The following is a 72,089-nucleotide window of genomic DNA, read 5'->3' on the forward strand; positions in this document are numbered from 1 at the left end:
AACAACATAAAGTGAATGACCACTGACAGCGTGGTGGGAGTGATGCTGCTGCTGTACAGCGAGAAAATAAAGTGGCGCCGTTTTGAGGGAAAGAAACGTCTCATCCTCCTTTTTCACGGAGTGGTCCGGATGGCTCGTTATCTACCAGTCAGCGAGCCAAATAACCAGTGAGCTGCGAACTACGGTCCGGAGCCGCGATGCTGGCCTCGGGGAGGTTAAGGTAACACTTGTTCTCCAAAAAATGTGTTTTGGGGAAAGTTCCGCGCTGCAAAATGTCCCCCCACCCAACAATTCGTAAGGAAATAAATCGGCATGGAACCAATAATCACTTACTTTGCAGCCCCCGGTGAGAACTTATCGGGGACCACCCAGTGCCTAGAGACTCAACAGGTGCGCAGCGATCAAGCGAAAAGAGGGACAATTTACTCGTGTGTCGACGACTTTTGTAAATAAGTTTGTTGTTGGCTTTTCACCCAAGTGGACTAGGTGAGCTTCACGCTCTGTCCCGTGCGGCTGGGTTGGCACAGGTACACAGTGGCTAACAACGTTACTCCCACGAGCCAACAACGATGAAGAGTTTTTTTCAACCTGTTCGCGTTGAGAACACTAAACGAACGAAAGACAAGACACAGACAACAACGTAAATGAAGCGAACGAGGACCCACCAACACCGACCGAAAAAGCGCCAACGACAAAAATGTAAACGTATAGATACAGCTACAACGCTGAGTGGGAGCAGTCTGTCTGTCTGTCTCTGTCTGCGTGTGTGTCTCCCTCTTTGTGTATGTGTGTGTGTGTGTGTGTGTCTGTCTCTGTCTCTGTGTGTGTCTCTCCCTCTTTGTGTATGTATTTGTGTGTGTGTGTCTGTCCCTCTTTGTGTATGTATTTGTGTGTGTGTGTCTGTCTCTGTCTGCGTGTGTGTCTGCCCTCTTTGTGTATGTGTGTGTGTGTCTGTCTGTCTCTGTATGTGTGTGTCTCTCCCTCTCTGTGTATGTATGTGTGTGTGTCTGTCTCTGTCTGCGTGTGTGTCTCTCCCTCTGTGTATGTATGTGTGTGTGTCTGTCTGTCTCTGTCTGCTTGTGTGTCTCTCCCTCTCTGTGTATGTATGTGTGTGTGTCTGTCTGCGTATGTGTCTCTCCCTCTTTGTGTATGTATGTATGTGTGTATGTGTCTGTCTGTGTCTATGTCTCTGTCTATCTGTCTGTGTCTGTCTCTGCATGTGTGTGTCTGTCTGTTATCCATTCATACAAAGATGTAACATTCATTCATTTTTAGGGTGCGCTACGACTCTCTGGTCCTGTGCTAAAAAACTGTCAGCCTCTATAGCACTAGTGCTATGTGCTAAAAAACTTAACGTACAGCCCTGGACTCGGGTGTTTTATTATGAAGTAAAAATGGAAGTGGTGCTTGTCAATTCTGTAAATAGCTGATCCTTTATCTGCTGTTTGGTGGCCTGAAACAAGCTACACATTTTATTTTCAAATTGAACAATAAAAGTTAACGTTAGTCTTACTGCAGGGCTCTGTTGAAAACCACGCACTTGCTGTTAAATTTGTGTTTTTGTTATCATGATAAGCATATAAGATTCTGACAATGAGGAATTGTGTGCTGCAGGAACCATGTTGATTAAAGCCAGGCTTGGTGATGTCCAAAAATTTGTTAGAATAACGGAGCCAGATCTCAAAGAGTTCTTGATTGCAGGTAAGAAATTGACATTAGACTCAAACGTTGCACTGGAAGCTTTATGGTGCTAAATGTGATAGAAACTTTCTGTACAAATGTTACCATCTCTATTGACATTGAGAAACTTTGAATTCTTTGCTAAAAAAAAAGTTATAATACTACAAATACTTGTATTATACACATTAATTTATTCATGTTTGTTAAAAAAAAGTAGACTAATGTTCCAGATTCATTGGACGTGAATGTTTGACCATCATGAACACATACAAGTATTTGTCTTTTCCTGTAGCATTTGCAAAGTTTGGTGTGCCAGCTGTGACAGAAGGTGTGAAAGTTTTTGACAGTTCTGGGACTGAGTTGGATGACGACGTATTTGAGGACGTAGTTAAGGATCCCTCAGCTGGAGTGCTAACCATCACATATGAAACTGGTATGTCTCAGTTAAATATGTAATTTATTTTTCAGTTTTCAATGTACATGCTAGTTCCTTGTGGTTAATATTTTCCTTCCTTCTGCTTCTCTTGTGTCAAGAAACTGTCTCCATGGTACCATCTCCTGAGCTGTCTACATCCCTTGAATCGTCTGATTCTCACGACACAATCATCCTCTCAGAAAGTCCTTCCAGTAAACGGCAAAGGCTGGACACAGAAGCCAAGAACGTAAGAATTAACACACAAACAGAGCAGAACAGGGATTATATTAAGGCCGCCAAGGCCATAAAAAAATAACCACTTTTTTTTAAGACATGTGGAATTGTTTTTGTCTTTGTTTGAAGTTGGTGGAATCCACTCTTACCAAGAAACCTGGTGGGGAACGCATAATGAATGAGTATAATCGAAGCAAGTCCCTGACAGATGAAACCAGGAGGAAAATGGTGAACATACTGGCAGCTGACATGACGGAGAAGAATGGGTAATTTGTAAATAGTTTTTATGTTACTTGGTGAAGCTTTTAGATCAAGTTCAAGTCTTTGTTAAATGTGCATTTAACAAATCTGTACTTTTTTAAATCTTGCAGTATATCACCACCGAGACAGGTGAAAGAAATGTATGCCAGGGGCATTGTGAACTTATTCCCCTACCTCAGTGATCCATTCTCCAGGACCGGTTATGTAAGTCACATATAATCTCTGTGATAATGTTAAAAAATTAAATATTTTGATTGCTACCAGAGCACACATTCAAAGGTACTTTTTGATTAGAAAAAATTGATTTAATTGCTCTGCATACATGAGGCTTTTCCAGTTGCAGTTGTGGAACTATGGCTTTCTTACCCCCAGTCCCCAATCCCCAATTGTGAGAGGCAGGAATGGAGGATTCATGTCCAAAATGACACTTTTTTTTGTTGCGTACAAAATTGGAAGCACCTTAACTTAAAAAAAAATCTCATTAATTGAGTGTCTGTTTTTGTTATCCTTTCACCCTTCAAGGACCATTATTATGATGGCGAGAGTGGATCAGGATACTTGGCCTGGAGGATCAAAACTATTCAGAGATCCACTGCTAGAGACAGGCGATCATCATATGGAGGTAACACTCTAACAATAATAATAATAAAAGTAGAAGAAGATTTGAAACATTGTTTTTGTTCTTGTTTGTTTTTCTTGCCTGTACGTTTATATGGTTGTCAAAGTATGGTGTTTTTTTCCATGTTGTGTAGCATCATCTGAAGGAACATCTTGGGAAGATGGGCCTGGAGGAACAGCTGCCAGACGAGAGCCCCAGTGTGTTCCAGAGACTGTCCTGAGTGAAGATGGGTGTAAGGAAGCAATCGCACTGATGAGACATTCAGCTGATGAGGACACAATCAAGAAGAAGATGAAGCTGACGTTTGACTTCCGCCGCAACATGGTTCTCGAGCCACAGCAGTCAAGCGATGTACTGTCTGTCTTTCCACGTTTCAAAGACGTCAAAGGCTTGGTAATTTTTTTTCATTGTTTTGACAATTTCACAATTATGTTTTAAAAAGAAAGTATGTGTGCATTTTAGTCACAGTAACAATTCATCTGGCTGTGAAATCTTTAAGTTCTTAATTTTCCTTCCCCTAGGTGGAACAAGATTTTGTTATGATGTTTGGAGAGGATGTCTCTGGCAAGTTTCTTGAGAAATGGACGACCACGTTCAAGAAAAAGGTCATCCAGCAATGCAGAAAGCTTCCATCCACCAGTGAGCTTGAAGATCTTCTCCTGGCAGCTGATACTTGTGAGGATGGGTCTGAAGTGGATTACGACAATGGTCAGTATGACTTTTGCCTCATTTCATTGGCTGCATTTATGTCTGCTTCACTGTAACCCATGTCAGTGTTAAGGTTTTACTGGTGTGTTATGCTGTATACACTCAGTATGCCAAGTAGCAATAATTAGCAGTGTAATAATGTCCTGTGAACATACAGTGATGAGGAACATTTAATAACCTCACAGCCACATAAAGGTATTGGTGCCCTTAAGGCAGAGAATAACAAATAACAAATGGTGACAACTTACCGAGCTAAACAACCACTAAACTCATCAATACACATTTCAAAATTATCAATCACATAATTGCTAATTCACTCACTCACTACCTCATACAACTTCAACTGATGGTCCACTTAACATCAAATTTGTCTTGTTACAGGTTGGGACAGTGACCTCTCATCGATTTTGCTGCTGTTACACCTGATTCCCCCCACTGCCCAGGGTCGTAAAAGACCTGGAAAGGTGTCTGCTTCCCAAGCAGAGAAGCATCTTGTGGTCTTCAAGAAGGTATCTATATTCTCCTAATTAGGGCCCGAGCACCGAATGGTGAGAGGCCCTATTGAATCTGTAAGGATTTTTATTATTAGGGCCCGAGCACCGAATGGTGAGAGGCCCTATTGAATCTGTAAGGATTTTTATTATTATTAGGGCCCGAGCACCGAATGGTGAGAGGCCCTATTGAATCTGTAAGGATTTTTATTATTATTATTATTATTATTATTATTATTATTAGGGCCCGAGCACCGAATGGTGAGAGGCCCTATTGAATCTGTAAGGATTTTTATTATTATTATTATTATTATTATTATTATTATTATTATTTCCCTTTGGGGGGCTTTTTCAGGGTCTAGACATGCTCAAAAAGTTATGAAACTTTGCAGGAAATTCAAGGTCTGCGGATATTTTAGTATTCTGGAGAAATTGGAATTGGGCGTGGCAAAATGGCTCTACAGCGCCCCCTGGAACCAGCCCCTAGGTTTCCACATAACGGATTTTCATCAAAATCTGGATATAGGTGTATCGTGACCAGTCATGAAAAAAAGTCTCATGGAGCATTATGAAAAACGCAACAGGAAGTCCGCCATTTTGCTTTTAGTGGCCATTTTGGCAATATCCCACATTTTTACTTTTACGTACTTGTCCCAGGGCTTTCATCAGATCAACTTCAAATTCAGATGAGTGTCATCACAAAAAGATGGAGATAAAAAGTGATTGAGGGATTTTTTTTTTATCACACCATGTGACCGTGGCATGGCGTTAAAAATTGGTTACACGCCATCAAAACACGGGCATCTGTATCTCGGACATACATGTTCCAATCAAGTCCAAACTAGACATGTAAGACAAAACTCCCCGCCTGATGACATCTATGCATAAATGATGACTTAAAACCGCAGCGCCCCCTGGTGGCAACAGGAAATGTCTTGTTTTTTGCTTGTCTTACACTTGGATGAATTTCTCCTCATCCACTGACCTCAACCATGTCAAACTGTATCAAATGGGTCCCAAGACATTGACAATGAAGACATAAGATTACCGTGACTTTTCGTCAAACGCCATATGAATGGCGTGGCATTAAAGTTCATCAACTCGCCGTGAAACACGAAATTGCTGTAACTTCAGTGTTCATGATTCTATCTCTCTCAAACTACATGTGTGTAACAACAGCCCCCCCCTGAAGATATTCATATGGTTTTAAGAAATGGGCGTGGCAAAAAAACTGACCAGCGCCCCCTATAGGGCAACCCCGGCACTACGATGGCCGACATTTATACAAATCTATCGGGACATGTGTCGTTTCATAACAAACAAAAAAATATCTTGGATAGGTATGCTTGACCAAACAAGGCGGCCGCCATTTTGGATTAAGTGGCCATTTTTTTTCCATATTCCACATTTTTACTTGATGCACTTGTCCCAGGGCTTTCATCAGATTAACTTCAAATTAAGATCAGTGCCATCACAACAAGATGGAGATAAAAAGTGATTAAGAGATTGACCTTTCGTCACACCGTGTGACCGTGGCGTGGCGTCTTGAGTTTGATTAAACGCCATCAAAACACGAGGTTCTGTATCTCGGACATACATTGTCCAATCGAGTCCAAACTAGACATGTAAGACAAGGGTGCCATCCTGATGACATCTACACAGAAATGATGACTTGAAATTACAGCGCCCCCTGGTGGCTACAGGAAGTGACATGTTTTATACTTTGATGAACTGCTCCTGGCTGATTTACAATATACAGCTCAAATCAGATCAGTCAAGTCATTAGATCATGGTCAGAATTGTGACGTTTCCTCAAACCGTGTAAACATTGATGTGCGGCGAAGGATTTTCCTTCGCCAAAGGACACGATGTTATCATAACTCCACTGTGCATTGTCCTATCACTACAAAACTTCTGTCACATGGTCAGAGTCCAAGCCTGAACAGCTCTATGTGTCAATATTTCCTCAGTGTCATAGCGCCACCTACTGATTCGCCAGGAAACAGGAAGTACTTTGTAAATCCACTCTGCATTATCCAACCGGCTCCAAACTACTGACCTATGATCACAATACTGATCTGAACAGCTCCACATATAAATATTAGTTCAGGGTCATAGCGCCACCTACTGATCAGTGTGAAAATTAAGTTGCGGAAACATTGTCCAATTGACACAAAATTTCTCACGCTACATCAGAGCGCCTACTTGAACAGATCTATATGTCTGTGCGTAATAATAGTGATGGCGCCACCTACTGGCAAACCTACTGCCGCAGAGCGCAAAACGCATGCAACGTGGAGAAGTGCATGCTCGATCGATGATGTGCGCTTGGTCATCGATCGCTCTCTCCACCGACCGCAACAGGCTTCAACGTGCGGGTGCTCGGGCCCGCAAGTGCTACAACGTAGCCCTAGTTATTATTATTTCCCTTTGGGGGGCTTTTTCAGGGTCTAGACATGCTCAAAAAGTTATGAAACTTTGCAGGAAATTCAAGGTCTGCGGATATTTTAGTATTCTGGAGTAATTGGAATTGGGCGTGGCAAAATGGCTCTACAGCGCCCCCTGGAACCAGCCCCTAGGTTTCCACATAACGGATTTTCATCAAAATCTGGATATAGGTGTATCGTGACCAGTCATGAAAAAAAGTCTCATGGAGCATTATGAAAAACGCAACAGGAAGTCCGCCATTTTGCTTTTAGTGGCCATTTTGGCAATATCCCACATTTTTACTTTTACGTACTTGTCCCAGGGCTTTCATCAGATCAACTTCAAATTCAGATGAGTGTCATCACAACAAGATGGAGATAAAAAATGATTGAGGGATTTTTTTTTTATCACACCGTGTGACCGTGGCATGGCGTTAAAAATTGGTTACACGCCATCAAAACACGGGCATCTGTATCTCGGACATACATGTTCCAATCAAGTCCAAACTAGACATGTAAGACAATAGTCCCCGCCTGATGACATCTATGCATAAATGATGACTTAAAACCGCAGCGCCCCCTGGTGGCAACAGGAAATGTCTTGTTTTTTGCTTGTCTTACACTTGGATGAATTTCTCCTCATCCACTGACCTCAACCATGTCAAACTGTATCAAATGGGTCCCAAGACATTGACAATGAAGACATAAGATTACCGTGACTTTTCGTCAAACGCCATATGAATGGCGTGGCATTAAAGTTCATCAACTCGCCGTGAAACACGAAATTGCTGTAACTTCAGTGTTCATGATTCTATCTCTCTCAAACTACATGTGTGTAACAACAGCCCCCCCCTGAAGATATTCATATGGTTTTAAGAAATGGGCGTGGCAAAAAAACTGACCAGCGCCCCCTATAGGGCAACCCCGGCACTACGATGGCCGACATTTGTACAAATCTATCGGGACATGTTTCGTTTCATAACAAACAAAAAAATATCTTGGATAGGTATGCTTGACCAAACAGGGAGGCCGCCATATTGGATTAAGTGGCCATTTTTTTTCCATATTCCACATTTTTACTTGATGCACTTGTCCCAGGGCTTTCATCAGATTAACTTCAAATTAAGATCAGTGCCATCACAACAAGATGGAGATAAAAAGTGATTAAGAGATTGACCTTTCGTCACACCGTGTGACCTTGGCGTGGCGTCTTGAGTTTGATTAAACGCCATCAAAACACGAGGTTCTGTATCTCGGACATACATTGTCCAATCGAGTCCAAACTAGACATGTAAGACAAGGGTGCCATCCTGATGACATCTACACAGAAATTATGACTTGAAATTACAGCGCCCCCTGGTGGCTACAGGAAGTGACATGTTTTATACTTTGATGAACTGCTCCTGGCTGATTTACAATATACAGCTCAAATCAGATCAGTCAAGTCATTAGATCATGGTCAGAATTGTGACGTTTCCTCAAACCGTGTAAACATTGATGTGCGGCGAAGGATTTTCCTTCGCCAAAGGACACGATGTTATCATAACTCCACTGTGCATTGTCCTATCACTACAAAACTTCTGTCACATGGTCAGAGTCCAAGCCTGAACAGCTCTATGTGTCAATATTTCCTCAGTGTCATAGCGCCACCTACTGATTTGCCAGGAAACAGGAAGTACTTTGTTAATCCACTCTGCATTATCCAACCGGCTCCAAACTACTGACCTATGATCACAATACTGATCTGAACAGCTCCACATATAAATATTAGTTCAGGGTCATAGCGCCACCTACTGATCAGTGTGAAAATTAAGTTGTGTTAACATTGTCCAATTGACACAAAATTGCTCACGCTACATCAGAGCGCCTACATGAACAGATATATATGTCTGTGCGTAATAATAGTGATGGCGCCACCTACTGGCAAACCTACTGCCGCAGAGCGCAAAACGCATGCAACGTGGAGAAGTGCATGCTCGATCGATGATGTGCGCTTGGTCATCGATCGCTCTCTCCACCGACCGCAACAGGCTTCAACGTGCGGGTGCTCGGGCCCGCAAGTGCTACAACGTAGCCCTAGTTATTATTAGGGCCCGAGCACCGAATGGTGAGAGGCCCTATTGAATCTGTAAGGATTTTTATTATTATTATTATTAGGGCCCGAGCACCGAATGGTGAGAGGCCCTATTGAATCTGTAAGGATTTTTATTATTATTATTAGGGCCCGAGCACCGAATGGTGAGAGGCCCTATTGAATCTGTAAGGATTTTTATTATTAGGGCCCGAGCACCGAATGGTGAGAGGCCCTATTGAATCTGTAAGGATTTTTATTATTATTATTATTATTATTATTATTATTATTATTATTTCCCTTTGGGGGGCTTTTTCAGGGTCTAGACATGCTCAAAAAGTTATGAAACTTTGCAGGAAATTCAAGGTCTGCGGATATTTTAGTATTCTGGAGTAATTGGAATTGGGCGTGGCAAAATGGCTCTACAGCGCCCCCTGGAACCAGCCCCTAGGTTTCCACATAACGGATTTTCATCAAAATCTGGATATAGGTGTATCGTGACCAGTCATGAAAAAAAGTCTCATGGAGCATTATGAAAAACGCAACAGGAAGTCCGCCATTTTGCTTTTAGTGGCCATTTTGGCAATATCCCACATTTTTACTTTTACGTACTTGTCCCAGGGCTTTCATCAGATCAACTTCAAATTCAGATGAGTGTCATCACAACAAGATGGAGATAAAAAATGATTGAGGGATTTTTTTTTTATCACACCATGTGACCGTGGCATGGCGTTAAAAATTGGTTACACGCCATCAAAACACGGGCATCTGTATCTCGGACATACATGTTCCAATCAAGTCCAAACTAGACATGTAAGACAATAGTCCCCGCCTGATGACATCTATGCATAAATGATGACTTAAAACCGCAGCGCCCCCTGGTGGCAACAGGAAATGTCTTGTTTTTTGCTTGTCTTACACTTGGATGAATTTCTCCTCATCCACTGACCTCAACCATGTCAAACTGTATCAAATGGGTCCCAAGACATTGACAATGAAGACATAAGATTACCGTGACTTTTCGTCAAACGCCATATGAATGGCGTGGCATTAAAGTTCATCAACTCGCCGTGAAACACGAAATTGCTGTAACTTCAGTGTTCATGATTCTATCTCTCTCAAACTACATGTGTGTAACAACAGCCCCCCCCTGAAGATATTCATATGGTTTTAAGAAATGGGCGTGGCAAAAAAACTGACCAGCGCCCCCTATAGGGCAACCCCGGCACTACGATGGCCGACATTTATACGAATCTATCGGGACATGTGTCGTTTCATAACAAACAAAAAATATCTTGGATAGGTATGCTTGACCAAACAGGGAGGCCGCCATTTTGGATTAAGTGGCCATTTTTTTTCCATATTCCACATTTTTACTTGATGCACTTGTCCCAGGGCTTTCATCAGATTAACTTCAAATTAAGATCAGTGCCATCACAACAAGATGGAGATAAAAAGTGATTAAGAGATTGACCTTTCGTCACACCGTGTGACCGTGGCGTGGCGTCTTGAGTTTGATTAAACGCCATCAAAACACGAGGTTCTGTATCTCGGACATACATTGTCCAATCGAGTCCAAACTAGACATGTAAGACAAGGGTGCCATCCTGATGACATCTACACAGAAATTATGACTTGAAATTACAGCGCCCCCTGGTGGCTACAGGAAGTGACATGTTTTATACTTTGATGAACTGCTCCTGGCTGATTTACAATATACAGCTCAAATCAGATCAGTCAAGTCATTAGATCATGGTCAGAATTGTGATGTTTCCTCAAACCGTGTAAACATTGATGTGCGGCGAAGGATTTTCCTTCGCCAAAGGACAAGATGTTATCTTAACTCCACTGTGCATTGTCCTATCACTACAAAACTTCTGTCACATGGTCAGAGTCCAAGCCTGAACAGCTCTATGTGTCAATATTTCCTCAGTGTCATAGCGCCACCTACTGATTCGCCAGGAAACAGGAAGTACTTTGTTAATCCACTCTGCATTATCCAACTGGCTCCAAACTACTGACCTATGATCACAATACTGATCTGAACAGCTCCACATATAAATATTAGTTCAGGGTCATAGCGCCACCTACTGATCAGTGTGAAAATTAAGTTGTGTTAACATTGTCCAATTGACACAAAATTGCTCACGCTACATCAGAGCGCCTACATGAACAGATATATATGTCTGTGCGTAATAATAGTGATGGCGCCACCTACTGGCAAACCTACTGCCGCAGAGCGCAAAACGCATGCAACGTGGAGAAGTGCATGCTCGATCGATGATGTGCGCTTGGTCATCGATCGCTCTCTCCACCGACCGCAACAGGCTTCAACGTGCGGGTGCTCGGGCCCGCAAGTGCTACAACGTAGCCCTAGTTATTATTATTTCCCTTTGGGGGGCTTTTTCAGGGTCTAGACATGCTCAAAAAGTTATGAAACTTTGCAGGAAATTCAAGGTCTGCGGATATTTTAGTATTCTGGAGTAATTGGAATTGGGCGTGGCAAAATGGCTCTACAGCGCCCCCTGGAACCAGCCCCTAGGTTTCCACATAACGGATTTTCATCAAAATCTGGATATAGGTGTATCGTGACCACTCATGAAAAAAAGTCTCATGGAGCATTACGAAAAACGCAACAGGAAGTCCGCCATTTTGCTTTTAGTGGCCATTTTGGCAATATCCCACATTTTTACTTTTACGTACTTGTCCCAGGGCTTTCATCAGATCAACTTCAAATTCAGATGAGTGTCATCACAACAAGATGGAGATAAAAAGTGATTGAGGGATTTTTTTTTTATCACACCGTGTGACCGTGGCATGGCGTTAAAAATTGGTTACACGCCATCAAAACACGGGCATCTGTATCTCGGACATACATGTTCCAATCAAGTCCAAACTAGACATGTAAGACAATAGTCCCCGCCTGATGACATCTATGCATAAATGATGACTTAAAACCGCAGCGCCCCCTGGTGGCAACAGGAAATGTCTTGTTTTTTGCTTGTCTTACACTTGGATGAATTTCTCCTCATCCACTGACCTCAACCATGTCAAACTGTATCAAATGGGTCCCAAGACATTGACAATGAAGACATAAGATTACCGTGAGTTTTCGTCAAACGCCATATGAATGGCGTGGCATTAAAGTTCATCAACTCGCCGTGAAACACGAAATTGCTGTAACTTCAGTGTTCATGATTCTATCTCTCTCAAACTACATGTGTGTAACAACAGCCCCCCCCTGAAGATATTCATATGGTTTTAAGAAATGGGCGTGGCAAAAAAACTGACCAGCGCCCCCTATAGGGCAACCCCGGCACTACGATGGCCGACATTTATACAAATCTATCGGGACATGTGTCGTTTCATAACAAACAAAAAAATATCTTGGATAGGTATGCTTGACCAAACAGGGAGGCCGCCATTTTGGATTAAGTGGCCATTTTTTTTCCATATTCCACATTTTTACTTGATGCACTTGTCCCAGGGCTTTCATCAGATTAACTTCAAATTAAGATCAGTGCCATCACAACAAGATGGAGATAAAAAGTGATTAAGAGATTGACCTTTCGTCACACCGTGTGACCGTGGCGTGGCGTCTTGAGTTTGATTAAACGCCATCAAAACACGAGGTTCTGTATCTCGGACATACATTGTCCAATCGAGTCCAAACTAGACATGTAAGACAAGGGTGCCATCCTGATGACATCTACACAGAAATTATGACTTGAAATTACAGCGCCCCCTGGTGGCTACAGGAAGTGACATGTTTTATACTTTGATGAACTGCTCCTGGCTGATTTACAATATACAGCTCAAATCAGATCAGTCAAGTCATTAGATCATGGTCAGAATTGTGACGTTTCCTCAAACCGTGTAAACATTGATGTGCGGCGAAGGATTTTCCTTCGCCAAAGGACACGATGTTATCATAACTCCACTGTGCATTGTCCTATCACTACAAAACTTCTGTCACATGGTCAGAGTCCAAGCCTGAACAGCTCTATGTGTCAATATTTCCTCAGTGTCATAGCGCCACCTACTGATTCGCCAGGAAACAGGAAGTACTTTGTTAATCCACTCTGCATTATCCAACCGGCTCCAAACTACTGACCTATGATCACAATACTGATCTGAACAGCTCCACATATAAATATTTATTATTATTAGGGCCCGAGCACCGAATGGTGAGAGGCCCTATTGAATCTGTAAGGATTTTTATTATTATTAGGGCCCGAGCACCGAATGGTGAGAGGCCCTATTGAATCTGTAAGGATTTTTATTATTAGGGCCCGAGCACCGAATGGTGAGAGGCCCTATTGAATCTGTAAGTTTTTTATTATTATTATTATTATTATTATTAGGGCCCGAGCACCGAATGGTGAGAGGCCCTATTGAATCTGTAAGGATTTTTATTATTATTATTATTATTATTATTATTATTATTATTTCCCTTTGGGGGGCTTTTTCAGGGTCTAGACATGCTCAAAAAGTTATGAAACTTTGCAGGAAATTCAAGGTCTGCGGATATTTTAGTATTCTGGAGTAATTGGAATTGGGCGTGGCAAAATGGCTATACAGCGCCCCCTGGAACCAGCCCCTAGGTTTCCACATAACGGATTTTCATCAAAATCTGGATATAGGTGTATCGTGACCAGTCATGAAAAAAAGTCTCATGGAGCATAATGAAAAACGCAACAGGAAGTCCGCCATTTTGCTTTTAGTGGCCATTTTGGCAATATCCCACATTTTTACTTTTACGTACTTGTCACAGGGCTTTCATCAGATCAACTTCAAATTCAGATGAGTGTCATCACAACAAGATGGAGATAAAAAATGATTGAGGGATTTTTTTTTTATCACACCGTGTGACCGTGGCATGGCGTTAAAAATTGGTTACACGCCATCAAAACACGGGCATCTGTATCTCGGACATACATGTTCCAATCAAGTCCAAACTAGACATGTAAGAAAATAGTCCCCGCCTGATGACATCTATGCATAAATGATGACTTAAAACCGCAGCGCCCCCTGGTGGCAACAGGAAATCTCTGGTTTTTTGCTTGTCTTACACTTGGATGAATTTCTCCTCATCCACTGACCTCAACCATGTCAAACTGTATCAAATGGGTCCCAAGACATTGACAATGAAGACATAAGATTACAGTGACTTTTCGTCAAACGCCATATGAATGGCGTGGCATTAAAGTTCATCAACTCGCCGTGAAACACGAAATTGCTGTAACTTCAGTGTTCATGATTCTATCTCTCTCAAACTACATGTGTGTAACAACAGCCCCCCCCTGAAGATATTCATATGGTTTTAAGAAATGGGCGTGGCAAAAAAACTGACCAGCGCCCCCTATAGGGCAACCCCGGCACTACGATGGCCGACATTTATACAAATCTATCGGGACATGTGTCGTTTCATAACAAACAAAAAAATATCTTGGATAGGTATGCTTGACCAAACAGGGAGGCCGCCATTTTGGATTAAGTGGCCATTTTTTTTCCATATTCCACATTTTTACTTGATGCACTTGTCCCAGGGCTTTCATCAGATTAACTTCAAATTAAGATCAGTGCCATCACAACAAGATGGAGATAAAAAGTGATTAAGAGATTGACCTTTCGTCACACCGTGTGACCGTGGCGTGGCGTCTTGAGTTTGATTAAACGCCATCAAAACACGAGGTTCTGTATCTCGGACATACATTGTCCAATCGAGTCCAAACTAGACATGTAAGACAAGGGTGCCATCCTGATGACATCTACACAGAAATTATGACTTGAAATTACAGCGCCCCCTGGTGGCTACAGGAAGTGACATGTTTTATACTTTGATGAACTGCTCCTGGCTGATTTACAATATACAGCTCAAATCAGATCAGTCAAGTCATTAGATCATGGTCAGAATTGTGACGTTTCCTCAAACCGTGTAAACATTGATGTGCGGCGAAGGATTTTCCTTCGCCAAAGGACACGATGTTATCATAACTCCACTGTGCATTGTCCTATCACTACAAAACTTCTGTCACATGGTCAGAGTCCAAGCCTGAACAGCTCTATGTGTCAATATTTCCTCAGTGTCATAGCGCCACCTACTGATTCACCAGGAAACAGGAAGTACTTTGTTAATCCACTCTGAATTATCCAACCGGCTCCAAACTACTGACCTATGATCACAATACTGATCTGAACAGCTCCACATATAAATATTAGTTCAGGGTCATAGCGCCACCTACTGATCAGTGTGAAAATTAAGTTGTGTTAACATTGTCCAATTGACACAAAATTGCTCACGCTACATCAGAGCGCCTACATGAACAGACATATATGTCTGTGCGTAATAATAGTGATGGCGCCACCTACTGGCAAACCTACTGCCGCAGAGCGCAAAACGCATGCAACGTGGAGAAGTGCATGCTCGATCGATGATGTGCGCTTGGTCATCGATCGCTCTCTCCACCGACCGCAACAGGCTTCAACGTGCGGGTGCTCGGGCCCGCAAGTGCTACAACGTAGCCCTAGTTATTATTATTTCCCTTTGGGGGGCTTTTTCAGGGTCTAGACATGCTCAAAAAGTTATGAAACTTTGCAGGAAATTCAAGGTCTGCGGATATTTTAGTATTCTGGAGTAATTGGAATTGGGCGTGGCAAAATGGCTCTACAGCGCCCCCTGGAACCAGCCCCTAGGTTTCCACATAACGGATTTTCATCAAAATCTGGATATAGGTGTATCGTGACCAGTCATGAAAAAAAGTCTCATGGAGCATTATGAAAAACGCAACAGGAAGTCCGCCATTTTGCTTTTAGTGGCCATTTTGGCAATATCCCACATTTTTACTTTTACGTACTTGTCCCAGGGCTTTCATCAGATCAACTTCAAATTCAGATGAGTGTCATCACAACAAGATGGAGATAAAAAATGATTGAGGGATTTTTTTTTTATCACACCGTGTGACCGTGGCATGGCGTTAAAAATTGGTTACACGCCATCAAAACACGGGCATCTGTATCTCGGACATACATGTTCCAATCAAGTCCAAACTAGACATATAAGACAATACTCCCCGCCTGATGACATCTATGCATAAATGATGACTTAAAACCGCAGCGCCCCCTGGTGGCAACAGGAAATGTCTTGTTTTTTGCTTGTCTTACACTTGGATGAATTTCTCCTCATCCACTGACCTCAACCATGTCAAACTGTATCAAATGGGTCCCAAGACATTGACAATGAAGACATAAGATTACCGTGACTTTTCGTCAAACGCCATATGAATGGCGTGGCATTAAAGTTCATCAACTCGCCGTGAAACACGAAATTGCTGTAACTTCAGTGTTCATGATTCTATCTCTCTCAAACTACATGTGTGTAACAACAGCCCCCCCCTGAAGATATTCATATGGTTTTAAGAAATGGGCGTGGCAAAAAAACTGACCAGCGCCCCCTATAGGGCAACCCCGGCACTACGATGGCCGACATTTATACAAATCTATCGGGACATGTGTCGTTTCATAACAAACAAAAAAATATCTTGGATAGGTATGCTTGACCAAACAGGGAGGCCGCCATTTTGGATTAAGGGGCCATTTTTTTTCCATATTCCACATTTTTACTTGATGCACTTGTCCCAGGGCTTTCATCAGATTAACTTCAAATTAAGATCAGTGCCATCACAACAAGATCGAGATAAAAAGTGATTAAGAGATTGACCTTTCGTCACACCGTGTGACCGTGGCGTGGCGTCTTGAGTTTGATTAAACGCCATCAAAACACGAGGTTCTGTATCTCGGACATACATTGTCCAATCGAGTCCAAACTAGACATGTAAGACAAGGGTCCCATCCTGATGACATCTACACAGAAATTATGACTTGAAATTACAGCGCCCCCTGGTGGCTACAGGAAGTGACATGTTTTATACTTTGATGAACTGCTCCTGGCTGATTTACAATATACAGCTCAAATCAGATCAGTCAAGTCATTAGATCATGGTCAGAATTGTGACGTTTCCTCAAACCGTGTAAACATTGATGTGCGGCGAAGGATTTTCCTTCGCCAAAGGACACTATGTTATCATAACTCCACTGTGCATTGTCCTATCACTACAAAACTTCTGTCACATGGTCAGAGTCCAAGCCTGAACAGCTCTATGTGTCAATATTTCCTCAGTGTCATAGCGCCACCTACTGATTCGCCAGGAAACAGGAAGTACTTTGTTAATCCACTCTGCATTATCCAACCGGCTCCAAACTACTGACCTATGATCACAATCCTGAATAGAACAGCTCCATATATGAATATTAGTTCAGGATCATAGCGCCACCTATTGATCAGTGTGAAAATTAAGTTGCGGAAACATTGTCCAATTGACACAAAATTTCTCACGCTACATCAGAGCGCCTACTTGAACAGATCTATATTTATTATTATTAGGGCCCGAGCACCGAATGGTGAGAGGCCCTATTGAATCTGTAAGGATTTTTATTATTAGGGCCCGAGCACCGAATGGTGAGAGGCCCTATTGAATCTGTAAGGATTTTTATTAGGGCCCGAGCACCGAATGGTGAGAGGCCCTATTGAATCTGTAAGGATTTTTATTATTATTATTATTATTATTATTATTATTATTATTATTATTATTATTATTAGGGCCCGAGCACCGAATGGTGAGAGGCCCTATTGAATCTGTAAGGATTTTTATTATTATTAGGGCCCGAGCACCGAATGGTGAGAGGCCCTATTGAATCTGTAAGGATTTTTATTATTATTATTATTATTATTATTATTATTATTATTATTATTATTATTTCCCTTTGGGGGGCTTTTTCAGGGTCTAGACATGCTCAAAAAGTTATGAAACTTTGCAGGAAATTCAAGGTCTGCGGATATTTTAGTATTCTGGAGTAAATGGAATTGGGCGTGGCAAAATGGCTCGACAGCGCCCCCTGGAACCAGCCCCTAGGTTTCCACATAACGGATTTTCATCAAAATCTGGATATAGGTGTATCGTGACCAGTCATGAAAAAAAGTCTCATGGAGCATTATGAAAAACGCAACAGGAAGTCCGCCATTTTGCTTTTAGTGGCCATTTTGGCAATATCCCACATTTTTACTTTTACGTACTTGTCCCAGGGCTTTCATCAGATCAACTTCAAATTCAGATGAGTGTCATCACAACAAGATGGAGATAAAAAATGATTGAGGGATTTTTTTTTTATCACACCGTGTGACCGTGGCATGGCGTTAAAAATTGGTTACACGCCATCAAAACACGGGCATCTGTATCTCGGACATACATGTTCCAATCAAGTCCAAACTAGACATGTAAGACAATAGTCCCCGCCTGATGACATCTATGCATAAATGATGACTTAAAACCGCAGCGCCCCCTGGTGGCAACAGGAAATGTCTTGTTTTTTGCTTGTCTTACACTTGGATGAATTTCTCCTCATCCACTGACCTCAACCATGTCAAACTGTATCAAATGGGTCCCAAGACATTGACAATAACGACATAAGATTACCGTGACTTTTCGTCAAACGCCATATGAATGGCGTGGCATTAAAGTTCATCAACTCGCCGTGAAACACGAAATTGCTGTAACTTCAGTGTTCATGATTCTATCTCTCTCAAACTACATGTGTGTAACAACAGCCCCCCCCTGAAGATATTCATATGGTTTTAAGAAATGGTCGTGGCAAAAAAACTGACCAGCGCCCCCTATAGGGCAACCCCGGCACTACGATGGCCGACATTTATGCAAATCTATCGGGACATGTGTCGTTTCATAACAAACAAAAAAATATCTTGGATAGGTATGCTTGACCAAACAGGGAGGCCGCCATTTTGGATTAAGTGGCCATTTTTTTTCCATATTCCACATTTTTACTTGATGCACTTGTCCCAGGGCTTTCATCAGATTAACTTCAAATTAAGATCAGTGCCATCCCAACAAGATGGAGATAAAAACTGATTAAGAGATTGACCTTTCGTCACACCGTGTGACCGTGGCGTGGCGTCTTGAGTTTGATTAAACGCCATCAAAACACGAGGTTCTGTATCTCGGACATACATTGTCCAATCGAGTCCAAACTAGACATGTAAGACAAGGGTGCCATCCTGATGACATCTACACAGAAATTATGACTTGAAATTACAGCGCCCCCTGGTGGCTACAGGAAGTGACATGTTTTATACTTTGATGAACTGCTCCTGGCTGATTTACAATATACAGCTCAAATCAGATCAGTCAAGTCATTAGATCATGGTCAGAATTGTGACGTTTCCTCAAACCGTGTAAACATTGATGTGCGGCGAAGGATTTTCCTTCGCCAAAGGACACGATGTTATCATAACTCCACTGTGCATTGTCCTATCACTACAAAACTTCTGTCACATGGTCAGAGTCCAAGCCTGAACAGCTCTATGTGTCAATATTTCCTCAGTGTCATAGCGCCACCTACTGATTCGCCAGGAAACAGGAAGTACTTTGTTAATCCACTCTGCATTATCCAACCGGCTCCAAACTACTGACCTATGATCACAATCCTGAATAGAACAGCTCCATATATGAATATTAGTTCAGGATCATAGCGCCACCTATTGATCAGTGTGAAAATTAAGTTGCGGAAACATTGTCCAATTGACACAAAATTTCTCACGCTACATCAGAGCGCCTACTTGAACAGATCTATATGTCTGTGCGTAATAATAGTGATGGCGCCACCTACTGGCAAACCTACTGCCGCAGAGCGCAAAACGCATGCAACGTGGAGAAGTGCATGCTCGATCGATGATGTGCGCTTGGTCATCGATCGCTCTCTCCACCGACCGCAACAGGCTTCAACGTGCGGGTGCTCGGGCCCGCAAGTGCTACAACGTAGCCCTAGTTAGGGCCCGAGCACCGAATGGTGAGAGGCCCTATTGAATCTGTAAGGATTTTTATTATTATTATTATTATTATTTCCCTTTGGGGGGCTTTTTCAGGGTCTAGACATGCTCAAAAAGTTATGAAACTTTGCAGGAAATTCAAGGTCTGCGGATATTTTAGTATTCTGGAGTAATTGGAATTGGGCGTGGCAAAATTGCTCTACAGCGCCCCCTGGAACCAGCCCCTAGGTTTCCACATAACGGATTTTCATCAAAATCTGGATATAGGTGTATCGTGACCAGTCATGAAAAAAAGTCTCATGGAGCATTATGAAAAACGCAACAGGAAGTCCGCCATTTTGCTTTTAGTGGCCATTTTGGCAATATCCCACATTTTTACTTTTACGTACTTGTCCCAGGGCTTTCATCAGATCAACTTCAAATTCAGATGAGTGTCATCACAACAAGATGGAGATAAAAAATGATTGAGGGATTTTTTTTTTATCACACCGTGTGACCGTGGCATGGCGTTAAAAATTGGTTACACGCCATCAAAACACGGGCATCTGTATCTCGGACATACATGTTCCAATCAAGTCCAAACTAGACATGTAAGACAATAGTCCCCGCCTGATGACATCTATGCATAAATGATGACTTAAAACCGCAGCGCCCCCTGGTGGCAACAGGAAATGTCTTGTTTTTTGCTTGTCTTACACTTGGATGAATTTCTCCTCATCCACTGACCTCAACCATGTCAAACTGTATCAAATGGGTCCCAAGACATTGACAATGAAGACATAAGATTACAGTGACTTTTCGTCAAACGCCATATGAATGGCGTGGCATTAAAGTTCATCAACTCGCCGTGAAACACGAAATTGCTGTAACTTCAGTGTTCATGATTCTATCTCTCTCAAACTACATGTGTGTAACAACAGCCCCCCCCTGAAGATATTCATATGGTTTTAAGAAATGGGCGTGGCAAAAAAACTGACCAGCTCCCCCTATAGGGCAACCCCGGCACTACGATGGCCGACATTTATACAAATCTATCGGGACATGTGTCGTTTCATAACAAACAAAAAAATATCTTGGATAGGTATGCTTGACCAAACAGGGAGGCCGCCATTTTGGATTAAGTGGCCATTTTTTTTCCATATTCCACATTTTTACTTGATGCACTTGTCCCAGGGCTTTCATCAGATTAACTTCAAATTAAGATCAGTGCCATCACAACAAGATGGAGATAAAAAGTGATTAAGAGATTGACCTTTCGTCACACCGTGTGACCGTGGCGTGGCGTCTTGAGTTTGATTAAACGCCATCAAAACACAAGGTTCTGTATCTCGGACATACATTGTCCAATCGAGTCCAAACTAGACATGTAAGACAAGGGTGCCATCCTGATGACATCTACACAGAAATTATGACTTGAAATTACAGCGCCCCCTGGTGGCTACAGGAAGTGACATGTTTTATACTTTGATGAACTGCTCCTGGCTGATTTACAATATACAGCTCAAATCAGATCAGTCAAGTCATTAGATCATGGTCAGAATTGTGACGTTTCCTCAAACCGTGTAAACATTGATGTGCGGCGAAGGATTTTCCTTCGCCAAAGGACACGATGTTATCATAACTCCACTGTGCATTGTCCTATCACTACCAAACTTCTGTCACATGATAAGAGTACAAGCCTGAACAGCTCTATGTGTCAATATTTCCTCAGTGTCATAGCGCCACCTACTGATTCACCAGGAAACAGGAAGTACTTTGTTAATCCACTCTGCATTATCCAACCGGCTCCAAACTACTGACCTATGATCACAATACTGATCTGAACAGCTCCACATATAAATATTAGTTCAGGGTCATAGCGCCACCTACTGATCAGTGTGAAAATTAAGTTGTGTTAACATTGTCCAATTGACACAAAATTGCTCACGCTACATCAGAGCGCCTACATGAACAGATATATATGTCTGTGCGTAATAATAGTGATGGCGCCACCTACTGGCAAACCTACTGCCGCAGAGCGCAAAACGCATGCAACGTGGAGAAGTGCATGCTCGATCGATGATGTGCGCTTGGTCATCGATCGCTCTCTCCACCGACCGCAACAGGCTTCAACGTGCGGGTGCTCGGGCCCGCAAGTGCTACAACGTAGCCCTAGTTAGGGCCCGAGCACCGAATGGTGAGAGGCCCTATTGAATCTGTAAGGATTTTTATTATTATTATTATTATTATTTCCCTTTGGGGGGCTTTTTCAGGGTCTAGACATGCTCAAAAAGTTATGAAACTTTGCAGGAAATTCAAGGTCTGCGGATATTTTAGTATTCTGGAGTAATTGGAATTGGGCGTGGCAAAATGGCTCTACAGCGCCCCCTGGAACCAGCCCCTAGGTTTCCACATAACAGATTTTCATCAAAATCTGGATATAGGTGTATCGTGACCAGTCATGAAAAAAAGTCTCATGGAGCATTATGAAAAACGCAACAGGAAGTCCGCCATTTTGCTTTTAGTGGCCATTTTGGCAATATCCCACATTTTTACTTTTACGTACTTGTCCCAGGGCTTTCATCAGATCAACTTCAAATTCAGATGAGTGTCATCACAACAAGATGGAGATAAAAAATGATTGAGGGATTTTTTTTTTATCACACCGTGTGACCGTGGCATGGCGTTAAAAATTGGTTACACGCCATCAAAACACGGGCATCTGTATCTCGGACATACATGTTCCAATCAAGTCCAAACTAGACATGTAAGACAATAGTCCCCGCCTGATGACATCTATGCATAAATGATGACTTAAAACCGCAGCGCCCCCTGGTGGCAACAGGAAATGTCTTGTTTTTTGCTTGTCTTACACTTGGATGAATTTCTCCTCATCCACTGACCTCAACCATGTCAAACTGTATCAAATGGGTCCCAAGACATTGACAATGAAGACATAAGATTACCGTGACTTTTCGTCAAACGCCATATGAATGGCGTGGCATTAAAGTTCATCAACTCGCCGTGAAACACGAAATTGCTGTAACTTCAGTGTTAATGATTCTATCTCTCTCAAACTACATGTGTGTAACAACAGCCCCCCCCTGAAGATATTCATATGGTTTTAAGAAATGGGCGTGGCAAAAAAACTGACCAGCGCCCCCTATAGGGCAACCCCGGCACTACGATGACCGACATTTATACAAATCTATCGGGACATGTGTCGTTTCATAACAAACAAAAAAATATCTTGGATAGGTATGCTTGACCAAACAGGGAGGCCGCCATTTTGGATTAAGTGGCCATTTTTTTTCCATATTCCACATTTTTACTTGATGCACTTGTCCCAGGGCTTTCATCAGATTAACTTCAAATTAAGATCAGTGCCATCACAACAAGATGGAGATAAAAAGTGATTAAGAGATTGACCTTTCGTCACACCGTGTGACCGTGGCGTGGCGTCTTGAGTTTGATTAAACGCCATCAAAACACGAGGTTCTGTATCTCGGACATACATTGTCCAATCGAGTCCAAACTAGACATGTAAGACAAGGGTGCCATCCTGATGACATCTACACAGAAATTATGACTTGAAATTACAGCGCCCCCTGGTGGCTACAGGAAGTGACATGTTTTATACTTTGATGAACTGCTCCTGGCTGATTTACAATATACAGCTCAAATCAGATCAGTCAAGTCATTAGATCATGGTCGGAATTGTGACGTTTCCTCAAACCGTGTAAACATTGATGTGCGGCGAAGGATTTTCCTTCGCCAAAGGACACAATGTTATCATAACTCCACTGTGCATTGTCCTATCACTACAAAACTTCTGTCACATGGTCAGAGTCCAAGCCTGAACAGCTCTATGTGTCAATATTTCCTCAGTGTCATAGCGCCACCTACTGATTCGCCAGGAAACAGGAAGTACTTTGTAAATCCACTCTGCATTATCCAACCGGCTCCAAACTACTGACCTATGATCACAATACTGATCTGAACAGCTCCACATATAAATATTAGTTCAGGGTCATAGCGCCACCTACTGATCAGTGTGAAAATTAAGTTGCGGAAACATTGTCCAATTGACACAAAATTTCTCACGCTACATCAGAGCGCCTACTTGAACAGATCTATATGTCTGTGCGTAATAATAGTGATGGCGCCACCTACTGGCAAACCTACTGCCGCAGAGCGCAAAACGCATGCAACGTGGAGAAGTGCATGCTCGATCGATGATGTGCGCTTGGTCATCGATCGCTCTCTCCACCGACCGCAACAGGCTTCAACGTGCGGGTGCTCGGGCCCGCAAGTGCTACAACGTAGCCCTAGTTAGGGCCCGAGCACCGAAATCGGTGGGAGGCCCTATTGAAATTGAAATGATTATTATTATTATTAGGGCCCGAGCACCGAAATCGGTGAGAGGACCTATTGAAATTGAAAAGATTATTATTATTATTATTTTTCTTCGCTCAGTGAATTGGCTTTTTGAGGGCTTTAACGTGCTCAAAAAGTTTCTAAAGTGTACAGTAAATTACAAATGTGCGCAAGTTTACGTTTTCTGAAGTATTTTGAAAAGGGCGTGGCAAAATGGCTCAAGAGCGCCACCTACGGAAAAGCCCCTCATTTAGCATTCACCGATCCTCAAAAAAAACATAGACTATTGTGTCTCATGACAAGATGCACAAAAAAGTCCATCAGTGCATTATGAATAACGCAGCAGGAAGCCCGCCAGTTTGACTTTAGTGGCCATTTCGGTCATATTCCATATTTTTTCTTTGATGTACTTGTCGTACAGCTTTCATCAGATCAACTTCAAATTTAGACGATCGTCATCACAACAAATTGGAGATCCAAAGTTATTGAAGGATTACGTTTTAGCAAAACCGTCTGATCGTGGTGTGGCGTTAAAGTTTGATGAAACGCCATCAAAACACAAGCTTCCATATTTCAGACATATTTTGTCCAATTGAGTCCAAACTAGACACATACGACAAGAATCGCGACCAGAAGACATCGGTGCAGAAATTGTGACTTACAATCACAGCGCCCCCTGGGGGCAACAGGAAATGTCTTGTTTTTAAGACGTGTTATGTTTTTATGTACTACTCGGAGAGCTTTCATCAGATCAACTTAAAAATTAGATGAGACTCTACAAAACAAGATGAAGATCTAAAGTTATCAATATTTAAACTTTTCATCACACCGTGTGACCGTGGTGAGGTCTCAAAGTTCGACTAAACGCCAATATAAGCAAGCTTCTGTAACTTAGACATATTTTGTCCAATCGACTCCAAACTACACATATAAGACAAGAGTCGCGACCGGAAGACATCTACCTAGAAATCATGACTTAAAAGGAAAGCGCCCCCTGGTGGCATCAGGAAATGTCTTGTTTTTGTACATCGTGCGCTTTGATTTATTTGTCGGAGAGCTTTCATCACATCAATTTAAAATTTAGACGGGTGGCATCACAACAAGATGGAGATCTAAAGTTATCAAAGAAACAACTTTTCGACACACCGTCTGACTGTGGCGGGGCGTCAAATCAGCTCACCATGACACACGAAACCGCTTAAAGGGGACATATTCGCTTTAAAGGGGACATATTATTTCCATTTCAACACAGTTGATATGGTTCCTTGGGGTCTTAATGAAATGTCTGTAAAATATTTTGGTAAAAATACCCCAAGGATAATTTAAAACAGCACCTTTTTACTCTGTCTAAAACAGACCTCCTCAGATCAACCCGCCCCCATCTTACCCCACCCCCTTTCACCCCTCTCATCCCTCCCCATTCTCACCCCTCCCCCCTCTCATGGAGGTGTAGGACATGTGCTTGAATGTGTTCTCACTACAGAATGCATTCAACATCTATAGGGCAGATTATGGGCCTCGTGAAAATTTACGTAATCTGGGGTATTTGGAAATGGGTGTGGCAAAATGGCTCAACAGCGCCACCAACGGTGCTTTCCCTCATTTACGGAGAAACACCTCATTTAGCATTCACTGATCCGCACGAAATTGAAGACAGTTGTGTATCATCACCAGATGCACAAAAAACGCGCTCGGAGCAATATGAAAAACGCAACAGGAAGCACGCCATTTTCGATTTCGTGGCCATTTTGGTCATATTCCATAATCTTTTACTTTGATATACTTCTCGTACAGCTTTCATCACATCAACTGAAAATTTAGACGAGCGTCATCACAACAAGATGGAGATCTAAAGTTATCAAAGAAACAACTTTTCGTCACACTGTCTGACTGTGGCGGGGCGTCACATCAGCTCGCCATGACACACGAAAACGCTTTAACTTCCGTGTTCATGGGTCCATCTCCCTCAAACTACATGTGTGTATCATCAGCCCCCCTCCCTTGAAGATATTCAGATGGTTTTAAAGAATGGGCGTGGCAAAATGGCTCAACAGCGCAACCAACGGAGCTTCCCCTCATTTATGGAGAAACACCTCATTTAGAATTCACTGATCCTCACGAAATTGAAGACAGTTGTGTATCATCACCAGATGCACAAAAAACGCGCTCGGAGCAATTTGAAAAACGCAACAGGAACCCCGCCATTTTCTATTTGGACCATATTCCATGTTTTTTATTTTCAAGTACTTCTTGGAGAGCTTTCATCAGATCAACTGAAAATTTAGACGAGTGTCATCACAACAAGATGGAGATCTAAAGTTATTGAAAGATCAATTTTTCGCCACACCGTGTGACCATGGCGAGGCGTCAAAATGTGACTAAACGCCATCAAAACACAAGCTTCTGTATCTTGGACATATTTGGTCCAATCGAGTTCAAACTACACATGTAAGACAAGAAGCGCGACCTGATGACATCAACAAAGACACCATGACTTAAAATCATAGCGCCACCTGCTGGCTACAGGAAGTGAAGCGTTTATATCGCAGCAGTGCGCAAATGCATGCAACGCTGAGACGAGCGCTTGGTCATCGAACGTTCTCTCTTCCCCGACCGCAACAGACTTGAAATTGCCTGTGCTCGGGCCCGTTAGTGCTACAACGTAGCCCTAGTTATTATTATTTCCCTTTGGGGGGCTTTTTCAGGGTCTAGACATGCTCAAAAAGTTATGAAACTTTGCAGGAAATTCAAGGTCTGCGGATATTTTAGTATTCTGGAGTAATTGGAATTGGGCGTGGCAAAATGGCTCTACAGCGCCCCCTGGAACCAGCCCCTAGGTTTCCACATAACGGATTTTCATCAAAATCTGGATATAGGTGTATCGTGACCAGTCATGAAAAAAAGTCTCATGGAGCATTATGAAAAACGCAACAGGAAGTCCGCCATTTTGCTTTTAGTGGCCATTTTGGCAATATCCCACATTTTTACTTTTACGTACTTGTCCCAGGGCTTTCATCAGATCAACTTCAAATTCAGATGAGTGTCATCACAACAAGATGGAGATAAAAAATGATTGAGGGATTTTTTTTTTATCACACCGTGTGACCGTGGCATGGCGTTAAAAATTGGTTACACGCCATCAAAACACGGTCATCTGTATCTCGGACATACATGTTCCAATCAAGTCCAAACTAGACATGTAAGACAATAGTCCCCGCCTGATGACATCTATGCATAAATGATGACTTAAAACCGCAGCGCCCCCTGGTGGCAACAGGAAATGTCTTGTTTTTTGCTTGTCTTACACTTGGATGAATTTCTCCTCATCCACTGACCTCAACCATGTCAAACTGTATCAAATGGGTCAAAAGACATTGACAATGAAGACATAAGATTACCGTGACTTTTCGTCAAACGCCATATGAATGGCGTGGCATTAAAGTTCATCAACTCGCCGTGAAACACGAAATTGCTGTAACTTCAGTGTTCATGATTCTATCTCTCTCAAACTACATGTGTGTAACAACAGCCCCCCCCTGAAGATATTCATATGGTTTTAAGAAATGGGCGTGGCAAAAAAACTGACCAGCGCCCCCTATAGGGCAACCCCGGCACTACGATGGCCGACATTTATACAAATCTATCGGGACATGTGTCGTTTCATAACAAAAAAAAAAATATCTTGGATAGGTATGCTTGACCAAACAGGGAGGCCGCCATTTTGGATTAAGTGGCCATTTTTTTTCCATATTCCACATTTTTACTTGATGCACTTGTCCCAGGGCTTTCATCAGATTAACTTCAAATTAAGATCAGTGCCATCACAACAAGATGGAGATAAAAAGTGATTAAGAGATTGACCTTTCGTCACACCGTGTGACCGTGGCGTGGCGTCTTGAGTTTGATTAAACGCCATTAAAACACGAGGTTCTGTATCTCGGACATACATTGTCCAATCGAGTCCAAACTAGACATGTAAGACAAGGGTGCCATCCTGATGACATCTACACAGAAATTATGACTTGAAATTACAGCGCCCCCTGGTGGCTACAGGAAGTGACATGTTTTATACTTTGATGAACTGCTCCTGGCTGATTTACAATATACAGCTCAAATCAGATCAGTCAAGTCATTAGATCATGGTCAGAATTGTGACGTTTCCTCAAACCGTGTAAACATTGATGTGCGGCGAAGGATTTTCCTTCGCCAAAGGACACGATGTTATCATAACTCCACTGTGCATTGTCCTATCACTACAAAACTTCTGTCACATGGTCAGAGTCCAAGCCTGAACAGCTCTATGTGTCAATATTTCCTCAGTGTCATAGCGCCACCTACTGATTCGCCAGGAAACAGGAAGTACTTTGTTAATCCACTCTGCATTATCCAACCGGCTCCAAACTACTGACCTATGATCACAATACTGATCTGAACAGCTCCATATATGAATATTAGTTCAGGATCATAGCGCCACCTACTGATCAGTGTGAAAATTAAGTTGCGGAAACATTGTCCAATTGACACAAAATTTCTCACGCTACATCAGAGCGCCTACTTGAACAGATATATATGTCTGTGCGTAATAATAGTGATGGCGCCACCTACTGGCAAACCTACTGCCGCAGAGCGCAAAACGCATGCAACGTGGAGAAGTGCATTCTCGATCGATGATGTGCGCTTGGTCATCGATCGCTCTCTCCACCGACCGCAACAGGCTTCAACGTGCGGGTGCTCGGGCCCGCAAGTGCTACAACGTAGCCCTAGTTTTATAATATGTTTTATTCAATTATATTTGACTGAGGGAGCTTCAGTTTTGCAGGTCATAATCACTTGTACACATTTAAAAACTGTACAAACACATGGAAGCTGTTTTGTGGGTAATATCACAACCATGGAATTGTAATAGTCTCGCCTTGTGTTTTGTGTTTTTGTTTTCTCAGACAGGAACCAACATCCAGGAACATCTCGATTCCATCACAACAAGCACACAACCATACCTCCTGGCTGTAGGACGAAGGAAGAAACAAGTCCACCAGTTCTTCATCATACTTGACAAAACTGCCATCAGTTGCAGGTCAGCCTCCTCACTTGGCGCTTTCGACGAAATGTTTAAGGCGCATTATGTTTTTGCCACCACATACAATCCCATGCTGTACAACATGTTCACGTTCATCCAGACCACTGTGTACAACATAGATGTTGGTAAAGTGAAGGAGAGTCCCCGCGTCGCAGAAGTTCGGGCTAGAATGCTTCATTAGTACTTGAACAGTATTGATCTGTTTGTCATGAAGTGCTTTGTTTGTCAGACTGAGTTAACTTGCACAAATACCCTTGTTAGGCATTTACGAGTTGTTCATGGTTACTTGGATGGAAAATATCTTCGCCTTAAATGTGCTCAGTCTGGATGTGGCCGTGTGCTTGGAACTTTTTCTGGGTTTAGGAAACATTTAAACACCAAACACACTGACAATATTGACCAACAAGTTGATAATGACGTCAATTTAAGCAGAGCAGATATTGGTGAAGCAGGAGAGCAGGTGACAGCCAATGTAGAAGAGACAGCCTCAACATCTACCCCGTTGACAAGGTCCAGTAGCAGCCCTTTAGATATGTGTGCCACAGCTATTGCACAACTCAAAGCAGCAGGGTTAAGTCAGTCTAATGTTAAGAGATTTGTCTCATCAATGGAAGAAGTGATTTTTGAGGTTCACAGTCAGGCTAAAGATGTAGCTTTACAGTGCTTGTCTCCACAGGATACAGAAAATAGGAACAAAATAGAGCAATCCTTCCAAATGTTGGAAAACCCATTCACACCTTTAAATACAGAAGCAAAACTAAGCAGACACCTAAGAGAGAAATGGGGACTTGTTGAGCCTGTACAAAAAGTGCTTGGCACAAGATTTGACAGCAGAAGAAACAAAACTACTGGGACATATGACCAAGTCCTTGTAACTGATATGTTTGCATATGTTCCCATTTTGGAAACACTGAAGAGTATTTTACAAAAAAAAGAATCTGCAGACTTGTTCAAGCCCAGGTATATTCCCAAGGAAGGTGTGTATGCAGACTTGAGAGATGCCACCTATTTTAACCAAAGTCCCCTATTTTCTATAGAAAAAGATGCCTTGCAGATCCAGCTCTTTTACGACGACTTCGAAACTGCAAATGTCTTGGGACCAAAAAGGGGTTTACATAAATTAGGTGCTATATATTTTACTTTAAGAAATTACCCCCCAATCTTTAATTCGTCTTTGATTAATATTCATTTGTGTGCTCTATTTCATGCACAGGACATAAAGCGATACAGTTTTAATTTGATACTGGAACCACTTATTAATGATCTGAAAGTGCTTGAGACAGAGGGACTTAAAATTCCAACTTTTGAACATGTTATTCATGGTACTGTAGTTCAGGTCACTGGGGACAATCTTGGTTTGCATGGTCTCTTTGGCTTTGTAGAGTCATTTGGGGCGCGATATTGCTGTCGTTTCTGTCTCCTTGAGAAACACTCTTTCCAAACTGTATTCTGTGAAGATGACCCGGAAGTTGTCTTAAGAACTGTTGATTCACATGCACAGCACTGTCAAACTGTACAAACAGATCCAAGGTTGCCACATGTATATGGTGTCAAACGTGTTTGTCTGTTGAATTCACTTCAGTATTTCAACACAGCCAGCAATTTTGCAGTTGATATCATGCACGATATTTTAGAGGGAGTTGGGCAGTTCGAGGTGAAACTGATTCTGAAATACATCCAAGGCAACTGCCTAAGTGCTGAACAAGTGGCTGGTAGAATACATGCGTATGACTATGGTTTCAGTCAGCAGCGAAACCGTCCACCTCTGCCAACAGATAAAATGATGGATGAAAGTAATGATTTGGGGTTGAATGCCATACAGGCTTGGTGTTTATTGAACAATATGCCTTTGCTTTTTGGTGATTTGATCGAGACAGATGATAAACACTGGCATCTCCTACTTTTGCTTCTTCAGATTGTTAACATTGTATTCTCACCAGTCTTGTCAGAAGGCATGACCATATACCTCAAACATTTAATCACTGATCATCATCGGCTGTTCAAGCAATTATTTCCTGAAAGAAATCTCTTGCCAAAGCATCATTTTATGATACATTATCCTAGCTGCATTAGGCACATTGGTCCAATTTTACACACATGGTGTATGCGTTACGAAGCCAAACATAATTTCTTCAAACAGCAATTAAAAAGCTTTAAAAACATAACAACAACATTAGCCAAAAAGCACCAAAGATATATGGCAATGTATCATGAATCTTTTAGCAAAGAAAGATTAATTGTAGGTCCAGGAAAAATTGTGACACTTTATGACTCAAAACATGGAGCAGCAATAGCGGAAAAATTTGGAACTATTTTGTCAACCAGTGTGTTTTCTGCAAAATGGATAAAGTATCATGGTACGGAATACCGTTGTGACTTCATTGTATGCACTGAGGTAGCATGTGAGATGCCTGTATTTTGTAAGATTGACATGATTGCTGTAAAAGATGATTGTGTTTTGCTCTGTGGAAAATTGATGGAAACCATCTGTTTTGATAACCATTACCATGCTTTTAAGGTCAAGCTGCATCCAGACAAAGTTCTTAAAGTGTTGCACATAAATAATCTTTTTTACTTCAAACCATTTGATGTTCAAATGAAGTATGGTACAACTGATACTGCCTTATATATTGTTCCATATTGCCATTTTATGCAGACCTAGGTAGTCTAGTAGGAAGGAGGGGTCCCAATGTCCCGAGACAAACGTTTTTGAAACATGTTTTTTTAGGACCCTGAAGGTGTCTACGTAAGATTTTTGCTTGTTGCCCGGGTCAACTAATGTCCCATGGGGGTTTATTGGTGGCCATTTTGAATTGGTGGTTTATTGGTGTTTTCGACCATTCGTGTGGACAAATTCAAAATGGCCACCAATAAACCCCCATGGGACATTAGTTGACCCGGGCAACAAGCAAAAATCTTACGTAGACACCTTCAGGGTCCTAAAAAAACATGTTTCAAAAACGTTTGTCTCTGGGACAATGGGACCCCTCCTTCCTACTAGACTATGGGTCAGTGTTTTAAAGTGGTGGCATTGTAAGACTGATCAAAAGTTAACTTGTTTTTTAAGTAATGTTTTTATGCAGACTGGATCAGTTGCTTGGCATGACTGCAACCATCTAGCTCAGATGATGTAAAGTTCACTTTGAGCCCTGTAATGGCATGGCAAGTACACTGTTAACTGTTATTGTTTTGGGGTGCTTGGCACGGCAGGCACACACACCCATTGCACTGTTAACACAATCTTACTGTTATGTTACATGTGAACAAGTTATTGTTTTGGGGTGCTTGGCACGGCAGGCACACACACCCATTGCACAACTATTCACTTTGTATTTATTTTGTACAACTATAAAGGTTGATTCCAAATGTTAAATGCATTTTTAGAAGGTACTTTGTGCAATAAAAAATGAGAAGTTTAATGCATTTTGGTGGTCACTTGTTTTTATTAAATGGTATTTCTAAAAGTATATTATAGATAGAGGCAATTTGACACTACAAAGGTGTAAAAGTAACAACATATTGATCTGTGCAGTGTTAAGATTTGACTCTTTCTGAGTAGTTTTTTCACAGCACAGAGTAAATCATCAACACTGTACTGTGTAAAATTAACAGTAATCAGAGTTATATGAGCCTCCAGTGTTAACCTTCAAGAACTCCATTCAGTGTTAAAAAGTATATGAATCAGAGTTGATTTGTCACCACAGTAGAGTAACTTATCAACACTGCTCAGAGTCATATTTACTCTCTCCAGAGTTATTTAACCTGTAGTGTTAAGTTCCATTAACACTGTACAGTGTTAGCCAGTGTTAAATTTTTACTCAATTTTGAGTTAATTTAACTCTGAAATTTTAACACTATGGAAAGAGTTAATTTAACACCAATTCTGATAAGGACCAAATACACTCGGACACAGTGTTAAATTTAACTCTTTAAGTGTTGATTTAACACTGCAAAATTTACTGTGTAGCCTTAAAAATGGCTATATTCAAACTTATTATTTAAATAATAATTTATTAAAATACGCAGAGGTTTTTTTCTAGTTTAACCTAGTCTGGCATTTTTGCACTAGAGTTTCTTGTTACTCGTTTAAAGCTCACATTAGAGGGGCATTAACCCCTTACTGCCTGAATTAATTTCCAATTATATAAACAAATTATTATTTGTGTTTTTGGCTGTCATACAGATGTTAAATTAAGTGGAGATTGTTAATTTCAATGTAGCATATACAATAGATCAGTGATTCTCAAATGGGGGTACGCGTACCCCTGGGGGTACTTGAAGTTACTCCAGGGGGTACTTGGGATTCATTTTTTTTATATTTTAAATTAGCATCCATTCAAAAACCCTTGAAAAATTGTTACTTAACAAATATTCAATTTAATATAAGTGTAAGTTTATGAACTAAATTTTATATTCAGTAGGCTTTTCAATTTAATTATCCTAAAAAAACAGAATCTCCCCCATACCGATGGTTTGACCCAACCTGGCACACGCCACCTGTCATCGCCTGTCATCACCTGCCTTGAAAACTTCAACAATGGAGTCGAGTTGAAGTGCAGCAGCAATACTGCTGAAACACGGAGGGACAAGCGCCAAAGAAGGCGAAACCAGAGCAGAGAGCCTTCCCTAAACAACCCCGTGAGAGCTTGTTTCTCTTCGGAGGGGCGCTAAAACGTAAAAGTTTTCTGTTGTGAAGTTAATGATTCATAACAAGAAGTCCGTGTCTCTACCGGTACCCTTTCAAAATAAAAGCCTGTAATACAAAAGCGGAAATGAAATTGTATGAACTTAAAGCGAACAAATATTTCACAATAAAATAACAGAAAGACACTTCAATAATATTAACATTAACATAGATTGGGTTATTTACACTTTTTGTTTTTTTCTGTGGGGAGAGATTAGCCAACAGTGGCATTAAGCCACCACATCTTCAGCGGTATCTCCAGACAAAACATGAAAGTCATGTTGCTAAGCCACCTGAGTTTTTTAAGAGGAAACTTTCTGAATTCAGGTCATCTCAAGACACGATGCAAAAAGCCTCCCAGAAGCAAGCGGAAACAAGCTACCTGTCAGTAATCTTTTCGATCCTTAAAGAAGATATTTTAAGATGATAAATATAAAAAAAAATATAATCTTTTATTTAAAACTAAGTTAATGATACATTTTTTGGGAAGAAGTGTTTAGCTATAATTAAGTTCATGAGTTCAGTTTGAGAACATATCTTTATTATGATCCCAAAAGAGGTCACTTTAAGTTGATAATTATTTTTGATGTGCACAAATCGTTATTTATATTGAGATAATAATAAAAGTCTTTAGTTATTTTACATCTTTTTATTTCCAAATAGTTCAAGAGAGACCACTACAAATGAGCAATGTTATGGAAATTGATGGAGTTTTAAATTTGAATGTGTCTAGTTACAAGGATTAATAAATCACATTACATCTTTCTTTCAACCAAAAATGCTTTGCGCTGGTCAGGGGGTACTCGGCAGAATTTTTTCTTCAAAGGGGGTACGTCACTGAAAAAAGGTTGAGAACCACTGCAATAGATAATAAATGTAGGTATGAGTTAAATTTGCGACATTAGGCATAATGGGTCATAACCTTAATTTCAACAAACTTTCCAGCCTCTGGTATGTAGATTATATTATTGATGCTGCTTTTGCTTGAAATTGAGTAACAACATATGTTTCTGTACATCTCATCTCATCTCATTTTCATCCGCTTATCCGGGGTCGGGTCGCGGGGGGAGCAGCTCAAGCAGGGGGCCCCAGACTTCCCTTTCCCGGGCCACATTGACCAACTCTGACGGGGGGATCCCGAGGCGTTCCCAGGCCAGTGTTGAGATATAATCTCTCCACCTAGTCCTGGGTCTTCCCCGAGGTCTCCTCCCCACTGGACGTGCCTGAAACACCTCCCAAGGAAGGCGCCCAGTGGGCATCCTTACCAGATGCCCGAACCACCTCAGCTGACTCCTTTCTAAGTGAAGGAGCAGCGGCTCTAATCCGAGTTCCTCACGGATGGCTGAGCTTCTCACCCTATCCCTAAGGGAGACGCCAGCCACCCTTCTGAGAAAACTCATCTCGGCCGCTTGTACCCGTGATCTCGTCCTTTCGGTCATCACCCAGCCCTCATGACCATAGGTGAGGATAGGAACGAAGATCGACCGGTAGATCGAGAGCTTTGCCTTGCGGCTCAGCTCTCTTTTCGTTACAACAGTGCGGTAAAGCGAACGCAATACCGCCCCCGCTGCTCCGATTCTCCGGCCAATCTCACGCTCCATAGTACCCTCACTCGCGAACAAGACCCCAAGGTACTTGAACTCCTTCACTTGGGCTAAGGACTCATTTCCTACCCGGAGTAAGCAATCCATCGGTTTCCTGCTAAGAGTCATGGCCTCAGATTTAGAGGTGCTGATCCTCATCCCAGCCGCTTCACACTCGGCCACCAGCCGATCCAGTGAGTGCTGAAGGTCACAGGCCGATGATCCAATGAGGACCACGTCATCTGCAAAAAGCAGTGACGAGATCCTCAGACCACCGAACTGCAACCCCTCCCCACCCCGACTACGCCTCGATATCCTGTCCATGTATATCACAAACAGGATTGGTGACAAGGCGCAGCCCTGGCGGAGACCAGCATCCACTGAGAACGAAACTGACTGGCTGCCGAGGACGCGAACACAGCTCTCGCTTTGGGAGTACAGGGATTGGATGGCCCTGAGGATAGACCCCCTTACCCCATACTCCCGCAGCACCTCCCACAGTTTCTCCCGGGGGACCCGGTCATACGCCTTCTCCAGATCCACAAAACACATGTAGACCGGATGGGCATACTCCCAGGCCCCCTCCAGGATCCTTGCGAGAGTGAAGAGCTGGTCTGTAGTTCCACGTCCGGGGCGAAAACCGCATTGTTCCTCTTCAATCTGAGGTTCGACGATCGGCCGAACCCTCCTTTCCAGCACCTTGGAGTAGACCTTACCAGGGAGGCTGAGAAGTGTGATGCCCCGGTAATTGGCACACACTCTCTGGTCCCCCTTTTTGAACAGGGGAACCACCACCCCAGTTTGCCACTCCTTTGGCACTGTACCCGACTCCCACGCGATGTTGAATAGGCGTGTCAACCATGACAGCCCCTCAACACCCAGAGCCTTTAGCATTTCTGGCCGGATCTCATCAATCCCTGGGGCCTTGCCACTGCGGAGATGTTTGACCACCTCAGTGACCTCCACCAGGGAAATTGACGATGAAACACCATCAACCTCGAGCTCTGCCTCCAACATAGAGGGCGTGTTATTCGGATTCAGGAGTTCCTCAAAGTGTTCCTTCCAACGTCCGACAACCTCCTCAGTTGAGGTCAACAGAGTCCCATCCTTACTGTACACAGCTTGGATGGTTCCCCGTTTCCCCCTCCTGAGGTGCCGGATAGTCTTCCAGAAACACTTTGGTGCCGACCGAAAGTCCTTCTCCATGACCTCTCCGAACTTCTCCCACACCCGCTGCTTAGCCTCCGACACGGCAGCAGCTGCAGCCCTTCGGGCCTGTCGGTACCCTGCAACCGAGTCAGGAGTCCTCCAGGATATCATATCCCGGAAGGCCTCCTTCTTCAATCGGACGGCTTCCCTGACCACCGGTGTCCACCACGGTGTCCGAGGGTTACCGCCCCTTGAGGAGCCTAAGACCCTGAGGCCACAGCTAGCCGCCGCAGCTTCAGCAATGGAGGCTTTGAACACCGCCCACTCCGGCTCAATGCCCCCAACCTCCACAGGAATGCCAGAAAAACTCCGCCGGAGGTGTGAGTTGAAGATACCTAGGACGGGGGCCTCCTCCAGACGTTCCCAGTTCACCCGCACTACTCGTTTGGGCTTACCAGGTCTATCCGGAAATTTCCCCCACTCCCTGATCCAACTCACAACCAGATGGTGGTCGGTTGACAGTTCCGCCCCTCTCTTTACCCGAGTGTCCAAAACATGCGGCCTCAGATCAGATGACACGATCACAAAATCGATCATTGATCTTCGGCCTAGGGTACTCTGGTACCAGGTACACTTATGAGCACCCTTATGTTCGAACATGGTGTTTGTTATGGACAATCCATGGCTAGCACAGAAGTCCAATAACAAACGACCGCTCGGGTTCAGATCAGGGAGGCCGTTCCTCCCCACCACGCCTCTCCAGGTGTCTCCATCGTTGCCCACGTGGGCGTTGAAGTCACCCAGCAGAACTACGGAGTCCCCTACTGGAGCCCCATACAGGACTCCATTCAGGGTCTCCAAGAAGGCCGTTTCTGTACAATCATTGCTGATTTGCTGCAGAGTCCCAAGGCGCTAGTATGTATTTTCCAATCTGACCACTAGATGGCAGTAGAGAGCTTCCAATACCTTCCCTGCGGAATTAAGACCGGAATGGGGTTTAAGGCGAATTCGCGACATTTGTCTACAAGGGGTTAAGTTAAATGAGACGGTTTTTTTTTTTTTGTTTAATAAGAATGAGGACCTTAATTCCCATGTTTCTAAAGGACACTTTTTCCTTTTATAGTTACAAAACTTTGTCTTGTAATTATAAGCCTAATACAGGTTTTATAATGATATGATGGGCGAGATTATTCTTATTTAAACGAGTTACTGCATAATAAACACTGTATTTATGTTGTTTATCATGACTGTCTCTATTCTCTGGTGGAAAAACTACAGAATGATGATACTGTTTAACTTTTTTTATTTACCCATTAACTTATATTAAAAGGTGCATGTGAATGATCATTTGCAAGATGCATAATCAGCGTAGCAGGGAAGCTTTGGCAAGGTAACATCAGTAACAGCTGAGTGCTAGAGCAACATCATAAATAAAGATGGATGACATGACATAAGCACGTTTTATTCACAATGAGATTATTTACAAAGTCAATGCAAAGAAACGCATAAACTCAAATCTTCCTTCACTTGCACCAGGCCACACAATAGATGCCTAATCCACGTCATTCACTTCAGGCACTTGAGTTGACATATTTACACGTGATAAGAAAACTCTTGTGACGCGATGTTACAGAAGCCAATCAGCATTGAGAATGAAACTCACTGGAGACAAATCCTACTACCAACCCAAGCTAGCAGCTATTTAAACCGTCAACTGACTCATGACTGAAAATGGCAGCACATACAGTTTTGTTCAATACACAGTTTACCTGAACTGCATCTGACTCTTGTTGTGTCTGGACAGAACTGCACTCTAACAAACACTCATATAAACACATCTATCCGTATAATCCTTGTCTGCTCTGTTTATACAAAAAAAGCTCAAGGGAAGAAAGACAATTCATCACAGATCTGAAGCATTACCAAGCCTTCCTCTGCTGCATATTTAATTCCTCTTTTAGCATGAATCTTGCATTATACTTAACATAATACGAGCGGTGATGACATGACATGTTTCGCCACATGTTGTCATTTAACCGCTGGCTGTCGAGGTGTCCTGCAAACAGTGTGGGCTTTGTAGATAGTTGGACAACTTTCTAGAGGAAACCAGTCTTTTGAGGAGAGACAGCTTTCATCATGGGATGTAGCAGCTCTCTTATCTAGGAATATAACTCATATAACCCAAAATGACAACCCAGGGTTGGGACCAGGACGTAGATTGGCAGTCTTTCACACTTCTCTGCACTGCTTTTAGATCAGTCACACAACCACAACCCCCTAGAGACATATCTGCCCCCTTTACATTCAATTATTTAAACAAACAGATGATGGAATTCCACACGAAGGCCTTATTAAATATGAGCACAACCTCTGTCACAACAAAACAAAGCAAGACAATTAAATGTTGACCCATAAACGTAAGATCATTTTCATCAGAGGCTGTTTTAGTTAATGAATTAGTCTCAGAACATCATATTGATTTTCTGTCCCTCACTGAGACCTGGCTGCCTCCCGAAGAATATGTCACCATAAATGAATCTACTCCCCCTAGTCACATAAAGACTTACATTCCTCGAGACTCTGGCTGATGAGGTGGAATTGCTGCCATTGTAAACCCCAGTTTATCAATTACTCCTTAACATAAATTAAACTATAACTCATTTGAAAGTCATGTTCGGCCAGACCCTCCCAAAAATGTTATCAAGCCTAGTCCTAAAAACGAATAATAATTTTGTCCGGTGACTTTAATACTCATGTTTAGAATAATAATGATGTCCTTAGTGTTGCATTAACTTCACTATAAGACTCAATTGGTTTCAGTCAGTGTGTACACCAACCCACTCATTGCTGTAACCACACACTTGACCTTTTACTATCATATGGTGTCAGAATCAAATACTTAATAGTACGTCCACATAATCGGATTCTATCAGACCATAATTACTCCATGCCTTTGTTACATCCAGACTTGATTATTGTAATCCCTTATTACCAGGCTCCAGCAGTGAGTCGTTAAATCTAGAATAGAATTTAAAATTCTTCTCCTCACCTTCAAGGCCCTTAATGATATGGCACCATCATACTTTAAAGAGCTCATAGCACTGTGTCAACACACTGGAGCACTGCCCTCCCAGAACTCAGGCTTACTTGTCGTCCCTAAAGTCTCTAAAAGTAGAGTAGGAGCCAGAGCTTTTAGCCATCAACCCCTTCTCCTTTGGAATCATCTCCCAGTTTCAGTTCGGGAGGCAGACACCATCTGTACGTTTAAGAGTAGGCTCAAAACCTTCCTATACGATCAAGCTTATAGTTAGAGCTGGTCCAGGTTTGTCTTAGACCTGCTGTTAGTTATGCTGCTATAAGTCTAGAATGTCGGGTACACATGGAGCTTCTCTTTCCCCTTCTTCCTCTTTATCATATTACTGACTTGACCATGATCGAAGGGGCAGCGATGGCGGATCACAATTGTGGATATGATGGTGGATCCCGATATTCTTAGTGGATCATAGCAATTGATTTTGGATTATGTTAGCATCAGATCATGATGATGGATCCTGCTTGTGGTGGCAGCTGATTGTGGTCTATTATTTTCAACAAGACTGCTTGATATACAATATTCCTACTTACTCACATCATTTACCATTACTGATTATAACTCCTCAATTGATTTGCTTTACAGTATGTTACGAAGGGTTTCTTCTCATCAATGTTGTTAATATTGTTATTTGTCTGATGTTCTCAGTTACACGTGGCATCTTTTGCACTTCTGTGTCGTCCTGGCAGAAGTTTTATTTTGGTAGTTCCATTGTTCTTATGATTATTACTCCTGTTGAAGGACAGAGGATGTCGCTCCTTATCAAGCCCTATTTGAAAAATCTTTATTTCTGAATATGGGCTATACAAATAAAACTTGATTGATTGTGTTAAAAGAAACAGTCACTCTGCCTGAGTGCCTGTGGCCATTTGTGACTACCTCTGATGCAGCTCCACTGACCCTCTTCTGATACTGCCACATGATCAATAAGTCAGCAGGTTCAGTCTTCAGCTAAGGGAGCAGAGACATTCATGGGACACCAGCCAACAACGCAATCCATATTTTCCGAAACTGTGTTCATGAAATGTAACAAGTACCGATACATATTGTAGAAATGTAGTGGAGTAAAAGTATAGAAATAGCTGCAAAATGTAACGGAGTAAAAGTAAAAAGTATGCACTATTATTTTTACTTAAGTAAACTACAGATACGTAAAATTTACTTAAGTACAGTAACGAAGTAAAAATACTTTGTTACATTCCATCACTGCTCGGCTAGCGTTAGCTCGCGAGCTAAACAGGCCGGTGGAGCCCGGCTAGCGTTAGCTCGCTCGTCCAAGGCCATGTAGCGAGACTCCCTACATGGGCATGGAGTGACTATATCGTTTATTTTGGTCGTATTCCCATTCAACGCACTCTAGCGTATCGTTTCTGAAATAGAGGAACCACAACAAATCACGGGAGTTGTTTTTTTCCAGAGTTTTTGTAACGGTAGACATGCCACTTTATGTTCCCACTTACCTAGAACTTCTGTGTAATCCTTTACAAGGAGATGTAATTAAGGCGCTATATTATATGTATATATACATATTCAGTTTGACCTGTAACACACTTCTCAGTTTATCTTAAAACAAAAGGGTTTAGCCCATCTGTTAAACATAGAAGATTATTTTCAAAGAGGCAGTGTTTAATGGCTGTCCTCACTGTGAAACTCAAGAGAGAGGATAAGTTAACTATTATTTACAGAGGTTTAGCTTCATAGCTGGAGGAATGATTATGAATATGCATTATTGACCTTGGGAACAGTACTTCAATAAAATAATCTTAACTCAAGGTCCTGGAAATCCTCCAACTCACTGAGGTGAAAAAAAAATATACCCACATACATATTCACTGTAGTTTCAAAACACTGACTAATAGAGCCAATTCATTTGTTATTTTGTGCTTTTATTTTCTCAGCCCCACTATTCAGTCTGGGTGTGAATAGTCCATTTTGCTTAGGAATCTTCCGAACTACGTGATTCTCTAAATGATTAGCTTCAGTTTGAATTGCGACAGAGCCAATATGAACTGAGGGGAACAGGCAAGTTTAAGAAATGAATGTAAGGAGAGATAAAAACAGATGTGTTTCTATAAAAATAAATATATGGAATAATTATGGTGATTAATTAAATGGGTAATTGACTTTTCATCTTTAAAAAATGTAAAAGGAAAACACTAAAACAAGATGGAGGTACACCAATCAGTCTACTACCAGTGTTGTGTTTCCATGGAGTTCACACATGTGAACGCAGCCACAGGAATTCATCAGATGTCAACTACCTTGTTAGGATGAATCGAGTAATCAGCAGAGAGTGAATGGGACCTTTTGCTAGACTCTTTGCTGAGTTAGTTTTTTATAGAAAGGATTTCTTTGGTTAATTGTATTTCTTTTGTATAAGTCAATAGTAATAATTATAATAATAATAGTAATTTGCATTTTGTATAAGAAGAGTGATTAATGCTAAAACATAAGTATATGTTTTAAAGTGATTGGGATGAGTTAAGGTGCTGTAAACTGACCAGTGTCTAAGGTAGTGGAATTCCCTGACAAGGTGTCTCACTTCTCTGATACTGTCTACCTGACAGGATTGAACCCTTATTTGGTGATGTTTTTCTTCCAACCGGTACCAGGGACGGTACGGTGAGGATTTTCTTCTAACTGGTACCGGGGACGGACGGACACAGCAGATAAGACATAGATGATGATCCCATGTCTCTGATGTCTTTGATGTCTTCTTTTTTTCATATCATCTCTCATATAATGCCTCTTTGGTTCTGGCCAATGTGAACTTGCAGCCAGTTGTTGTTGTTCCACTTTGAGCACCTGTACTTGTTGTGTAAACTCTGCAGAGCTTATTATTATAAAGACTCAAAAGCAACTCCGGTCTGAGAATTTCATTATTTCAAATCTCGAGATGAATTTCCATCACAGTCTTTTCACTGTTTCACAATTTTTTTCATCCACTTTGTAGAGGTGAATCATGACACATGAAAACCTACAGTATCCTTATTAGACCAGGTGAGTTTGTCCTTCATCAAAGTTTGTCGTTCTTCAAAGTTTGTTCAACCTAAGATTTGCACTGTGAATATTTCACATCATAATTATTCATACAGATGTTAACTTTTTCAGTGATAATACATGAAGAGTCATGTCGGGAAGCGTCACCAACCAGATGTTGTGTACTTGTACAGCTGCGACTAAAAACAACAATCAATTTCCATCTCATCTCCAGCCTCCACTGTGTCAGCCATGACCTCATCAAGTTTCTTTTCAGGTCTCTGGAATCACATCTGTGAAATAATTCCCTCCATACGGGAGGTGTGTAATCTTAACCTTCTGGCTAAAATGTCCAGTGTGCGCAGATTTTAATCCGTTAAATGTCTGTCTCCCTCAATTTTTAAATTGGTCAAGAGTTGAAAATGCTCTACCATTCAGCAGCTCTTACCCGACAAAAAAAGTGATTTCCCATTTTACATTGTTAATGTGAGCTAAGGCTACTGATGACAAAAACACTTCAAGTCGTAGTGACATTATTTCTGGAACAATATAAAGCAATTTTAAGGGAATGTCCTGCAGAGGATCTCTAGACAATTTGGTCAACATTTTTCCGTTGTTCCCCTTTCACACGGGGTATCATTAGCTGTGCACTCACATCGACTTCTGTTGATTTACACTAGGGGGCCTGGTGGCAAAAGTCTGCCTGGTGGAAAACGTCTGCAGGCTCCGACTCAGACATCTAAGTTCACACGTGCACCTGCTCTGGAGAAACTGTGGAGGATCTCTGGAGTTCAGTTCATTTCGGAAGTTAGCTTGTGTGAGTCAGATACATCCTGTAAAACAACATTTCATCAGCAACCAACCCTTATTGTGACGATGCATTAAAAGAAAAACCTCAAGCTAAAATATAAAAATACAAAGACTCTTTATATAAAAAGAACTGAGTGAGTGGTGGCAGGGCCTCTTAGAACATGCGCTTCAAAAATGCCCTACTTTCAGAACAATAAAAATGAGAGAAAGAGAGCGGGAGAGAAGAAAAGAGGAACAATAGACGAGAGGGATGAGAGCTGCAAGAATAAAAAGATTAAATTAATTAGTGCAGTGAAACCGAGCAACTGGAAACCATCATGGCTAATTGATACTCGTTTATTTACCGAAGAGCTGAGGGGAGGAGATGACTATAATTACTACGACTCCCTCTCCTCCCTGCCTCCTCTCTTCACTCACGCTGTATCTTCTTTTTTTTAAAATAGCATCAATACCTTCCTGCTCTGTTTATTGTTTATCACCCCCCTCTGTAGCCATCTCTTCACCTCCTCCTGAACAACTTTTCACTTTCTCACATCCTTCATATGTTTGGGAAGGTTGATCAGCAGAAGAAAGCTCTGCTCAGCGGGAGTACGGCTCGTTCTCTGCTAATTATCCACTAATGCAGTGTTTCTCTTGCTCTCTGACACACAGTTTTTGCATTTCAAATTTGTGATGAAGTTTTAATTTCCTTTTTGATGTAATTCAGCAATGAATTCCCTCTTTTACTTTGTTAATGAAACTTTTTTTAATATACTTTTTTAACTTCATAGAACTGTGTAATACTTCTTATATTGTAAAATGTGTCATAAGTTTCACTGTAAAAGCATAATAACTTGACAGCTTTCTCCCTCTAATGCATTTTACTTCATGAATAACTGGTGTGTCACAGCCGATGGACAAAAAAAAATAAAAATAAAGCATGACGGACGCCCTTCAATATTGAGACACTCTTCTGTAATGTTCTTATCCTGGAAAATGACAACGTCTGCTCGTTCAAACCAGCCAGATCTTTGTCACATGTCATCTCCCTGCTCAACTCACAGCACAATTAGACTACAAAACTGCAAAAGTTACACCGTCCGCCAATTGATCAAATCAAGGACTTTACAATTCAGAAGTACTGTCTGGACACATTCGGGATGATGTATTGGTTGTTTGGCTTACCCATAGAAAGAATTAAAAGTCAGGCACAAATCTTCAAGGTGGTCACAAAACAGCAGATGTGCAAAACACAAATCTGTAGTCCTGGAAAACAATTTGCAGAACAGACATAGTGGTGCAAGATTAATCCATTTTGATCAAACAGATTAGGTTATAGTTTGCAGAGATTCATATAACTGGTTTTGATTATATCAATAACTAACCTCTGCAATAAAAGTTGGCTTACTCCATTTCATCACTTGGAAGTAGTTTCAATAGATCTTTTGTTTTGTTTTTCTGCCCAGGAACAAATGATGAAAAGCTATTAGTTGTCTCTTCTACTGCTAAGAAGGTGTGCATTGTCCCCGTCAAAACACCAAATAATGAATAAAACCATAGACACTTCAATCTGTGGGTCATCAAGAGGATATTTGAGACAGTCAAGTAATGACTATTAGAAAGTTGGAAGAACAGTGAGCTAAATGATGTTTGCGAACAGGCTAACATTAACAGTGCTGTAATCATGTCGGAGATCTTAGTTTAGCACGTTTATATCCGCTAGATAGCACTTAGCATGAAGTCAAAAACTACTTTGAAAAGATTCTGTCAGTGATCTTAATAAATAACTTTCACAAGGTACAAAATAATTATGTGAGGTCATAGTGACGCCAATTCAATTCAGGTCATCCCTTAACGTCTTTAAGACATATTGTATTCAAAAGCACCTTTGACCTTTGACGATCACAAATTGTATCAGTTCATTTGTGAATCAGACTGAATGTTTGTACCAAGTTTGAACAAATTTCCTCAAGGATTTGTTGAGATATCGTGTTCACAATGATGGGATGGATGGACAGACACCCTGAAAACAGAATGCCTCCAGCACAGACATAATCACTGTGTTTAAAGACATGATAATGTTCATTGTTGACTCATAAGTCAGTTACTACTTTGTAAAGTGATACTGGAATCTAAGTCCTCAGTTATGTGTTGGGCTGTCACAACATCATTTGCTTATGTTTTTGTTTGTTTTGTTGTTGTTGCTCTCAGGTATTTCCTGCTACCTTGTAGGATCTTGATGTGCCTTTTACTCTGCTGCTGCTGCTGCTGTTCACGTAGCCTGTCGAAGAAATGTAAAAAAAGGCATCAACCTTTTGCTGCAGCTGCCACATGGTGACACATCATTACCCTATGAACTTGCACGAAATCACTATGTAGACGACGAACCGTGACAACGCGATTTGACATAAAACATAGTGTAGCCCAATGAAGATCTCTCAATCCATGCAGTGCTGCGAGTCCTGGGCGAATCCCACTAACCGTAATTAAGTCCCTATAGTGCTCCTTAATAAGAAGCCCTTGCAGAGAACAGGGACACTTGCTGTGCACATATACACACACACAATCACACACATGCCCGTGTACTGGACTGCTGTGATTTGACAATGACAGCCAATTATAGAGAGACAACGGTGCCACAGAGAAGAAAGTCAGAGACATGTGGAGACAAGAGGGAGAGAATCTCTGGCAGGGGGGGACAAGAACGAAAATGGGGAGTCAAAGAGGGGGGGTTAGAAAATGCCTACACACTGGTGATATATACAAGCTTAAGTTTGGGGCCAATACCCTGCAAGTTCTATATTATTAACCTTGTGTCCCAATGTGTCTCACAGCAATGACCACAGTACATTAAATGGCAACAAGAAGCAAGTAAACTTGAAATGTTACTGTGCTGTAGAAAACTGACGAAAAGAAGGAGAGAAAAACACTAACATGTTCAAACTGGAAGAAAACAGGTGTTTCACAAAAAAGGTGTTTTGTGAAACACCTTTTTTAGCTGAGTTGAACAAAGCATGAGGTTGTGCAGGGACCAAATAATTTTCACTGATTTTACATATCAGCTTCCAGGGTAGATAAAATACTTCCTGCTTTGAAGGGATTTCCAGAGTCCTATACAAATGTTCTCCTTAGGCCACCTTTTTAATCTTGTAATTGTTTTCAAATAAGGACTCCTAACCGCTAGTGATCCGCACACAGAAATCGATTTCAATTGGTAGATACAGACACCGCTGCAGTAATGGAGGAAAAGCTAATGTTGTCTGTTTTTACTGCTCGGTTTTGTGAATATGCACCTTGAACAATGTCAGGACAAAACATATTTCTGTCCTGTTCATAGCAAATATTCACATTATGATCAACATTAAATCCCTAATTAACTTGAGGATTCCTTCAATTCTTTCTGTCTCTTTGTGTCTGTCACTGTTCACCAAAGTATTAGGTTCTGTCTTTAGCGGTGGTGAAGGGTTTGGGTGCAGAGTGTCAGGTCGGTGAGGGATGATTGTTGTTAACATGTGCAAGTACCCTGTCATGCACAACCAAATTACAAGTAAAGAAAGAGGATTGGTAAAAATATTTATATTTTTTGGAACAGTCCACTGCTTACATTGACTGGCCGTGCTTGTGACCAGAGCAGCTTTGACAAACAGGTTAATGTGTTTGTGTGAACGCGAGAGAGAGAAAGTGGGGCCAAGAGCACTGCACAAAGCTCTACAATGATGGAACAAGCAAAACACAAAGTCAAAGAACTTCAATGTTATAAGAAGATTAAAATGTAGTGGGACAAGTTAGACTTTGGTCTCCTCCACCTCCCGTTTCCATCGACATAACGTTTTGGGGGTATATTAACTAGCCATGAGAATTGAACACACCCTAACCCACACTGCATCATGAATGTCCCAGAAGTGTAGTAGAACAATCATGTGTGTGTGTCTGTGTTCGTGTCTAAGGTACGTGTTTGACAAAGAAATTGAGAAGGAGGGATGGGATAGCCAGAAGGAGAAAAGGGGGGGGGGGGCTACATGGAGAGAGAAGATAAGATAAGGAGGGGGTGGAGAATATAGTGGGATGGGATTTAAGAAGGTAATTAGGGTGGGAGGTAAAGAGCCGACAGGGAACAACTTTACAATAGTCGTCTGCTTTTACAATACAGAAGGAATGTTGGAGACGAAGGAAAAGCATCAGGGGATTGGTATTACAGTCACCACAAGAAAGAAAGACTAAATAGACAAAGGAGAGGGATGGAAGGAAAATATGTAATGAAGGAAGGAGTCTGTGAGAGGGGGAGATAAAAGAGCAGAGAGAAGGGCGGAGAGAAAGAGGAAGGCCTCGAGGGAGCACTTGTTAAACAGCCGCAGATACAATACACTGAAGACAAGGGATTTGGCCCATTTTTTAGGTTATTTATTCGAGCTGCAGAGCAGGTTTTAAAACCAAACTGGCTAAATCACGAGCCAAACTTTATTTCTCTAAATCTAAAGCACTCTTAACTTTGGCACTTTGTAAAACAAATTCCTGGATCCCTGATGGGAATGGAATGCAGCCTCAACTTCTAACCTTATCCAGATCAGTGATGTAGACAGCCTTGACACATGTGACACACAGAGTGTCACCTTGATGATAAGGTACTATCTACTGCCAAAATCCTAAAGCAATACTTTTGTCTCGTACAATATGATACTTCACTAATGGAGGCATGTACGGCTTATCTCTCTGAGGGACCTACGCAAACTGACTCTGAACAGGTCGCCACAATTATAGTGCAGACAAACCACCATAACTAAATTCACACTAGTTGGCTCAGTTGCCATTGTGATCAAGGTTACAACTTGTCCAATAACCTATAACCCAGGTCATTTCAGGTGATCCAATCATAGATGGCGATGCATAACAAATTATGGATCTCTGCATTCCACACAGCATCAAGCCCCCCCCCCCCCCCCCCCCCCGACCATGGCATTGAATCTGGATCCATCACAAGGCTTAGGAGCAGCAAGATCCTAACACAAGCCAGACTTTGTAGGTCGCAGAGTGGAGTGTGTCCATGCTCAAGAGAGCCTGGAATCAGAAACAGAGATAACAGGTGGGTCTTAAGGGATTGTGGAAGCATGGATACCCATACCAAGTGAGTTCGCAGCATTTCTCAGCCTCTGTCGTCTTAGATTACTGAGGCATTTATGTATTTATTTGTGCACAATAATCATGTCACAGACTGAACACACATTTGAAGGAAAAAGGTAACTGTTGTAACTATGTTGCATCATTGAGCAATAATCAATTTGATATTTAGTATGTTTTACTAAACTATGTATGGTTTTTCATCTGTGACATGCTAGAGACTCCCTGTATTCTCCCATGCACTCCCTTAAGGCATTTTTTTGGACACTGTGGACAGCAGGAAAAGTTTCGGGAAAATGTCCAGAGGCCAGTGATTTAGTGAAGGTAGAGGCTGTGGCACAATGCTTGACTGTAAAATCAAACGTTTTGTGAAATGTTTACAAAAAGGGGGAACAGCACAAACTGGGCATTCTGGAGCATTTTTGCGAGGCATGAGGTTTCGGTACAAATACTGTGTGTACTGGTCAGAAATGATGAATGCACAATAAAAGCACAACAGGCTACCTTAATGAACTTTTTTCCAAAAACTAGTCTCCCCTTTGCTTGTAAAAAGCCACATCAAGCATAACGCTATGTGATCATTTTGACAGGCAGGTCATTCCACAACATAGAACAGTGGTCAGGTTATTTCCTTTTTTTTTTTTTTTTTTACATATAAATTTAAGGGATGGAACTGATATATCTAATGTGAGGATACGAAAATAAAGCAAAAAGGACGAGGTTGAATTGCTCGAAAGACGCATTTAAGTATATCGTTTTTCTTGGTCTGATTTTATTGCTGAAATAACTTGATGCACCCAGCCGAGATTTTAGCCGTAGGAATGTTTTTATGAGCAGAGCCATGCTCTGGCTGTATCTTTGATCGATGCAGCCCAAAGTTATGAAATGTATGCATGAGTAGAAGGTGGAAAAATATAGAAGCCGTATATCTGATAGAGAAAAAATGAAACATTAGTTTCTTTAATTTTAAACCTCAAGGGTACTTAAAATGTTTGAGGAGAAGGCTTGACCTGACAAGTCATTACCATTGGAAGGAGTGTATATTTTTGCTATAGAAAAAGAGTGTGTTTTACAGGGTGGAGAAGTAAAGATAAATGGGTGCTCAAAACTTTTCATTTTTATGTACGTGTATTTCACCAAGGAAACCTGAAAGGAAAATGATAAGCTCAGTGCTGACTGGTCTGTAGAGAAGTCCAACTTAAAACCTCTTGTATGATTCACACATTTGGAAATACAGCCCTGTCTCCGTCCAGTTCAGTTTCAGTATAATTCAATTTTTTTCAGACTCATAAGTGGTCATCGTGACTTTTCAATTGAACTGATTACAGTGTTCAAACGTTAATATTTTCAACCCTGAGTGACTTCTCGTCAGAAGAATAATCCCCCAAAGGCAGACTTGAGGTATCATGTTCAAGTGGTTAAAGTAATTTTTTGTGAGCTCAAAATAAACTTGACCTTATGACCTCCAAATTGTAATCAGGTCATCCTTGGGTTCAAGTGAATGTTTGTGCCAGATGTGATGAAATTCCCAGTGGGTGTTCTGATATATCACATTCACAAGATAAGTTCACTGGGACCTGGGAGTTTGACTTTTGAACACCAAATACTTAATTTGGTGATCATCATTTAGTTCGACCAAAAGTTTGTACCAAATTTAAAAAAGTTCTCTCACGGCTTTCTTGAGATATCCTTTTCACAAGAATAGGAGGGCTGGATAGATGGACAGCCCGAAAACCGTAATCCTCCGGCCGCTGGCTGTCACCAGTCAGGCATGAAAACCAACACACTTTGAGACTTAACCTGTGAAACAGCCTCAATGGTCAACACCTGGATTTGAAACACTGAAATGTTTGGCATGGAAACATATTAACTGCCGCAGCATCACTTACTACTATAAAGAAAAATAACAAATATCTCCTTTAGGCGTGCATGTACACACCCACACATTTACATTCATATAAGCTATACACAGACAAAACCCTGACATTTTTTTCAAAGGCAACGACTATGTGAGACGATAAAAGCCTGAAAAAAAACTGTAAAAGAAGAAAACGGAAAGGGAAAAATCGCTGGCCTGACAGCCATTAAGTATTTAAGAGGAAGAGAGAGAGAGCTGTGGAGAAAGATGAAGACGATCTGTAAACTGCAGTCTCCCACTCGCCCGATGGCTGGGTCTGACTAGAGTGTGTGTGTGTTTGTGTGTATGATTTTATTGTTACATCTTTCTAAGAAGCCCTGCAGTAACGTTCCAATTTCAATATCATCGATCAACATTTGAAGGATTTCTGATGTACAACAAACACTGAGAGGCTGCTTTAGGCACTATGCGTTTCCCTGTGTTTGTGTGTTTGTGTGTGTGTGTGAGTGTGTGTGTGAGTGTGTGTGTGTGTGAGTGCACCAGGTTTGTCTTTATTGCTTTCTGTTATGCAGGCTGTTGACAAAGTGAACCAGAGAGCAGGGCAGATAAGCGAGCAACAGAGGAATGAGAGTTATTTTTATGTTTAAGTCTTTAAGCCAAATAAAGATACTTTTATGTAAACAACCATAAATCAAATAAACTGCAGTCTGTAGTACAGAGGTTCCAGTCACAGTCAAAAAAGCTGTCAATGAAATTACCTTTTAATGGATTTATTATTTATTTTTGAAACTGTCTAAATAAAGGCAGTGAGGATTGAACTGAGGATTGAAATGCAGATGCTTGAAAGAGTGGGATCATTTCTAGTGAATTCGATCTGATTGAAATAAACTATTAATTTAGCAGCATTCCCGATCAAGGACCCTACAGCCGCTGCTGTCATTGAGTCTGAGCAGGCACTTTAAAAAAGATAATTAGAATGATGATGATGCACTAACAAACTTTGAATTTGGGGAAGATGGTGTGAAGTGTTACTCAGCTCTCGGCTTTGCTTCTGCTGTGGTGTTGGGAAGCCCAGAGAGGATCTGTTCTGTGGCCCACTGTGGTGTCCAGTGAAGTGAAGCTGGCAGCTGTAACCATGTGCTGACAAACTGCTCCAGATGTTTTCATCCTATTTACAAAGCAGCATGTGAACACCTCACTAAAGGCTGGTTTATACTGTACTTAACATCAACACTGGTTAAAAGGGTGCACGCTCCAGAGATGACGTTATGGCATCTTCGACATCCAGGGCTCCAAAACTTGTTGCAGCAGTTGGTCATGCATCTCCGAATTATACCCAATTACTCACCTGCCAGTCATTTCAACATTGAGGCGATCGAGAGAAGCTGGTTTACCTTTACACGCCTCTGACCTGCAGAGACTATCAAATGCTGCTTAGTTCTTGGAAAGGGATGACCACTAACAGGAGGTTTTTGCCGCCACGATGTCTCGCATGAGTACAAACAAGGCTTCAGGGATATCTTGCATGAAATCTTCTCTTCAAAATGATAACAAGATTAAACTCTTTCCCAATTCAGGTATCAATGAGATCCCTGAGACTGAGAAAGGAAACTGTCTGGTCTACAGATGTTTCACCTGCCCTAACCATTGCATTCTAAGATACTTAGACCACTTTCTTCAACTAACTGCAGCTCGGTTGGCTGCACTGCTAGATGCAGTGTCCCCCCTTGGTTCTTTATGTCAACAGTAGCTAAACTTAAGGACACAATGTAATGTAGGAATGCATTCTTTAGGTTTAACTATCCAATAGGATGCAAACACCTACAAGTAATATAGAGAGTGACAGCAATTCTAGTCCTTCATGGATGTGCCTTTGGAATGGGTGACACAGGGTGAAGGACATGTACTGGGATGTCGTGGGAGACCTCTTCAGACTGGGGGGTGACAATTGTTCATGTTACTCTGTTGGCATGTTTGTATATTGTTTCACCTTCTGTTCTCCTTGATGCATCAAGTCTACATTGAAACCTTCATAAGACATCAGCTGCTGGCTGAGTTTTCCTGTGACCAGCTTCCAGGAAACTTCCACAACAGTGATGATGAAATGAAGTGAGCTGACCTCTATAGCCCAGTGCTCATCTCTGCTTGAGGGTGTGTCAGTGTGAGTTGCATTATGGGTAACCTAGGCCTCAGATTTTAACAACAACCAACAATATGTTTGGTTCTGCTGCATCAACTGCTACTATTACTAACCATTATCCTGTGAGTCTTGTGGCCACAGTTCAGCTAAAGTTATTATCTCTAAATAGCAAAGTGAAAGACTTTTCTTCTCAGGCAACAATAAGGTAGAATATCTGTGTTTTTCCATTGCATCTTAACACATTACTCAGTCTTAGTTGTTACTATCATTAATCATAAAAGACGCACTGAGGAAAATTACTTTTGTGACAGATGAAATATTACGTTTTTTCTCTTTTTTTGTTACGGTTCCCCCCCAAGGCTCAGCCTCAATCACATGCTTAAACAGGTTTTATGGCTTTAATCTCAGTATTTATTTCAAACAGTTAGGGAAGAGAGAGTTAAAGCAGGAAGAGGGAGAACAAAACATCACAGAAACAGCTGGAAACACTTTCTTTTCATTTTCTTTTCTGCTAAACTGAAAGAACTTTTATTCATATTCTAATGTATAACATTAAGAATGAAAATAGTACATGTATTAATGATGCCTTTTGAATACCTAAGGAAAATTATCAATGTCTTAACCTTTGAGAAACAGAGAACATGAAAACTTTAAATTTAAGTTAAACTTGATTTTAATTTAAGACTTTTAATGAAATTAACTCTAACTTCTTTAGAAATTTACAGACTCACTTTCACACGTCTCCAGTAAGTCTTCACTTTTTAGCGCCTCCATATATTTCTCTCTCCATCTGTCTCAAATAACAGATTAGCTGCATGGGTTGAGCGCTACTTACCAAAAGAGAGACAGTAAGAGAACAGATGTGGATAAAAATTAAAGTTTATAGGCTCTGGGTTCATGATGAATACAGGATCTTTATCACCTTGACTATTTATGATCAGTCAGAAACATCCAGTCAAGTTGTAAAAGATGAAGATAAAGAGAAAATATAGCGACAATGACAAGTATGAAAATTTTTTCATAAAACTGCTGAAAAAATTTATTTTTAAGGATGAAAGTTACCTAACTTTAGAAATGGTGACACTAGTGTCTGTGGATTCATAATGGAGACAGTCTGTCACAGTATGACACAGCACTGATGAGTTCACAAAGTCATATGGGGAAAAATTTGATTTAATTGCAGTCACAATGTAAAACCATATTTAACTGAAGTTGTGTGTTGTGACTAAGACGAAAATGGAAGGAGGTGGATTAATTAGCCTTACACAAGTTTTAATGCCGCCGCAGCAGCTGGCTGGTCAGGGGGTGGTGTTGGCACTTCCAGTAATTCCAGTTGGTGCAGTGGTAATAATTCAGTTGTTGGTCAGTTAAGGGAAAATTTAAAAGTGTCTTTTCAGGACAATTTTCTTTGGATGATCAGCGCTTAAGAATTTATAAGAGAAAAGGGAAACAGGAACTAAATTAAGAAATAACAAAGACGAAGAACCTTTGTCATGGGATCACCGAAATCAGCAGGATTCATCCTCTTGGAACCATGATTTATGGTAATCAAATATTTTAGAGATATTTAGGCCTCCCCAGAGGTGGGATTTGCCATGTACTCAGCTGTCATAAACTGTCAGATACTAATGGGTTTATGGATGCTCATCAGTCACTCACCAATCACAGTCCATTCTCTCAACACAGCAGTCCCTATAAATACTGATCCCTGCCACTCATGCCCTGCTGCCGGCAGCTTGCCTCCACCACCCCAGCCTCCACCTGAGAGTCCAAACATGGTTGTGATAAATGGTATTCATCTTGAACAATGTATCTTGCCTACATAAGTACATTTTTCATTTATCTCTACACTCTACTAAACTTCCTTTCTACTAGTACCATACTTTTCACATTTACCCCTCATACAGATATCAGTACATATGTCTACTTTCTACTACTTTTTACAATGCATTACATTATATGTTCACATAGTTTCTTAAAAATAATTTAAAAGTGATCAATAATGAGAGGTCAATTGCTCATCTGATCTGATCAGAGCAGGTAGGAAACACCAGGCCCCGCCTCCTTCAATAAGAGAAAAGTGCACCTGAACCCGCAGCATCAATGGTGAAGAAACACTTCAAATTACTGGCTGTGTTTGCAGTGCAGTGTGGCTGAATGTCAGGTACATGAAGCTGTGAATCTTCTGGTCCAACTATTAGAATTAATAGAGAAACAATACATTGCCTTTATTTTGAAACTGTTAAAGGAAGTGTTGCAAATGTTTATGTTTTTGACATATTCAACAGATAGATAATGATCTGTGGGGAAAGATCATTTCACTGACTAATGCCGTGAATTGCGAGATACTCGTAAAATAGGTGAGACCTTGATTCTCGAGATGAGCAGCATGGCATGAAAAGCAAAACATTTCATGACCCACAACCCTCATGCAATGCGGCGTTAGGCTAAACTCTGCGTGTCCTTGTACTTAAAATATATTCAGTGTTTTCAAAACCAGGTGCTTACTTTTACTCCAGTAGAACAGCTAATGTGGCACTTTTGCTTTAACCTGAGTCAATTTTTGTCCATGTATTTGTTCTTTTACTGTCATAAAATGTTTGAGTATTGCCTCCAACACTGCTATGCCCCTAAAGCAATGCCATGCACTTGCAACATTTCAGTAAAACCTGAGACAAGACCTCCCGATATATGGAGCCTGACTATTCTTTCAAATTGAAGTAAGATATAGATTTTACAGTTTTAACTATCATTGATCTTAGTCATTATTTAGGGTCAGTGAATGTTGTTGGGAAACAGTCTGTCTCAAATTGTTGAGTCTGAATAAATCCATTCTTGCGCAATGCGAACAGAAAAGGAAAGCAGGTTAAATGTATATGCCTTTAAATAAGTAATTTATGACTGCAGCTATGAGGGGCTTTGAGTGATATAGATATTTAAGTGTAGCATCAGAATACATACCTTCAATACCTTTAATGATAATAAAAACGTAATAACTTGTATTACATATAAGCATAAAACCAATCTCAGAGTTTAAAAAAAATCCCCTAAAAGTTCAAGGTATTGAAAGTGACCTGGTTTGTCCTGTAAACTTTCACCACATTAACCAAAATATTGTTAATATTTCTTGATCCAGCGTTCACTAATAGTTAAAATGCAAATAGTGCTATTTTCCTGCAGGATACCATCTATGTTAAATAACTGCTAACCCTGAAATCAGTTTCACAGCTCAACGGTTGCAAGATGACAGATAAAATATGTTCTCTCTCCTCTTCTGTGAGTCTGTAGTTTGTATTTATATCATCGTGAGGACCAATCTGAGATTTAAATGATCGATGTGATGACATTTCTGCACTATGAGGACAGTTGGTCGGTCCTCAGTACCTCAGACCACTGATTGGAGGGAAGCACTTGCAGATTTATTCTTGTGAACCCAGCAGCATAGCTCATGTTGCTAAGCACAGCCACATGTCTACCTGTACTGTAATTAAAAATACATAAGCTCCAGATGTTAGTTAGGACAGAGTCATTAAAACACGATGGCGCGTGCTGCTGTTCCTCCATTTATCCAGTGTTAGGATTGATCCCGGGGGAGAAGTGACAGGAACAGTCCGGAGGGAGTTATTAGTAAAGAGAGAAGTTTTAATACATCCGACTGTTCTCAATATGTTTAACACACCTGTTGTAATATACACTGTAGATTAAATTAATCAAAACAGCAAGTTAGTCGTGCACAATGAGCAGAGAGGTTTTCCACAGTAAGGAGAATCATCAGCACGGAGTCATTACAAACTGTATTGGAATACAGGGCTTGTAAGAATCACCCAACTGTTTGTCTGCATGATCATTGTCACCCGGTTGTAAAACGGTATTATAAAGTTGAAAGACAATGCAGTATTTGATTATAAGGTTTGTATTTGTGTAATTACCAAATTTCTAAAGCATGAGTCACACTAAATGTAAATATCCTTAATTTGTGATATCTATATGCTTTCAAACCACTACCTTATGACCGGATTGTAGCCAACACTCACTAGCTGCTCAGCCACAGTGACCTCCAGGTGAAGTTGAGGCGAAGCTCCGTTTAACAGAGGCTCAGAGGAGGTTGATGAGGGTCTCATGTTAGTGTGAAAGTTTGGCTCTCTGTCAGCATGCTGCTGCTGGCATTTACACAAACACACAGTCATTCTTCAGCAGATGAGATATATAGTGAACGATCAGGACTGGAAGGGTAAGGATTAATTAAATATAATGGGGTCAAAGAAACATAATTACTAAAGAAAATAACTTCTAGGACACTTTGTTTACGTTTGAGTTGATTCTGTGAAAAGGAAAATAAACACAAAAAAGTAAATGGAAAGAAAGACAGATTTAGAGAGGCGGAGAAAAATTTATGGAAGCGATTTTAATATTCCCTGACAGGCTCACCTGATGTGTCCCAAGACTGTGATTTTAGAAGAGCGTACATTGTTTTCACATATTTATTATTCATTTATTCATTTTTCATCCCCATGACAAGATAGATTATAATTCAGTGACAAGAGAGTGGAAGTAACACACAGTAATAGTGACTTGGGGTGTATTTAGACTACAAAAACATTCACAAGTTAAACCAGTCGAAGATTAAATCAGTGTTTCCTTCTAATTAAAGCATCAGTTATATGAGACCGAAGACCTCTACTTTCAAGACGTTCACTAAATTGCTCAGACTCACATGGGTTATGGTGAATAAAACTCCTAACATGTGTTTTCTTCCACAATCTCAGATATATTTCATGTACATTTTCCAAGTCAGGAGTTTCCCATCAATCAACAGTAGCATTACGTGCTCATGTTAATATCAAGGTCAATGTTTGGAAGGCAGATAAAAGCAGAGACATAATGGCAACTACAAATATTTCGGTTTAGACTGAATCAAAGTAGCAGGTGTGAAAGGGGCCTCAAACAGGGTCCAAGCCAACAACAATAACTGACCACTGGAGTTGCTTTCGATCCCGATAAAACTGAAACATGGTTCGGTTCATCTGCTGTGTAAAATCTTTTAATGATTGTTCAGACTTTGGAACCAATTGACCAATAATTTAACTGGTGACTTCAACAATGGTATTGCCCAGACTCGCAGTATTGATTGCAGTCTTCACCTTAATATGATATAAGTAATGAATGCTGAAGATTGTTTATTTGGTGTTTTCAAAGTAGTTTCAAGCACTGCACCTGAAGTTTGTGATGTTGCGTGTAAGTGGTCTGTATTTTCAAAGAGCTTATATCGTCTGGCACTGACATTTACAAGGTTAACCTGTTTTTAACAGAATCTGAATTATTTGTATTGCAAAGTATGATTTCACATACAGGAAATTGCCTTGGTGTCGTTCATTGGTGCACTGAACATAAAACAACAATATAAAAACAGCAATATAAAAACAACATATACACATAAAACAACAATATAGAAACAACAATATAAAAACAACATATACACATAAAACAACACTATAAAAACAGCAATATAAAAACAACAATATAGAAACAATATAAAAAAACATACACATAAAACAACAATATAAAAAACAGCAATATAAAAACAACATATACACATAAAACAACAATATAGAAACAACAATATAAGAGCAACAATATAAAAACAACATAAAACAACAATATGGAACAAAATGGCACAAAATATATACCGTACCAGAGTTATGGGCACGTGCGGTGCTACTAAGAGATTGGTGCTAGTGCCACTAATATATCAAGTAGAAATTATTATAAAGTCTAAATTATAAATTTGTGCAGGGGGGGGGCAGAGTCAGTGTGATGCAGAGTCAGTGTGATGCAGGGGGCTTGTTTGTGAGCCCAACTGCCATAGGGAAAAAACTGTTCAGATGGCGCGAGGTCTTAGTCTTATCATTTTCTCCAATCAAATTTAAGGAGTACTAAGTGGCAATTAGATAACACGCCATTAGGTCATTGCTATATTTAGGGCGTGTAACGGCCCAAGTAAAATGAATCATGACTTTCATTGCTGTGATTGATCAATAATAAAAGACATATATATATTCAAAAACTAATATCCAAATACTGGAAAAGTCTGGTCCAGCACTGAAACAATCCCACTGGATTAAAATGAATTAAAGAGTAGCCTGTTCCCCAGGCGCCTGAACGTGGCAGGAATATGCACATACCTTTATAAATAACCAGATGATGGATTGTCAATATTCCACTGTGCTTTTCATGGCATTGGTCCCTCTGCTCATGGCATTGGTCCCTCTGCTCTGTTACTTCCTCAACTGTAATAACTCATATGTCAAACAATAACGAAGTGTCCCCTCCTGTACGTCAACCATCTGTCTCTTCATGAAGTTTTTCCATACCAAAGACAGGGCTGGGGTCCCTCTCAATACACCTGACTGACAGCTGATACGTGGACATCACATCACCGATTCATACATTCAGCACCACGCCTAGCCAGAGCTACAACAGAAATCTTATTATAGAACATATATCAGTATTATTGACCGACCCAAGGGTCCACATTTATATGTATGGAATGAATTTTTTTGATGCTGCAAGCCTGTCAAACACTAAATTAGCATCCAGCAAGCATAGGACAGGTACTGTGTTGTTGAAGTTACCCAAACACACAGAGAAACTAATATATATACTGTATTTGATGCCAACTTTGCAGGCCTCCGACACAAAATGAGGCCTGACCACATACATCTGCATCAAGTCTGATGAAAAGGAACCATAATTATTAGCTCTTAGTATTTTTTACAGCTAATTTGAGATGCAAGTTGTTGTCAAAAATCTCATAATACATTACAAACACACATGAGCCCAGTTTGTGGGCATAAACGTTTTTTTTACACCCACCAAGGAGGTTATGTGTCCATTGCTATTCGTCTGTTTCTCAGCAGGATTATTACAAACTAATCCAACGAAATATCTATGACATTTTATGGAGGTTTGGGGTATGAGCCAAGGAAGTTCCCATTCAATTCTGGAGTGGATCTGGATAACAGGATGGATCCAGGATTCTTTAAAAAAAAATGACATTTATAGCGATTTAGGGCATAAGCCTTCATTGAGGGATGGGCTCTTTGGGAAGCTTTCTGGTTCTTACATGCACTTTTGTAAATGTTTTTGTAATGCTACATTAGACAGGAACTGAGTTCAAGAATGCTGCATTCTCTTTATCTAAGAGATGATAACATTTACTACACAAGTATCAGAATTTAGTACTGAATGGTATATTCTCAATGCCAAATGTAAGCAACAAGGAATGTCTGGGAGCGCGTACCTCTGCCAAGGCTATTGTTCTTTCTTGCCATTTGAATGGACCAAATATTTCACATTAATGATCTAGGTAGTGGTTGCCAGCCATATTCTAACTAATTCATCCCAGTTCCGTTATGAATCAAAAATAAAATAAAAATTCTCTAACTTGATGTTTTCCTTGGTGGTTGCATTGGGTGGCTGTGTCCAACAATTCACAGCACTATTTGCCTGGTGTTTGCTCGCGCTTTCATATTTAAAGTTGTTGCTGTCCATGCAGGCAGTCAGACCTCCTAGTTTCTACTGCTGTTGTATGCATTACCATAAGTAGCATGCAATACAGTTGTTTCTATCACACAAGAACTTCTCTTTTACCTCTTGGTCTGTGTACCTGTCACCTCAAATCTGTTGCACATGAGAGCAACTTTTAAACTTGTGCATGTGCACCAAGACTAAGATAGATTGAATAAATTGTGTGGAAAAGCTGCAAAGAAAGTGAGTAAACATTTCCCGGAACCTCCCAGTTGTTTGAATATGTGCAAAGCATTTATGGGACAATACTGCATCCAAGTTGCGTGGTAATCAGCCAAGTAGTTTTTGTGTAATCCTTCTAACTAACGCACGGATAAACAGTATGAAAACATATAAACCTTGAAGAAATGAACTCATGCATTTTACGATGAAGCTATATGGACTGTGTATGGAATATGTCAAACTAATCATGAGCTGTTTCTTATTTGTTCTAACTTTTTTTTCCGAAGACGCAATCATTGTTATATCCTCTTTTCTCATCACATGAAGTATATGCCAGCTGAGTGACTGCACCATTTCTAGTTAGCTCACTAGCATGTTTAAAAATGTTCACGTCTCAGTGTGAGTTTGTTTTCATGTGATGAGTGTATTCAGCATCATGTAACCAACTAAATTCACTTGCAATTAAATAATGAGACCACTGCTGAACCAACATTTTTCATGATCTTTAATATGACGTGTGTCTTCCAGGACACCGGGTTTTCTTCCAAGAGCTGTTGGGAAGTAAAACCACGTGAAGGGGTCAGTGGGGAAGACGAGTCTGTTTTATCTCCCTCCCTGTGACGTTGACTCTCTTCATCTTTGTAATAATGTGTGATCTCTCGGTGCGATTATTAATAAATGTCTCACCAGGCTCTGCAACATTGAAAACCTTTCAAGCAAACAGCAACTTAAGGCTTTTATGTTGTTGGGGGAGTGACATTTTAGAGGAGCTTGCATTACCTGACAACAAAGGCTCGACCCTGTCAAAGACTAGCATACACAAAGAAATCGCAGCATAATCAGCTGATTAAGGGAGCTGCATATGACAGAGAGCATGTTGGCCATGCTAGGATATATTTACCTTTTGGATTGTTATCCACACAGACAAGGAAATGACAGAAGAAAAAGATTAGAGGAAGAGAAGAAGAAAAGGGGAAAGGGTGCTGCTGTCTGTTTTAAAGCCTGTGTCTGCTCTCACTGTTAACCAGTTCAAGGACTGATGACAAGCCATCCTCAGTGGATGATGGTTATAGACAACAGCTAGCTTCTGAATCTGTGTTCTATTATAGCCGCTGAATGGGACAAATAAAAACCAATTTATTGTCTACGGTGAAAACTTTGAACAGCAGGACAGTGTTGCCAATAAGGCGATGTGTGATAAATAGCTGTATAAAGTATTTCTGAAAAACATAACAGGGCAATTACACTGAAAAATTGTTTAATTTCATCGCTGTCGATTGTAAATTGATTTTAGACTTTTATCCTTACAAGTTCTGACATTTCCTCCTTTATGTCCTTGTGGATACAAATGAATGAATGTGAATATCGCAAGTTTTTTTTGTCTTCACATTAAAATCCAGAGTGGGAAAAAAAATGTCACTATGACTATCTGTATTTAAAGATGCATGACATTATTCCTGACAAAAGTGAAGCGAAAGCCCCTCGATCCAGTTCATAAACCCTACCTCCTCCATGTCAGTTGATGGGACACGGTTGTTCCTATGTTGGATATTTTGGCTTCAATTCTGGACAGAGGGAGGAAATGGAGACACCTCATTCAAGTAGAGCATCTCAATCCCTCCCTGTTCCCAGATGCAACAGGCGCATCTTGTAACTGCATTACCAAATGTGAACATGTTCCCTGTGCACTGGACATTTGACCTTATTGCACGGTGCGCCTTGGTGCTTGAAAATGGCGTCCTCTGTTATTATTGACTTGTAATTTCAGATGCTTCTATTTTTGGTAGTTTTCCCCTACTCATGCTGAGGAGGCAGAGGATGTCACACCTAGTTAAGCCCTATGAGACAAATTGTATATTGTGAATATGGGCTGTACACATCATTTGATTGTTTAGTCTATGTTGTCCTGCTGATAAGATTGTATTGTTAACTCTGAAAATCACTGTATCACTCTAACTGTTACCTCAAGCACGTGGACATGCAGCTGTGTTACTCTCTCGTCCTCCCTTCCTCCTTCCTGACATCTCTTTTAATCTCTCTATTTCACCAACAGTTTTGTGTTCGCTCTCTCTTCTCCTGTTATACCTGCAGAGGTTTAAAGTCTGAATCTGTGATTGCAAGCCCCCATCTTCCTGCTCAACACCTGCAGCTACAGTTATGACTAGTAGCATAATCATTATTTGCCTTATTATCACTTTACATTTCTATGTGAAACTTGCATTGTGCGATATTTTCCGTCCTCTTGCAATCTCTCTTTCTCTCTCCCCTCTCCTCCTCTCTGCTTGTTGCCAAGTGCTGGCTCATGTTGGGATTACTTGGGTCTCTTGATATTAAATTGTAAAGAGCAGCCCCAACACCTGCTCAAAATGTGTCCTGAGAATATGGAGGTATATACATAGAAACAACTTGAATTGACTAGTCCCCATCCTGTTTGATTCAGACTGGGAAAAAACTGTATCGAAGGATAATACCATAATCTTCCAATGTAGATGAACCAAGCTGATAAAGACACATTTCTATGTGTTACTGTTATTAAACATCTAAAATAATGTTATAATATGTTTGCTCCTGGTGATTTCATGATATGAAATTTTATAGTATGTGTGTCAATGTAACGTGCAGTCAGCCATGTGCAGTAAAATGACATCATGTCTCCTAAAAGGCCCAAATGATCTAGGCCTTTACGTAACCAAGGCAATTTTACTTCCTCCTCTTTACACTTTTGTTAATGACCTTTTGTCTCTCAAGAAGGAAAAAACAGAAATCATATTATAAGACATCTTTTTCTGAAAAAGTATGAAATTCAAAAGACAGGGGAGTAAATTGTAGGAGCGGGTAGAGAGAAAAACTCCATGTTGGGCCTGTACCAGCTCCCCTACCAGTGGGTCTGGGTGTGTGGGTGAAAGGCAGAGGAGAGAGCAACAGGGGTGGATGTGCGGGCTGGTGCGATCCAGGTCTCAGTGAGAGCACGGAAGTCAGGTGATTGCTGGGTTCAAAAGCCAGAGATGAACTCTGTCGCGGTTAGCTGACAATCAAACTGTCCAAAATCAAACAGCTGACCATGCATCAGCTTTATTGTCGCACAACACAAAAAGGAAATTTAGTTACTTTGCTGAATTTCTAGAAATCCATGTACTTAAAACATTTTTTTTTAATAAAAACATTTCTCCTCTTTTCTGTTCATATAATCCTTTGTGAAAAAGACATTTATTGCTGAAAAGTTACCTGCAGTGCGAGTACCTGCTGTGCAATTGCCCCCCTCTAGTGGTCAATTTTAAACTGTAACAACGTGTGTTTCTCTCCCCTGTGTTTTTTCTTACTCTCTCTCTCTCCTTCTCCCATACTGCAGGTTGGTGAGTCATGACTGTGGTTGCACGCCCATTTGTCTTGAGGCTAAATAATAGGAAGGTGCTATATTTTATCTGTTGGCTGAAGGACAATCTCACACAAACAGATTCACACACACACACACACACACACACACACATTTTTACAAACCCACACACATTTTTACAAACCCATATATCTAAACACAAAGTAGTACAACTTATACAGTGCATGAAAAAAGAGGAACACATCCATACACACAGACACCCAATGATTTACAATGGCTTGCTGAATCTCAAAGCCTCCTGGTGAGAGCCGAGCTTTCCAATCAAATTCCAAAGAGAAGCTGACAACGAGAGGCAGGGAGATGATGGCCAAGACTCTTTGTCTGTACAAAATCAAACAAGTGCATATTCAAGATTGTTACTTGCAGCAGGGTCAGGCAGGGTCAAAGGGGATGTTTGTTTTCTTCCCTTCTGCCTTTCTTGCTCTCCCTCCCCTGCCTCTCTCTCCCAGGTGCTGCTGTTGAGGATTAGGATGAGGATGGTTGCCACCTCTGTAGATTGAGCTGCTGCATAGTTTCAGCCTATCACAACCCAGGGCTCCAGAATAAAGGGAGTAAGCCCATGGAGGTCGGGGTATTTTTGACTCTATCTCAGATCTGCTGCTGCTTGTCCTGTTGTGCTGTTTGCTATTGCCACTATTTGTAGGGTTTGTGGTGGGAGACTTGTTTGGCCATTGGGAAGGTTGGGGTACCCTTACACGTTTGCACACACAGAGTAACTTGTTTAGACTCACTAGGTTTATTGGCTGGTGTCCTCCGTGGAGAGCTGCTTCTTTAGATGGGTTAGTTTGGCATTTCACTTCTGGTTCAGGTAAACACAGATGACGGCTGCGTTTTTCCGGTTCCTGATTATTCAAACCCTTAATGATGGCAACCCTAACACAATCCAAAAAAACACTTTGTAACTGAGAACAAATGTCCCCATCCCCCCCCCCCCCCCCCCTACAAGCACGCAAGCAGACAGAGAGAGAAAGAGAGGGGTGGAGGAAGGCTATGAGGACTATCATCATTTACCCATTTACCCACATACAACAACAAGCGGAGAATCGCGGGCTGACTGGCGCGGAGAACTGTTGGTCCGGTGTGAACAGCCAGGCGGCTGCGAGCTTTAGAATTGATGCTGCGCGGCAGCTACATTGTGTGGTGCTGCTCCTCGTTGTAATTCTTTGAATCCGAAGTATTCCCATACAAGACAACTTTTTCTCAGTCAGCTGGGCCGCCTTGAATGCTTTGGGCGAAGGACTGAATTGCCAAATAATCGTTTCAAATCGATTATAGTAGTTAGGAGATTGTTTGACCCCATAATCGAAATCGAGATTAAAATTCAATTAATTGCACAGCCCTACTCCCTACCTCCACGTCTCCTGCACAGTGGTTATAGCACTGGAGGACATTTCTCGATTCTTAGATGGATTGTGAATAAATATAACTCCGCTGCTTCAGGATCAGGATATTAAAGTCTCCTGTCAGAGTATGTTTCCCTCCTCAGTCCTCCTCTGACCTGCGCCCACACAATTTAACAATTAACAGCATCACTGATCACAAGTTATTGGGACTGATGCTTACTTTGTGTTTGTTTGATTCTTCCTGCAGATTATGATTCAACAGGGTGATTAAACTTCATTGTTGCAGAAGAGGCGACGCCCTTTTTATCCAGAAACATCGATATGAATGTAGTAGGTTTTTATAGAGATCATGAGAAGAAAGGGCATACATTTCAAAGTTATTTAACACATTCGGTCAATGCCTCAGTACATTTTATTATTGCTGTCTTTCAGTACATTTTATTTAAATAAATGGAGTTTGAATATGCTATGCATTTAGTAACAAGGGTGAGTGTGTTTACGACGGTCAGGCCTCAAAATCATCTGTGCGTCCGATTGGTCTGAGGGAGCTCTAAATTTGTTTGTACTCTGCAAAATAGTAAGAACATATTGATGAATCCCATATTTGTGCGTCAAATGTTCATATGCACGGTTTAAGCACAAATTTATGTACACACTGTTTGTGATTGACAATCAATGTGTGCCAACATATACAATTTTACATCTTTTGACTTAAGATGAGTACTCGGTTGTACCAACATGTTTCCGTCAGTACCATTTTAAAATAACCCGATGCCACTGTGGTTTATAACCAAAAAATAAAATGTATTCTGCTTTATAAAAACTTTATCATCATGCCGTGCAAAACCACCATGGCAAAATGCTCTCAGCAACAACTTTGTGTTTGTTATTACCCTTAGGCTTTGCGTCTCCATGAAGAAGTTCTCTGTTTTTCTCTCCCCTGCACATTGCAGTACGCTCAGTCGAGACGGTTCAATGGCACCAGTGTTTGAGACCTTCAGTCTCATCCAGAATGTCAAGGGGAAGATGAGTTATGTTGTCAAATTCCTCTTGCTCCCAAAAGGTAAGACAGGCTGCTGCAAAGGATGTGAGTGTGTCAGGAGATTTAAGTCAAAGCTGCATGAAGAGAATGATACCGACATTGCCCAAAGGGACCAGCCAGGAAAAATTGTTTCAGTGAAACAATAAATGGTACTTAAGGGAAAAGAAGAGACAAGAAAAGGACTTTTGAGGCAAACTTATGGATTTGTTACTGCTGGCAAAGGGGGGGAACAATTCAAAGGGAAACTGCAGAGTTGGGTGATATTTATTAATGGACTCATCAATATGAGCAACAACTTTAATATAAGACACAGTTATATAATCTGTTATGTATGTATAATCTGTAATGTATAATCGGTATAAACATGTCGTTTGGAGCAGCTTAAAATTCTGGAGGTTAAATAATTAATTTTAACTTCTAGTTGCAACTTCACATGACTTCAACCTTTTTATAAAATGTATTTTATTTAACCAACATTTTTTAAAACATGTATTATTATGTCAAGAAATAAAACTGGTAGGAGCCAAATTAGACTGTGAATAATAAAGATTCTAGGTATTTTGAATTTTAGAAGGTCACTGCTGCAAATTAAACACATAGGAGTAAGGCTCTTAGCCTTAAAAAGCTGTCCTATTAAAGTATTGATACTTAAAAAAGTTGGTTGTCATGGTTACACACACACTCACAGCATTTCCTGTTTCATGTTATGTGTCACTTCCGTTTTTACTTTGACAATCGTACCTGTCTCTGTTCTCTTTGGGTAACTTCACTCCTTCCCTTGTGTGTCTCACAGATTACCTTCCCCCTCCATAATATGTTACACCTGTGTCTAGTTAACCTTAGTTCAGTTAGTATATATGGTCTGTGTCTCCCCCTGTCCAGTGGCAGTTTGTGTCGCCTTACTTAGAGTTCCAGCGATACAAGTTTTGTATTATTGGACCCTGCCTTAGCCTCACGTGTTTTGGATACCTCTGCCATGTCTCTTTGTCTCTGTGTACCGAACCTGAATTGGAATAAGCTGACCACTGTTTTGTAAATTGGACACTGTGTTCAGAGTTGTGCTTTTATGTTCCCAGTTTACATACTCAGCCCTTACAGGTATTGTATGATTGTTAACAACATGGTATTCCGATCCCTAGCTGGTATAAGTACACTGTTCAACACTAGTTTGAAGTCCCATCTTTTTTTATCTTCACTAACGTTAGTTAACTTTTAGGTGACCATGGTAGTAATGAGGTTTTAGTAAGCAGTACTAAAGTGCAGACACACAAAAAGCAGGAGGTAGATAAAAACTAGTTAATCCAAAAATTAGCAGGCAAATAAGTTTCAGGAAATCCATGAACAAAAAACAGAACAGAATAAGAACAAAGGGTAAATCCATAAAAATCTGTAGAAGAACTTTCACAGAGGAGGAAGAGATATTTGAACTGGTGACAATCAAAAGGGCGGGAAGAAGGACAAAGACAGGACGTAAAGTAAAGGAGACTCAAAGAAATTAGCTTCAAACCTAAACAGGAAACAAAGAACTCAAAGTGCCCACAAAGACATATACAAATACACCTGTTTATCGATTTGTGAAGATCGGTCAATGTGAACACGCGCCGGGGGTCTCGGGGGACACCATTGAGACATTTTGCGACGTGCATTGAAAATTCCTCCAGAATATGTAAATGTTCACCACTTACTAACTTTCTGCAAATTTTGGTACGAATTTGAGCATGTTAAAGCCCTCAAAAAGCCAATAATTTGCCTGTATAATAATAATAATAATAATAATAATAATCATTACAATTTCAATAGGGCCTCCCACTGTCAGTGCTCGGGCCCTAAAAGCCCCAATATATAAAGCAAATTCCAAACACGAGGTGATTGAGTCCAATCTTTTCTCCAAAGTTCAACAAGGAGGAAGAATCGTTAGAGTAAGACCATCATTAATACTGAGGTGCAACAAGACTAATTTGTCTATTCTGTGACAATTACTCACATGTAGATTTGAACTTGTTTTACTCATCAATCAGCTGAAGCCAAATAGAGAAGTCGAGTGACGGATACATTTGGAAATGAGACGATAGGATTTAATTAGGTGTGACATTTTTTGGTATGTGCTGAGTCCCACACTTCTCTCTCTCTCTCTGCTTTACAATGTCAGTCTCACTCATTCAATAACACAGTCAGTTTCTCTTCTAAGCCTCTACACTCTCCGACAGTAACACACACAAACACACACACTCTCACTTTGAGCAGCTATGATATCCGGCCGCCAGTGCTCGGTGACTTTCAATTAACTCTTAACTAGACTTTTAATGAGCTCTGTCTGCTTTCATAAAGAGACCGGGCCGGTGAGCTGATGGCATCGAGGCATCGCCTGTCAGGCCGAGCCAGAGGAGGAGCAGCAGGGCCTAACGTTCTCCTTTACAAGCTCATCAAAGCCCGAATTGTCTCGTTAAGTAAAGGGCTGATCAATGGTGGTGTTAACATCCTGGGTCAAACAGAGTGACAGACAACTGACATGTCAGATGATTCCTCCAAGTTCAAGGACATTTAATTATGTTTTATTTTTTTTAGATTTCCTTCCACATTTTCTTGCTCTGCACTAGTCAGGACCACGCCCCAACAATATTTGAATTAAAGGTTTGAAGGGACATTGATATCACAGACGTTGAGGAAAGCTGAGGGTTGAGGTGAGGATGTGTCTGATTGGCGGGTGTGGGGGGATGCAATGGTGACCAGGCGGAGGGAGACTCTGCTCTGTCTCAGGTATCATTCCCAGATGAGCTTATTACAGCGACAGCCCCCGATGGGAACTAGAATGAGACACGCGAGAGGTATACGCCACACTGAATAAGAGGGGCGGAGGGAGCGAGACACGAGCGAATGAAGGGTTATGGATGGAGATGATGCAAAATGTAAAGGGAATATTTACATACCTGAAACACTATCCAGTCAGAGTGAACAGAGGTGAGGAGAAGGAATAATTCTGCCCCCTTAGTGGCTGAAAATACAGAAAAGCTGCTTCCAGACATGCGCTGAACACTGAATAATGTCCTGAAATTATACGTTGTGGCAGTATGTGAGAATGAAAATGTCAGAGTGGGAGGCTGTGGACAATTGTTCTCCGACCACTTAGCAAGACCATGACATTTGAGAGCTTTTGAGATAAAGGGCCAATCCAGTGTTGAAAAAAAAAATACGACTTCCGCTGAGGAACTAATTAATTATTCTATGCTCCTGTTGAATGCGCCACCCCTCACCTTATTGTTCCGAAGATATTTCTGTTGCTGTCAACAGGTCTGAACAGAGAATCTCCTGCTGTGGTAAAAGGCGAACTCCAATTTTCTGGGGTCGGATTTATAACCGTTGCGTACGCACAAAACGGGTCCTGAAATGCGCGTACGCCACTTTTCACGCCAAAGTTGGGATTTATAAAAACAAACTTGTGAGAATGTGCGTATTTCTAAGCAAACTCTGACCCATGCGTGCAAACTTTTTGGAGACGGGAAAGTGGCGATGCAGACTTGAGGTGTTGAATTGAAGCAGATTATTGATCCAATTGAGCATTTACATTATATAAAACAACTTACAGCAAATTACGTTCAGATTCTATTTAACTGTGGAGTTACAGAGTCGAGTCATTAATAGTTTTGAATAATATCTTTTAACACTGTGCGTGTATCATCATATCGCTGCAGTGAACGTGACCGTGCCATCAGAGCGCACGGAGCACAGAGCGCACAGGAGATCACTTATAAGAAATGAAGACACTTTCCAAAAAATCTCCAAGTGGAGGTAAGGATCCACTGATGCGAGGGAATCGGTCCGATGCTCTAAATAAATAAATACTGCTGTGACAGTGTTGCAGGGATCTGCGTGATGTGTGCACGTGAATGGAAGGACGAGGAGGAAGAGAGGGTTCAGCGATTTCTGATTTCACACATTGTGTTATCCACAGCAGCAGCGGCAGTGTATTTTCTTTATTAGTGACATCACTGCTGTTCCATAAAATCGTTCTTCACCTCACTAACGAACACCTCGATGTCAGTCTCAGAAAGTTTCACTTCCTCTTCTCATCGCTTGATGCCGTGCCTCCATCAGGACTCACGGTGGAAACCCATTGGTCAGCGGCATCATTTAATGTTCGTGCCGTTGACAATTGACCATTCATGGTTGAAGGTGGGCGTGTGGAGGGCGGATTTGGAGGCAGATCCACGTATGAATGTTTCCAGGTGGACTGTGAACATTGCGTTTAGGTGTGCGTACGCACACTAAATCCGACCCCAGGGGTTAACGTCTGAAAATGGCTCAAGTGGTTCAACCTTCAGTGTTTTAATGGGTTGAGTTAGGATGAGACGCCCCCTGTTCTATTTACATCTCCCTTAAAAGCATCTGGGTTCAAATATGTGTTTGCCGAGAGCCGTTTCATTTGAACCTTTCTCATACCCACTGCACATTATATACTCAATGGAAATGTATATGTAAATGTGAGAATCTGCTACAGCTTTTTTTCACGAGCTCCATTTCCACAGATCTTAAAAAACAACCTACATATTACTGTTAAGTTTCTTTCAATGCACTCTGTGTTTAACTTGACAGTTATTGTATTTATTCCAGACAACCTCTAAATGCAAATCAAATCTCATCCCCTTTCATGTGGGAAGATAGCCTGACGTTGTCAGACTCACAATTCTAGTCAGAATGTGAGTCTGAGACTGCTCCATTGGGTTGTGATTATGGGGCGTATTTCAACTGACCAGGAAATAAAATTCCTCTTCGCTCAATTGGATAGATCTACAACCAATCAGAGCAACGTAGTATGTGACGTATGCTAAGCAATGCATTGTGAGTTATTTACTAACGCCGGGTTCACACCAGACGCTTCAGCGCAGCGCCAAGCCTTAAATTACAGCTGGCTCCCATCCACTCCCATGTTAAAACTTTGTGCCGGTCACACCGGAGGCTGAAGCACCACGAGGCAGCCTTGGCGCAGCGCGGTGCTTCTGCCTCCGGTGTGACCGGCACAAAGCCGTGCAGCGATCGTTTCGGCGTCGAGACAAAATCTTAAACTATATTGATGACATATTTATATGATATAAATGATCAAATAGGCATCCCATTCTTTGAAGTCCCCTTCTGTTGTCCTGGAGTTTTAATTTGACCAATGACATCATTAAATGTCCCCCTCTGCCCATCCACTACAGCCACACAATCAGTGATACAGATAAAAAGAGAGAGAGAGAGGGGGCTACGTTCTCCACATAGGCTTGAGGGGAGAATACGTAATTTACCCCCGACACCCGACATTTAACGGAGCAAACAGCGAAGTTCTTCAACATGGATGACATTAAATTAATAATTGAAGTGGAGAAGTACAGTGAGGTGTATGATCCTCGGAACATGTTGTATAAAGACAACACCAAGGAGGACACATGTTGGGATGCTGCTGCTTAATGTTGGAGCGTATAAGTAAGTATATGCTTTTATTCTACTGGATCAACGGGTGATATTATTAGCACTGCCCGGCGGTTCAGCGTCGCTTCAGTGTCCGGTGTGAACAGCCAAGCGCCGGTGAGATAGGGATTAGCGCGGTGCTTTGGCGTCGCCTCCACGTTCTGTGTTCCTCTTTCAAAATGAATGCGCTGTCGATGTCTTCTAAAACAGACTCAATGGCAGCATCTACACATCTCAGCTCACCAGTGGCAGGCATGTTTGTTGAAAACGAATTCAACCCAAGGGCACTCTGATGACATGGTTGATTACGTCACCGTTGATCATCTGTCCATCATCGTATAAAGCCCGCCCTGACAATCTGATTGGCCCAGTCGGGCATAATTTCTCCCCAACGGAGCGACTCCAGACCGAACTTCCCGACCTAAAATGTTGTGGGCGGGGCTAAGTTCGTCTGGCATCGAGGCTAGTGGGAAGACCTTCCAGACACAAC

The 72,089-nt window shown here is 41.2% G+C and overlaps 1 protein-coding gene across 1 annotated transcript; it reads left to right on the plus strand.

Annotated features, from left to right (window-relative positions):
* The first annotated feature begins 3,321 nt into the window (after positions 1-3,321).
* LOC133962083 (uncharacterized) lies at positions 3,322-29,419 on the plus strand. The gene is made up of 4 exons (XM_062397523.1): positions 3,322-3,602; positions 3,731-3,917; positions 4,299-4,426; positions 29,102-29,419. Exons 1-4 carry the CDS (start codon positions 3,462-3,464, stop codon positions 29,417-29,419), a joined length of 774 nt encoding a protein of 257 aa, XP_062253507.1. The 5' UTR covers positions 3,322-3,461.
* The last annotated feature ends 42,670 nt before the right edge of the window (positions 29,420-72,089 follow it).

The sequence above is a fragment of the Platichthys flesus genome, chromosome 10, assembly GCF_949316205.1.
Source record: "Platichthys flesus chromosome 10, fPlaFle2.1, whole genome shotgun sequence".
Lineage (NCBI taxonomy): Eukaryota > Metazoa > Chordata > Actinopteri > Pleuronectiformes > Pleuronectidae > Platichthys > Platichthys flesus.

Coding starts and splice junctions, on each gene's coding strand:
- LOC133962083 (XM_062397523.1), top strand. CDS start 3,462: ATGAGACATTCAGCTGATGAGGACACAATCAAGAAGAAGATGAAGCTG. Junction 3,918..4,298: donor TGAAGTGGATTACGACAATG/GTCAGTATGACT, acceptor GTCTTGTTACAG/GTTGGGACAGTGACCTCTCA. Junction 4,427..29,101: donor ATCTTGTGGTCTTCAAGAAG/GTATCTATATTC, acceptor TTGTTTTCTCAG/ACAGGAACCAACATCCAGGA.